Source organism: Tamandua tetradactyla, chromosome 6 (genome assembly GCF_023851605.1).
Source record: "Tamandua tetradactyla isolate mTamTet1 chromosome 6, mTamTet1.pri, whole genome shotgun sequence".
NCBI classification, from domain to species: domain Eukaryota; kingdom Metazoa; phylum Chordata; class Mammalia; order Pilosa; family Myrmecophagidae; genus Tamandua; species Tamandua tetradactyla.
Window position 1 is genome coordinate 25,965,090 of NC_135332.1, and position 72,089 is coordinate 26,037,178.

At 39.7% G+C, this 72,089-nt stretch overlaps 3 protein-coding genes and 1 pseudogene across 3 annotated transcripts; all 4 read right to left on the reverse strand.

Annotated features, from left to right (window-relative positions):
* Nucleotides 1–25,975: 25,975 nt before the first annotated feature.
* Nucleotides 25,976–26,651, reverse strand: LOC143687449 (uncharacterized). Its single transcript, XM_077164437.1, has 2 exons — nucleotides 26,276–26,651; nucleotides 25,976–26,211 (listed from the first exon to the last, which is right to left on the reverse strand). The coding sequence occupies exons 1-2, from the start codon at nucleotides 26,649–26,651 to the stop codon at nucleotides 25,976–25,978; spliced, it is 612 nt and encodes a 203-aa protein (XP_077020552.1).
* A 14,615-nt stretch (nucleotides 26,652–41,266) lies between these two features.
* Nucleotides 41,267–41,923, reverse strand: LOC143687441 (uncharacterized). The gene has a single exon (XM_077164430.1). The coding sequence runs from the start codon at nucleotides 41,921–41,923 to the stop codon at nucleotides 41,267–41,269; it is 657 nt and encodes a 218-aa protein (XP_077020545.1).
* Nucleotides 41,924–50,688: 8,765 nt separating this feature from the next.
* Nucleotides 50,689–50,797, reverse strand: LOC143689109 (U5 spliceosomal RNA; annotated as a pseudogene).
* An 11,518-nt stretch (nucleotides 50,798–62,315) lies between these two features.
* LOC143687447 (uncharacterized) lies at nucleotides 62,316–62,927 on the reverse strand. The gene has a single exon (XM_077164436.1). The coding sequence runs from the start codon at nucleotides 62,925–62,927 to the stop codon at nucleotides 62,316–62,318; it is 612 nt and encodes a 203-aa protein (XP_077020551.1).
* Nucleotides 62,928–72,089: the final 9,162 nt, after the last annotated feature.

Here is a 72,089-nt window from a genome sequence, read left to right on the forward strand (position 1 = left end):
GGGGCAGTGCAGGGGTGGCTCAGTGGCTGAAATCTCACGTGCCATGCCAGCGACCCGGGTTTGATTACCGGTGCCTACACATGTCAAAAATAATTTTAAAAAGGAGCAAGAGAAAAAAAAAATAAATGCACTCAGTGATAGATTACCCTAACATCTTGGATAGGTCACTGAGTACTCTGAAGGTGCTCTAGAACCCAGAAATAAGGGAGAGAAGATTCCCCTTGGAAGAAGAAAGTTTAAAATGATGTAGAAGAGAGCAGGTCCAATTTATGCAAAGGCATTTTAAAGATAAAAGAATGGATTCAAGATTAGCAAAGTTTACACGAGCCTGGTTGAGAATCCTGTAAAGAGTGGATGTAGGTTTCTGAATTGGAGCTGGGTGTAGTCAATCTTGGAAGTAGGTTGGGGTAAGGAGAGGCTCAGTTGCCAATATGGACACTGTGCAGCTACCCACTACGCAGGGGAGAGGGCCATTGCTCCTTGAGTCTCCCATATCCTAAGGCCAGACTATGTTTTATTTTTCTTCAGAACAGTTTTATGCACAAACCATACAACTCATCCAAAATGTACAGTCAATGGCTCTCGGTATAATCATAGAGCTGTGCTTTCATTGCCACTACAAACTTTAGAACATTCTCATGCTCTAAAACGTGATTTGCCAGTCCCCTTAGTGCCCCTTTGCTACACTTGATGGATGAAATTTAGATATTACTGTTACCTGTAGCGCGCAGTTTGCATTAGGTGGCTCCCCCTGTCCAACCTATTACTAGCACCTTCGAACTGATGGAAGAATCTTCTTGTGTGTGTACTGCTAACCATCTCCATCACCCACAATAGGGCTGACCATGCCACGCAGTCCCCTTGTTTCATCCTCTAGCTTCCCTTCTAGTGATGTACATGATCTTAAACATCCCCTTTCAAACACAGTTACACACACGATTCACTACTGACATTTACACACACAATGATGGGCTACCATCACCTCTAACCATTTCCAAACAATTCCAATTAACATTGTCAGAACATTCTGCACGAAGTAAGTATCGGTTCCTCGTCCTCTATCCTCATTCTACCTTCTGGCTACGTACATGCTAGATACTCACTCTATGACTTTGCTCATCACTTTTGTTTCATATTAGTGAGATCATGCTATATATGTCCTTTTGTGTCTGGCTTAATTCCCTCCGCGTGATGTCCTCCAGTTTCATCCATGTTGTTACATGCATCAGGACTTCATTCCTTCTTCCAGGTGATAATATTCCATTGTATGTATATACCACATTTTTTTCTTCCATTCATGGAGTGGTGGACACATGAGTTGCTTCCAGGTTTTGGCCATTGTGAATAATGCTGCTATGAACGTCAGTGTGCAAGGATCTGTTTGTGTCCCTGATTTCATTTCTTCTGGGTGTGTATATAGTGGCTGGATTGCCAGATCATATGGAAGTTCTGTACTTAGCTTCTTGAGTAATCTAGGTCAGACTGTCTTCCCTGGCAGCTGTACAATTTTACATCCCACCAGCCTTGAATAAGTGTTCCTTTCTATCTGCATCATCTCCAATTCTGTATTTTTTTGTTTGTTTAATAGTAGCCATTCTAGTAGGGGTGAAATGAGACTTCATCGTGGTTTTGATTTGCATTTCCCTTAGAACATGTATTTTGACATGAGTCCATGAGATACCACTAAACATTCCATCTTTGATGTGTACCAGTTCTATTCCTTGCTCAGAAAAGTATGTTTTTAACACTGATTGTACTTCTCTTTAAGTATGTATGCGTAGAAAATATGTCTTTTCAAAAAGACCAACCAACTTGCAGTTTCGTTTATTAGAGGAATAATGTAATGAATAAATTAACATATTAATTTTGGATCTTTCATAACATTTTTGTATACAGGAAATGGGCTCACCTATTGTATGTAAATAAGATCAGATTTGTGAGACTGCAGAGATGAAGTTCAGATCAAGGCTTCTTGGTCAAGGTAATGAAAATCAATTAAGAAAGCCCTTTGGAAGCCAGCTTTCTTTTATCCCCAAGTGAATAGATAACATAATTTCATGAACCTGAATTTTTTAAAAAAATATTATGCCTTTGAATGCTTGTGGCATTCAGGTAATGATAGCAATACAGCAATCAATTAATCAAGTTGGAGATTGAGTAAGACAGAGATGCTTAGGGAACTCATGGAGTCTTAGGAATGGAAGATTCTTGTAGATATGACACCCCTAAATAGAACTTGTGGTGGAGAAGGATTAAGAACATCAGTTACACTTTAGTGCAAAGGCAGTAACTATAGCTTATATTCCCTTCTTTCACTATTTTTTCTTTCTTTCCTTCTTTTTTCTTTTCTTCTTCCCTTCCTTCCTTCCTTCTTTCTTTTCTTTCCTTCTCTCTCTCTTTTTCTGTCTTTCTCTTCCTCATCCCTTTCTTCTTTCTTTCTCTCTCATTTCATACTTACTTTTCTTTCTCTTACCCTTCCTTCTTTTCCTCCTTCACCTCCTCTTGTACTCCAGTGGCTGTACACCACCTTGATTAGGAAAGACACGCTGTAGTAAACTTAGTATGGGGTCTGATTGCCTCTGTGTTGTGCAATGGAGGGACTGTAAGTTGGTTTTTTGAACACCCAAGCAGGTATCTCACATTTTGGGGTATTCAAATTGACATCCATCTTCCAATATATGCACCTCTTTGTTTCTAAGAGCCTTTTTAAGGCAAGTGCAGAAAATCATGAGCCCTTGCATGTCCTGCTGAGAAAAATGCTCAACCCATAATTTGGAGAATTGGTGTCTAATGACCCCAGTTCCTCCATTACTCAAGTAGAATAACTCTAGAGATTATATTTTATCTCATCTGATTGATTCCTGTCAGGTTGAAACTTCTGTTGCCCACCGTACGAGTACCTTACTGGTCCAAGTTCCTCTGTACCACTACACCAGTTCATGGCAGTTTAATCTGTACTTCCGTAATAAATGACTTTCCTTTGAGTGTTTTTCTCAGCATAGAACATGGGTGAAACCAGGGAATGAAATAATCTTGACTCTCTTAGCCTTGATTTCCTAATTTTGGAATCAGAGCGTTGATATTTATCTCATATGCTTCTTCAAGAATTTGAGGTAATGTGCGTAAAGCATGCACTTGAATACCTAGTGAGTAGTAGGCAACCCAGAACATTTTAATTTTTCATGTTATTCACGGAATTGCCCATCAAGAATCAGCAGGTTGAGCGGGCCACGGTGGCTCAGCAGGTAAGAGTGCTTGCCTGCCATGCCCGAGGACCCGGGTTCGATTCCTGGTGCCTGCCCATGTAAAAAAAAAAAAAGAATCAGCAGGTAGCAAATTCAGACTCTTGTCAGCCTTTAAAAAACGCTTCCAGATATGTATTTGGGGTGCTGGTGTGTTTCCCTCATGAATGTGTGTTAGGTACTCGATGTACTTCTGTTACTCTGAAGATGGTGATAAGGGCTCTAACCCTTCATTTACTCCCAAGCCAGCATCAGGCTTTACTGTAATGAACACGAAAGTGGCATCTTTTGATCCAGACGAGAAGCACCGGCTCTCTGTGTGTCATAACTCTGATGAATCACAGGTTCTTCTACTGTGTCTTCTCACATACTTCTGTTCCCCTTGCAACCATGAAGTTGCTTTTTTTTTTTTTTAGGAATAAGTAGTAAGGTTTATTAAAAGTAGAAGTTTATAAAAGACAGAGTACATGTTGAAGAGGTTAACATGGACATATTCAAGAGAGGGACCGGCCCTGAGAGGAGTGGGCCAGCTTTGTTCATCAGAAAGCGTTGTAGGTAGCAGGTGTCCGTAGTAACCTTTGAATACCCGACAACCATCAGTTTTATTTCCCTCAGATGCTTCATTTCTATGTGGATAAATAGAGGGAGTGGTTTCGTCTGAGCAGAGAGTCCAGAGATAGTGAACCCATCAAAGTTATAGATATTCATTGCACTGTTTTCAATTGTAAGGATTTATCGTTACTTAATTTTCTTACTGATGATTCGATGAAGCCAAATTTATGTAAAGTTAGTGTTTTTTGCAGGGGGTTTAAAATTTCATTGTTATCTTTCAACTTGTAGTTCAGAGACGGAGGTCAGACGGGAATTTGATTTGCTGAAGACCAAGGAGCAAGTGCCTTTAGGTGAGCCACACCGTCCTCAGGACAACATGGGTCCTCGGAATATTTAAGCGAGATGAGTTGTGTTAGTGCCTGGAAAGAGTCCGTAGGAGCAAAGTGTCTGTGAGATGTGGGAAAGTGATTTGGAAAGAACTTTGTCCATGGAAACATTATCTGAATATTCAATGAAACATAATTCCCCTTGCTAACGATGACGCTCAATGCTGCCTCTTGCCAGTGTCCAATCTGCAGGGCCATTACTACTCATGTTGAGATGTAAGTGTGAGAGGACTTGACCAGAAATAGAAGAACCCATGCTGATTCTGAATTTGTGCATTATGGCACACAGGACTTCAAACAAGTCATTTTTCTAATCTGAAGGGAGAAGTTCTGTCTCTTGGGTGGTTTTAAAGGGCAGAGCAGAGATAATGCCCATGGCAAGGAATACATACGTAAAGGGTGTACAACAAAAGAGCAACACAATTTGGATGAATAATGGCTCAGAATTTATTTATAATCACATAGATAACATATCTTGCAACAATGGAGGTAACTTGAATTTCTCAAGAAGACAAGATTGCAGAGCATTGAAACCAGGGGTATGTTTAAAATCAATGAGATTATGAAGATTACAAATCAATTTCAAAAACTTGTAATATAGTTATGAGAATGGGTGCTCTTCAGTAATTTAGAGGAAAAGGGTGAATTTTTTTACTTCAGCGTCAAAGCTGAGTACATTACATCATGTCATGTATATAAGAAGTTAGAACACAATCCAGGAGACATAAGGAGTAGAGAATGAGGGTGAAGCAGTTCACACTCCATGAAGCCCATTCACATGCATTGAGAGAAGCAGATGATAACTCAATATGATTGAGAGCATGCTGGCTGTCAGTAATGTCTCGAGGTGATTTAGTCCCTGGAACAGCAAGTGAGTTGATGGAAGGTTGATCTGTGCAGATGGGGTTCTTTGTCAGCAGCAGGAAGGTTGGCAGCAACTGGACACAGGCGGAGCTGCTACAGCAGCTGGGGCAGCAGCAGGTGGTGCTACAGCATGTGGCTGACAGTAGTAGGGCAGCAGCGAGGTTAGCAGCAGCTGGAGCCACAGCCCTGGGCTAGGCAACCAGGCACACAGACGCACGTTGGGTGGTAGCAGGTTCTATGGCAGTACACGGGGCCACTGCAAGCTGGCTGGCAGCAGGTTGTGTAGCAGCAACAGGGGCGGCAGCAGGGCTGGCAGCAGCTGGACCCACAGCAGCCTTGGCCACAAGAGCTGGATCCACAGCAGCTGGGGCGGCAGCAGGTGGTCCTACAGCAGGTGGTCTGACAGCAGGTTGGGCGGCAGCAGGGCTGGCAGCAGCTGGACCCACAGCAGCCTTGGCCACAAGAGCTGGATCCACAGCAGCTGGGGCGGCAGCAGGTGGTCCTACAGCAGGTGGTCAGACAGCAGGTGGGGCGGCAGCAGGGCTGGCAGCAGCCGCATCCGCACGAGCTGGACCCACAACAGGTGGGCTGGCAGCAGGGAGAGCAGCAGCAATGGGTCATGGTGTCAGGTGTGGAGGGAGGTTTCCTGTTCACAAGTGTTTCCCAGAATATGACAACACCTTGAACTCTATGTCTTTTATACCCTGGGCCCCAGTATATGGACCAATAAGAGGGTCTTTCCCCTCAGTGTTGACATTGTTTTCCACAGAATTGTCAAGGAAGAAGTTTTCCCCAAAGTGGTATGAATCTGTTGAAAATAAGTGTTTAATCATTTCCTTAATTGAGACATTTATAGCAACATTTGTTCAATTATGAGGAAGGTGATCACATCATTATCCTCATACTGTACAGTCACCGTCTGTCATGTGATCGTCCCTCTGGCCTGGGAGGGTCCTAACTGTCCTCTCTCCCCAGCTTCGTCCCCTTGTCTGTGCTTAGATGTGCAAGTGTCCCTGGGAAGGGAGCGAGATGCTGATATGTTCCCAGTACAGATTGGGTCCCTGCCTAGACCCAAGTCGTTCACCCACGAAAGTCCAATTCTAGGTGGTAAAAAGCTTTTATTTTCCCTGTGATAACCAACCCTCTCATGCATCCATAGTCTGTGAAACATATTTTGGTATAGGGTGCTTGGCATTCTGTGTTCCACATGACAAATCAGAAAAAAAACAAGTGGGTAGAAGTGGAAGCATTACTCTGACATTCAGAAAGCATCAAGCACTTTACATCCTGGGTACCAAACGTCCTTGTTGCCCCCATACTGTGGGGCTTTGATGATGGGACTGTGATAGCTTCGTGCAAACCAGATGAGCCTCCATTTGTGTCCTAACCCTGAGCCTCAGCACCCAGAAACTTCGTGAGCCACCCACACCCACAACCCACAATTATTTTTTCATGAGGGATTTAAAATAGATCCTACACCTGAGCGCTACCATTTTCATCTTTGAGCTCTTAGATCTTTGTTACATAGATTATCCCAATGATGACACACCCATGTCACTATTCCTGGTTGAGAAACTGAATTTAACCCTCCTCCTTTGTGCAACAAATAACTAAGGAACCGCATCCACTCTGAATCCTTCATACTGCACTGAACTGAAGGGCACAGTGGATATCTTTGTATTACTCTGGAGGTGAAGGAAAATTGGTAACATTTCACATTTCAGTACGAAGTTAGCTGTCTTTTACATAGCTTTTCTAAAATTCAGAATAAAGAAACTCTTCTGTTCCTAATTTCCAAATATATTTATATTCAAAATGTGATGAAATTTTCAAAATGCTTTTTCTCTATTCCTGACACAATCTCATGATTATTCTCCTTTTGAAGTAAATGTGATAAAAACTTAATGTTCAGTGTCAAATCAACCTTTCATTTCTGATCAAATATGTTTATTATCTTATGTGTATGATGCTGGTTTGATTGACTTCCATTATTTAAGACATATGATCTGATTCTAACCCATGAATTTAGGTATTCATTGTTCTTTCAGTCAGTTCTAATTGTTCATTTTTTATATTCCTCATTATTTCATCACCTAAATCAGAACTTTCTCCCTTGGCTGTCTTTCTTGTATGATTTCCCCATACATTGTGGATTTAATTTTAGTATATGTTTATACAACATATGTGTTTGTATCGGTTCCACATTTTATTGTTGTTGCTTATAACTTCCCTTCTTAATTTTTGTGCCCTTACTTGGCTTTTATTAAAATCATTTCCATAAAAGGAAGACAGCATTTAAAGGAATCCCCCATTCTCCTGTGACTCAGTTTGACTTATTGTAACTACCTTACTTGGTGTTTGTGAAGGCAACTTCGTGCCCCATAAAATGAATTCGCAGTGCTATTGCAGCATGTGGGCTCAGTGTGCAAACTGTTCTCCTTTACACAGGTGCACTAGAGAAGCCCAAGGCTCGGTTTCTGATGTGTGTGCCTTGGGGGAATTCTGTAGGAAATCTTGTAACCAACTTGTTGAGTTTTGAGACCTAATTTGAACAGAGGCAAGAAAGTCCAGGCTAAGTTTTGGCAATGAGTACATCCTTTTTCTATAAAATATTATATTTTCAGGGAAGGTTAACTAGGGCCTTTATCACTCAATTCGAGGCATAGAAAAAGGAAGATATTCACTATATGGATGCATCAGCTCCTCAAGGAAGGGGACCTGGAGGAAGCACGTAATTAGTGGATCACACATACAAACTGATGATACCAAATTATCACCTAGTAAACAAACACATAAAATATGAGAGCGAAGGCAACTTTCTAAAGACAGAACTATGCCACTGAATTTTACATTTAAACTTTGCAAGTAAGAGTTGAGAGAAATCCAAAAATATTTGAAGAATATATCTAGAGTACTATGATATTTAATATCATAATTGCATCTTATACGGCATGGAATAAATAAACCTAATAGCAGATTATACTGGTACCTTGGATACCAGTATCACTGGTTTGAGTCCTATGAAGATGCCATAGAACCCAGAAAAACAGAGAGAGAAGATTTCCCTTGGAACATGAATGTTTAAAATGACATAGAAGAGAGCAGATCCAATTTATGCAAAGGCATCTTAAAGATAAAAGAATGGATTCAAGATTAGCAAAGTCTACACTAGCCTGGTTGAGGCTCCTGTGAAAATGAATGTGTTATTTCTTAATTGGAGCTGGGTGTAGGCAATCTGGGAAGTACTTTAGGGTAAGAAGAGGGTCAGATGCCAATATTGACACTGTGCAGCCATACACTATGCAGGGAAAAGGGCCATTGCTCCTTGAGCCTTCCATATCCTAAGGCCAGTCCATGTTGTTTTTTTCCCAAAACAGTTTTATTCACACACCGTACAAACCATCCAAAATGTACAGTCAATGGTTCTCAGTATAGTCACAAAGCTGTTTTTTCTTCACCACTATGTATTTTAGAACATTTTTGTGCTCTAAAAAGAGGCTCTCCAGTCCCCTTGTAGCCCCTTATTGTTGACACTTAGCTTTGGTGTGGTACCTTTCTTTGATGGAAGAAATTCAGATACTGTTACCTGTACTGCATGGTTTGCATTAGGTGCCTTCACCCCTTATACCAACCTATTATTAACATTTGGAATTGTGGCATACATTTCTTCTAAGTTATGAAAGAACATTCTTGTATTTGTATGGTTAGCCATCTTCATCACCCACAATAAGCGTAAGTTGTGCCGTGCTCTAGCTTTCCTCCTAGTGATATACATACCCCTAAGTTTCCCCTTTCAAACAGTCATGCACATGATTCAGCACTGACATTTACACACGCAATAATGGGCTACCATCAAGTCTATCCATATCCAAACAGTTACAATTAACATTGTTAAAACATTCTGCACAAAGGAAGTATTAGTTCCTCATCCTCTGTCTTCATTCTATCTTCTGGTAACGTATATGCTGGAGATTAACTCTATGACTTTGCTCATCACATTTGTCCCACGTTAGTTAGATCATGCTATATATGTCCTTTTGTGTCTGGCTTATTTCACTCCACACAATGTCTTCCAGTTTCATCCATGTTGTTACATGCATCAGGACTTCATTCCTTCTTCCAGGTGAATAATATTCTGCCATATGTATGTGCCACATTTTGTTTGTCTGTTCATGGAGTGGCAGACACATGAGTTGCTTCCATCTTTTGGCCATTGTGAACAATGCTTCTGTGTACAACAGTGTGCAAAGATCTGTTTGTGTCCATAGTTTCATTTCTTCTGGGTATATATGTAGTAGCTGGAGTGCCAGGTCATATGGAAGTTCTCTTCTTAGCTTCTTGAGGAATGTTGGCCAAACTCTCTTCCATGGCAGTTGTACAATTTTACATCCTCACTGGCATTGGAAAAGTGTTCCTTTATATCCACATTGTCTGCAACACTCTATTTTTCTGTTTGATTAATAGTGGCCATGCTAGTAGGTGTGAAATGACACTTCATCGTGGTTTTGATTTGCATTTCACTCAGAGCATGTATTTTGACAGGAGTTCATGAGATACCACTAAACATTCCATCCTTGATGTGTACCACTTCTATTCCTTGCTCAGAAAAGTATATTTTGACACTCACTTGACTTTTCTATAAGTATGTCTGCATAGAAAAAATGGCTTCTCAAAAAGACCTGAAATTTTGCAGCTTCATTTATAACAGTTATAATTTAATGAATAAATTAGCATAGTAATTTTGGGGACTTTCATAAAATTTTTGTGCCCAGGAAAGGGGCTCACCTATGTATGTAAATAAGATCAGATTCCTGAGACTGCAGAGGTGAAGGTCAGATCCTGGTGTGTTGATCAAGGTAATGAAAATAAATTTGGAAAGTACTTTCCTATTTTTCTTTCTTTTTTCCCTTCCTTTTCTTTCTTTCTCTCCCTTGTTTCCCTCTCTCCCTCCTTTCTTTCTCTTCCCCTTCCTTCTCCTCCTCTTGGATTCCTCCACATTCAATTCTTACTCCTTTTTCAAAAATCGTAATTATGGTTGTACACCATCTTGATTAGGAAAGACATGCTGGAATAAACTTAATTGAGGTGTGACTGACTCTGTGTTGTGCAATGGAGGGACTGTGCGTCAGGTGTTTGAACACCCACCCAGGTGTCTTAAGTCCTTGGTGTATTCAGATTGACACCCATTTTCCAATTATCTGCACCTCTGTTTCTAACAGCCCTTTTTAAGCAAGTGCAGAAAATCATGGGCCCTTGCATATCCTGCTGAGAAAAACCCTCAACCTATAATTTGGAGAATTGGTGTCTAATGACCCCAGTTCTCTCATTTCTCAAGTAGAATAATTTGAGAGTGTACATTTATGTCATCTGATAGATTCCTGTCAGGTTGAAACTGCTGTTGCCTACTGTGTTAGGTACCTTACTGGTACAAGTTCCTCTGTACCACTACACCAATTCCATACCAGTGTAATTTGTACTTTCCTGCTAAATGACTTTCATTTGATTGTTTTTCTCAGCATAGAATATGGGTGAAACCATGCCATAAAATTACTTTAAAACTCTTAGCCTTGATTTTCTCATTTCTAAAATGGGTGATTGGGATCTACTTTGGATGCTTCTTCGAGAATTTGAGATAATGCATATAAAGCACCTAGTTTAATGCCTAGTGAGCAGTAGGTAACCCAGCACTTTTTTTTCCCAACAATTTAATTTTTCTTAATTGGCATTTTAGTACCTGTGTCTATCTTCCTTCTATTTTTTAACAGTGAGAATTTTTAAAACATTTTTAAATTGTGAAATATGATACATATGCAAAAAAAACAATAAATTTTCAAGTATACTTTAAAAAGCAGTAGTAGAATAAATTTTAAAGTTTGGTATGGGTTACAGTTCCATGATTTTTCAGGTATGGGTTACAGTTCCATGATTTTTCAGCTGCTCCAAGACACTGGAAACCAACAGAAATATCAATAAATTGATTCAGCAGTCATAATCATTTGTTAAATCCTATCTTCTCTTTATACTATTCCTCTTTAAATAACATATATATATATGTTATTCCTCTTTAAATAACATATATATATATGCAATACATTTCAAAGTACATTGCAACAATTAGTTGTACAACAGATTTCAGAGTTTGGTGAATGTTAATCCTCCCAATTCATTCTTCATTTTAAGGATGCTTTTAGCTATTTGGAGTTGCTTTCCCTTCCAGATGAATTTGGTAACTAGTTTTCCAAGTCTTCAAAATAGGTTGTTGGAATTTTGATTGGTACTGCTTTGAACCTGTAGATCAATTTGGGTAAAATTGATATCTTAACTATATTTGACCTTGGTATCCATGAGCATAAATGGGAATGTCTTTCCACCATTTATATCTCCTTTTATTTCTTTTAACAATGTTATGTAGTTCTCTGTGTATAAGTCCTTTACATCCCTAGTTAAGTTCATTCCTAGATACTTGATTCTTTTAGTTGCTATTTTGAATGGAATTTTTTCCTTAATTGACTCCTTGGTTAAGCCAGTGCTTGTGTGTAGGAACACTAATGACTTTTGTACATTAATTTGGTAACCTGCTACCTTGCTGAATTTGTTTATTAGCTCAAGTAACTTTGTTGTAGATGTCTCAGGATTTTCCAAGTACAGTATCATGTCATCTGCAAATAATGACAGTTTTACTCCTTCCTTTCCAATTTGGATGCTTTTTATTTCTTTTTCCTGCTTGAGCTCTTACTAGAACTTCTAGTACAATGTTGAATAATAGTGGTGACAGAGGGCATCCTTGTCTCATTCCTGATCTCATGGGGAAAGCTTTCAGCCTCTCACCATTGAGTACAATGCTGGCTATGGGCTTTTCATATATGCCTTTTATCACGTTGAGGAAGTTACCTTTGATCCCTACCTTTTGAAGTGTTTTTATTAGAAAAGGATGTAAATTTTGTCAAATGCTTTTTCAGCATCAATTGACAGGATCATACAATTTTTCCCTTTTGCTTTGTTACTGTGTTCTACTACATTAACTGATTTTCTTGAGTTGAACCATCCTTGCATTCCTGGTATAAGCCCGCTTGGTCATGGTGTATAATTCTTTTAATGTGTTGTTGGATTCAATTTGCTAATGTTTTGTTGAGAATTTTTTCCATCTATGTTCACTAGGGAGATCGGTCTGTAGTTTTCCTTTTTGTAGCATCTTTGCCTGGTTTTGGCATTAAGGTGATGGTAGCTTCATAAAAGTAGTTAGGTAGTGTTTCTTCTTCCTCAATTTTTTGGAAAAGGTTGAGCAAGATTGGTGTTAGTTCTTTTTGGAATGTTTGATAAAATTCCCTTGTGAGCATCTGGCCCTGGCCTTTTCTTTGTAAGAAGATTTTTAACGACTACTTGAATCTCCTTACTTGTGATTGGTTTGTTGAGATCTTCTATTTCTTCTTGAGTCAGTGTAGCTTCTTTGTGTGTTTCCAGGAGTTTGTTCATTTCATCTAAGTTGTCTAGTTTGTTGGCATATAGTTGCTCATTGTGTACTCTTATGATCTTTTAAAATTCCTTCAGGATCTATTTTTTTAATATATTATTTTATTAATTTTTCAAAATATAACAACAAACAAACACAAACATTTTTAACATATGATCATTCCGTTCTACAAATATAATCAGTAACTCATAATATCATCACAGAGTTGCATATTCATCATCATGATTATTTCTTAGAGCATTTTCATCAATTCAGAAAAAGAAATAAAAAGAAAACAGAAAAAATTCATACGTATCATACCCCTTAACCTTCCCTTTCATCGATCACTAGCATTTCAATCTACTAAATTTATCTTAACATTTGTTCCCCTTATTAGTTATTTTTATTCAGTATGTTTTACTCATCTGTCGATAAGATAGATAAAAGGAGCATTAGACACAAGGTTTTCACAATCACACAGTCACGTTGGAAAGCTATATCATTATACAATCATCTTCAAGAAACATGGCTACTGGAATTTTCAGCTCTACATTTTCAGGCAGTTCCCTTCAGCCTCTCCATTACATCTTAACTAACAAGGTGATATCTGTTTAATGTGTAAGAATAACCTCCAGGATAGCCTCTCGACTTTGTTTGGAATCTCTCAGCCATTGACACTTTATTTTGTCTCATTTCACTCTTCCCCTTTTTGGTCAAGAAAGTTTTCTCAGTCCCTTGATGCTGAGTCCCAGATCATTCTAGGGTTTTTGTCTCACTTTGCCAGGAAGGTCCACACCCCTGGGAGTCATGTCCCATGTAGAGAGCAGGAGGGCAGTGAGTTTGCTTGTTATGTTGGTTGGGAGAGAGAGGCCACATCTGAGGAACAAAAGAGGTTCTCTAGAGGTGACTCTTAGGCCTAATTTTAAGTAGGCTTGACCTATCCTTTGCAGGGTTCAGGTTCTATTTTAGTTCTTAATCTTATTCACTGAATCGCTCATCAAGAATCAGTAGTAACAAGTTCAGACTCTTGGCAACCTCCAAAACCCTTCCAGATAAATATTTTGGGGTGCTGGTGTGTTTTCCTCATGATTGTACTGTTAGATAATGAGATGTACTTCTCTTATTCTCCAGGTGGTGCTGAGGGCTTTAAGCCTTCCTTTACTCCCAAGCCAGTATCAGGCTATACCATAATGGATGTGTATGTAGCATCTTCTGTTCATGACTAAAAACATGGGTTTTCTTTTGTGACATACTTTGATGAATCACAGGGTCTTCTACTTTGTCTTCTAAAGTGCTTCTGTTATCCCTGCAAACTCGAGGGGTTTTTTTTTTCCTTTTGTTTTTTTTTTAGGAATAAGTAGTAAAGTTTATTAAGAAGAGAAGTGTAACAAAGAGAGAGAGTACACAATAAAGAGGTTAACATGGACATGCCCAAGGGAGGGACATGCCCTGAGTGGAGTGGGCCAGCTTCTTTCATAAGAAAGCTTTGTAGGTAGTAGGTTTCTGTAACCTTTGAATACTAGGCAGCCATGAGTTTTTTTTCCCCTGAGGTGCTTCATTTTGACCTGAATAAACAGAAGAAGTAGTTTAGTCTGTGTAGAGGATCCAGAGATTGTGAACCAAAGTCATAGATGCTTATTGCACTGTTTTCAATCATGAAGATTTATCTTTACTTAATTTTCTTAGTAATGCTTTGATGAAGGCAAATTTATGTAAAGTTAGTGTTTTTTTGCAGAGATTTCTTTATTCCATTTTTATCTATTGATATGTGTTTGGGAGAAGGAGTTCAGACAAGAATTTGATTTGCATAAGACCAAGGAGCAAGTCCATTTAGGTGAGCCACACTGTCCTCAGGACAATATAGAGCCTCAAAATATTTAAGCCAGTTGAATTGCATCAGTGGCTGGAGAGAGCCTGCAACAAGGAAAGTGTCCCTGATGTGTGGGAAACTGACTTGGGAAGACCTTCACACAGAAACTTATCTGAATATCCAAGGGATCATAATTTCCCTTGCTAACGATGACACTCAATGGTGCATCTTGCTAGTGCCCAATCTGCAGGGCCATTTCTACTCATCTTGAGATGTAGGTGTAAGAGGACTTGACCAGAAATAGAACAACCCTTGCTGATTCTAAGTTTATGCACTGTTGTACACATGACTTTAACAACAAAAGAGAAACACAATTTGGATGAATAATGGTGCAAAATTTATTTGGATACACATAGATAAGATTTCTTGCAACTTTGGAGGTCACCTGAAGTGCCCAGGAATACAAGACAGCAGAACACTGATATCAGGGGTATATTTAAAATCAAATGTGATTATGAAGATTATAAATCAATTTCAAAAACCTATAATAAAGTTATGAGAATGTGTACTTTGCAATAATTTAGAGGGAAGGGGTGAATTTCTTGACTTCAGAGTCAAAGCTGAGGACAATACAATATGTCATGAAAATAAGAAATTAGAACATGATCCAGGAGATGTAAGGAGTAGAGAATGAGGGTGAAGTAGTTCACACTCCATGAAGCTGATTCACATGCATTGAGAGAAGCAGATGATAACTCAGTATGATTGAGAGCATGCTGGTTGTCAGTAACGTCTCAAGGTGATTTAGTCCCTGGGACAGCAAGTGAGTTGATGGAAAGTTGATCTGTGTTGATGGTGGTTCTTTGGGGTGTTGATCAGCAGCAGGAAGGCTGGCAGCAACTGGAAACACTGCAAGGGCTGCTGGAGTAGCTGAGGCAGCAGCAGGTGGTCCTACAGCAGGTGGCTGACAGCAGGTTGGGCAGCAGCGAGGTTAGCAGCAGCTGGAGCCGCAGCCCTGGGCTAGGCAACCAGGCACACAGACGCACGTTGGGTGGTAGCAGGTTCTATGGCAGTACACGGGGCCACGGCAAGCTGGCTGGCAGCAGGTTGTGTAGCAGCAACAGGGGCGGCAGCAAGGCTGGCAGCAGCTGGACCCACAACAGCCTTGGCCACAAGAGCTGGATCCACAGCAGGTGGGGCGGCAGCAGGTGGTCCTACAGCAGGTGGTCTGACAGCAGGTTGGGCGGCAGCAGGGCTGGCAGCAGCTGGACCCACAGCAGCCTTGGCCACAAGAGCTGGATCCACAGCAGCTGGGGCGGCAGCAGGTGGTCCTACAGCAGGTGGTCAGACAGCAGGTGGGGCGGCAGCAAGGCTGGCAGCAGCCGCATCCGCACGAGCTGGACCCACAACAGGTGGGCTGGCAGCAGGGAGAGCAGCAGCAATGGGTCATGGTGTCAGGTGTGGAGGGAGGTTTCCTGTTCACAGGTGTTTCCCAGAATATGAAGGCTCCTTAAACCCTATGCCTTTTATATCCTGGGCCCCAATATATGGACCAATAAGAGGGTCTTTTCCATGTTGTTGACATTGTTTCCCACAGAATTGTCAAGGAAGAAGTTTTCCCCAAAGTGTTATGAAGCTGTTGAAAATAAGTGTTTAATCATTTTCTTAATTGAGACATTTATAGAAACTTGTTCAGTTATGAGGAAGGTGATCACATCATCCTCCTCATACTGTATAGTCACCATCTGTCATGTGATCATCCCTGCTGGCCTGGGAAGTCCTAACTGTCTTCTCCCCCCAGTTTTGCTCCCTTGGCTGTGCTCAGATTTGCAATTGTCCTTGGGAAGAGTGTGTGATGATGATATGTTCCCAGTTACAGATTGGGTCTCTGCCTGGGTCTAAGTTCAATTCAAGGTGGTAAAAAGCTTTCATTTTCCCTATAGTTACCAACTCTAACGGTGCATCCCAAATCTATCAAAGATACTTGGGGAGAGGATACTTGGCATATCTTTGAGCTCTGACATATTTTTAACACAGATTATCCCAATGATGACACACCCATCACTATTTCCGCTTAAGAGACAGAATTGAACCCTCCTCCTTTGTGCAACAAATAACTCTAAGCTCCCACATCTACCCTGAGACCTCCGTACAGTGGTACTGAATGTTTCAGTGAATATCTTTGTATTATTCTTGGTTTGAGGGAAAACTTGTAACATTTCACATTTCAGCATGATGTTAGCTGTCTTTTATGTAGACTTTCTAAAAATCAGAATAAAGGTTTGTTTTCTTTCCTAATTTCCAGATATATTTAATATTCAAATGTGACAAAATTTATTAAGTGCCTTCTCTCTGCCCTTGAGACAATCTCATGATTGTATTCCTTTTGAAGTAAATGTGATAAAAAATTGTTCAATGTTCAAAAGTGAAACCACCTTGCATTTTAGAAAACAATCAGATAAGTATATTGTCAAATCTATATAATTCTGCTTTGATTGACTTCCATTATTTAGGATTTACAATATGATTCCATTCCATGAATTTGGATACTCCTTGTTCTCATTTCAATTAGTTCTGTTTCATTGTTCTTTTTTATATTCTCGTTGTTTTAATCATATAAGTCAGTACTTTCTTTGTTGGATGTATTTCTTCTATGATTTCCCCATATAGTTTGGATTTAATATACTATATATTTGTATGAAATATGCATTTGTGTCCATTCCACATTTTATTGCTATTGTTAATAACTTCCCTTTTTAATTTTTGTCAACTTACTTGGCTTGTGTTAAAATCATTTTCATAAAAGGAAGACAGCATTTAAAAGAATCTGGTATTTTTGTAAACACGACATTCAATGACTTTCAAGGTAGAGTCAGGGGTATGACTAGCCCTGCCTAACCATGAGGATACGAGGTCAGAGCGGATGACTCATTCCCTCATGGGAACAACGCACCATCCACGAGAATGAGTCTGCGCAGTCTCTGTGATGCATCGTGAGAAACACATAAAACATGAGAAAGTCGTCTGATTTTACGCCTCAATCCCTCATGTAAGTTACAGAGTGGAGGCTCTCAGGGTGGCTGCCCCTGGGTATTTCTCATCTCCATAGCTGAGTATAGGAAGATACCAAAGTGTGATGCGATTAGTCCACTCAGATCTCTGAAAACTCATTTGATAATGGAATTCATAAAACTTAAGATGTACAGTCTCACTTATCTTTCAAAATAGTGGTTTAATTTCTACATTTGTTCACCTCTGTGGGAATCGTTTAACTTCTCCTATTCTTAGGCCCTTCTTTCATGTTCTCTAATTGAGTTAGCTGTGACTATGCCAAGATTCCCCATTCTCCTGTGACTCAGTTCTACTTGATGTTACTGCCTGTACTGACGTTTGTGAAGGCAACTTTGTGCACCATAAAATGAACCCGCAGTGCTATTGCAGAGTGTGGGCTCATGGCGCAACTGTTCTCCTTTACCCAGGTGCACTAGAGAAGCCCAAGGCTCAGTTCCTCATGCTTGTTCTTCGGGGGCAATTCTATGGGAAAAAGTTGGAAACAACTTGCTGAGTTTTCTGACATAGTATGAACACAGCTAACAAAGTCCAGACTAATTTTTGGCAATGAATACGTGCTCATTACTATAAAAATATCTTATTTCTCTAAGGAAGATAAAATAGGAACCACCTTTATCACTTAACTCAAATCATAGAAACAGGAACTTATTCACTACACAGAAGCATCAGCTCACTCTTCGAAGGAACCTGGAGGGAGCATATAATGAGTGGATCGCACATACAAACTGATTACACCAGATTATCATCTAATATACAAACACATAAAACCTGAAAGCCAAAGCAACTTTCTCTTTTTAAGAAAATATTTCTCTTTAAGAAAATGAACTATACAGTTAGAACTGCCAGTAAATGGGTATCTTTGTTAGCTTATCCATTGGTATATAAAAATAAGGCATCCAAATAATCATTGTAAAGCATGTATGTGCACAGTAAGTCATGAACCAATTTTAAAACTAAGGCAACAAGGAAAAAATCTGCAAATTCGGATACCAGAGTTTCTTAAATTTGCAATATTAAATCTAACTTAAATACCATTAGATCTGCAGTCAGACTGTGAATGCTCTCAAAGTATCAAGTAGAAAGTTATTACAATATCAACGCTACTATAATAATGACTATGTTACTGAACATTTTCCTGATTTCAGGAAAATATAAGGATTCAAATGTTTATGCTATTAACATATGAAAATCTTAACCACCAAAAATGGATATCTTAGTTAGCTTATCCATAGGCATATTGAAATAATATATCTAAATAATCATTGTAAAGCATGTTTGTATAATATAATTCATATACCAATTTAAAATTAATGCAAGCAAGGAAAATATCTACAGACACAGACATCAGAGTTTCTTAAATTCTAAATATTAAACACTACCTTAAAGACCGCTTAATTAACTATCAGAACTGTGTATGCTCTCAAAATGTCAAGTAGAAAGTTATTGTAACAGTCAACTTTGTTATAATAATGACCTATGTTACTAAACATTTTCAAATTTTTCATTTCATGAGTATACCTAATCTAATATTACTATAGCTGCCTATAGTTGTTTTCTTTAAACTTTTTTTATTGTAAAATATATATATAAAGCAAAAAAAGAAAAAAGCAGTAATTTTCCAAGCATACTTCAACAAGCAGCTACAGAACAAGTCCTAGAGTTTATCATGGGCTATCATTCCATCATCTCAGATTTTTCCTTTTAGCTACTCCAGAACACTAGAGGCTAGCAGGAATATTCATACAGCTATTCAGTAGCCATTCTCATTTGTTAAATCCCATTTTCTCTGTTATACCGCTCCCTCTCCTCTAATCCCTCTCCCACTCTTGGGATCCTTGGGGAGTGCCCGTTCAGACTCTTTCTTGCTGAGAAGGGTGTCCACACTGAAGGACAGGAGGACGCAATCAATTGATAATCCTAGAGAGGCTGGTCCCTCTGGCTCTCAGGATTTATCTGACCTATGAACCCTCAGGGAATTATATGTTCCAGGAAGGCAAGCCTAGTGCATGGAAACTTTATACAGTCTCAGTTCCAGCCCCAGGAGCTACAGGAGTGATGTTGATTGGGGTTTAGCAAACTGACCATTAGCACTCTTTAACTGCCTCTTAACTATTGGCCATAGCATGCATTTTTAGTGTTCCCCTTATATCCCTTTACCATTGAGTCCTTGTCTTCTATTGAACCATTGGAATAGTTCATGTGAGAACTTATTTATAATCATAAATTTAATCATTGGAATAGATGGCACTATACAACCCCTTTCAATCATATTCACCTTCAATATGGCGAGATTACTTATAAATTGCTGATTAGTTCCCATCACTTCTATCCATTTCCGTGCATTTGGATTGAGCCTCTTTCAGTAGCCTTTCCTCAATCTCTAGCTTCTAGGTACCTCTAGGTCTGCTATATTCTACAGTGTAACCTCTGAGATTACATTTACCAGAGTCATAATAACAAAGCCATATAATATCTGTCCTTTTGTGTCTGACTTATTTCACCCAGCATTATATTCTCAAAATTCATCCATGCTGTCATATGTTTTGAAAGATCATTTTGTCTTACTGCTGCATAAAATTCCATTGTATGTATTTACCCCATTTTGTTTATCCGCTCGTCTGCTGATGGGCAGTTGGATTCTTTCCATCACTTGGCAACTATGAATAGTGCCGCTATGAACATCAGTGTGCAAATATCTGCTCGTATCACTGCCCTCAACTCTTCTGGGTATATACTGAGTACTGGTACTGAGTATTGCCCAAGTCAGAGGGCAACTTAATATTTAGTCATCCGAGGAATCGCCAAACTGAATTCCACAGCAGCAGCACCATTATACATTCCCACCAGCAGTGAGTAAGTGTTCCAATTTCTCCACATCCTTTCAACATTTGTAGTTTCCTGTTTGTTTAATACAGCCCTTCTTACAAATGCGAGGTGATATCTCATTGTCATCTTAATGTGCATCTTCCTTATAGCCAATGAAGATGAGTAGCTCTTCATGTGCTTTTTAGCCATCTGTAAGGCTTTTCTCTTCAGAAAAGTGTCTGTTCATATCCTCTGCCCATTTTATAATTGGATTGTTTGTTCTTTTGTTGTTGAGCTGTGTAAATTTTTTATGTACACAGGATATCAAGACTATGTCTGATACGTGGTTTCCAAATATTTTCTCCCAATGAGTTGGCTGCCTCTTTACTTCTTTAACAAAGTCCTTTGAGGCACTCTTGATCTTAAGGAGTTCCCAACTGTCTTTTTTTTTCTTTCTCTCCTTGTGCTTTTGGTGTAAAGTTTTACACCCTATACAAAAATTAATTCAAAATGAATTAACGATCTAAACATAAGAGCCAGTTCCATAAAACCTCTAGATGAAAATGCAGGGAAATATCTTCAAGATCTAGTAATAAGAGGTAGCTTAAAAGCAACTTTCTCAAGACAGACATACTCCGCTGAATTTTACATTTAGACTTTGGAAATATGAGTTGGAGAAAATCCTGAGTTATCTCAAAATATAACTAGAGTTCTATGATGTGTAATGTCATAATTGACTCTTAAATGCCATGGTATAAATAAACCCAATGGTAGATTACACTAGCACCTTGGTTATGTCACAGTCTGAGGCCCGTGAAAGTGCTATACAACTCAGAAAGAAGAGAGAGAAGATTTCCCTTGGAACAAGAAACTTAAAAATGACATTGAAGAGAACAGTCATTTTATGCAAAGGCACCTTAACGCTAAAAGAATGGCTTCAAGATTAGCCAAGTTTAATCTAGCCTGGTTGAGCATTGTGTTAGTTAGATTCAGTTGTCAACTTGGCCAGGTGAGCATACCTAGTTCTGTTGCTGCAGACACAAGCCAATGGTACGTGAACCTCATCTGTTGCTAATTACATCTGCAGTCGGCTAGGAGGCGTGTCTGCTGCAATGAGTGACGTTTGACTTAATTGGCTGGTGCTTAAATGAGAGAGCGCAATGTTGCACAGCCAAGCAGCTCAGCATTCCTCATCTCAGCACTAGCAGCTCAGCCCAGGCCTTTGGAGATGCAGAAAGAAGTCACCCCGGGGAAAGTTGTTGGAACCCAGGGGCCTGGAGAGAAGACCAGCAGAGACCATCCTGTGCCTTCCACATAAGAAAGAACCTCAGTGGAAAGTTAGCTGCCTTTCCTCTGAAGAACCAACAAAATAAATCCCCTTTTATTAAAAGCCAATCTGTCTCTGGTGTGTTGCATTCCAGCAGCTAGCAAACTACAACAAGCATTTTGTGAAAACGAATGTGTATTTTTGAATTGGAGCTGGGGGGAGTCCATCTTGGAAGTAGTTTTGGGTAAAGAGAAGCACAGATGCAAATATGGACACTGCCCAGCTACACACTACACAGGAGAAAGGGCCATTGCTCGTTGGGTCTTCCTGATCCTAAGGCTGGAGTACTTTTTTTTACATGAATCCATGAGACACCACTAAAATTCCATCCTTAATGTATGCTCTCCTGCTTCTTTGCTCAGGAAAGAAACTTCTAACTCTTATTTGACTTCTCTTTCTGTATGCATGCATAGAAAACACTAAGGGTCAAAAAGACCAGTCATTTTGTAACTTCAGTTATATAGTTATAACTTTAATTAATACATTTAATTGACAAATGTCGGGGGCTTTCATAAAGTTTTTGTGCCCAGGAAAGGGACTCATCCATTGTATGTAAATAAGATCTGATCTCTGAGTCCACAGGGATGAAGTCCAGACTTGGCATGTTTGTCAAGAAAATAACAACCAAACATTTGGAAATGGATATCGGTCATGATAGCACATCATTGTGAGAATGATTAACAGTACTGAATGGTGTGAGTGCGGTGGAAAGGGGAAGTTTAGAATCATGTATGTCACCAGAAGGAAAGTTGGAGGTTAAGACATGGGAATGTATTACCACAGGGATTCTTGTGGTGGACAGTGTCCGTGATTAAATGTACAAATATGAAAAAGTTCTTTCATGAGCTAGAGCAGGTGTAGACAGTATTATAAGGAGTTAATAATAGAGGAGTACACGGGGAAAATGTATCTATTGCAAACTGTGGATTATATTTATCAGTAATATTTTCATATTCTTTCATCAACAGTAACAAATGTACCACACCAATACTATGGGCCAATAATAGGGGGAGGGAATAGTGGTAGATAAGGGGTATGAGAGGATTTGGGTTTTCTTTTTTCTTTTTATTTCACTTCTGGAATAATGAAAATGTTCTGAAGTTGATCATGGTAATGTATGCACAATTATCTGATGATACTGCGAGCCAGTGATTGTTTACTGAAAATGGTTTGTATGGTGTGTGAATATATCTCAAAAAGATTGCATTAAAAACAAAAAGCAAAAAACAACCAACTGGGAAAACGTTTTGGAAGGCAGCTTCTTTTATCCCCGTTGAATGAATTACCTAACTTCAGTGCACCCTGAAATTTCCTTCAGAATGTTGTGTCTTTGAACTCTTGTGATGTTCAGAGAGAAAAGGTAGGAAGCAAGCAACCAGTCAAGTTAGAGGTTGGGGGAGACAGAGGTACTTAGGAAACCCCAGCATTCTCAGGCATGAAAGATACCAGTAGGTGAGGATACCCTTAGATAGAACTGCAGGGAGAGTAGGAGGATTGTGGGTATCAGTCACACTTTATTAGGCAGCAATAACTACAGTTGTTTCACTATGTCTTTTGTCACACTTCCTTTCTTATTTTCTCTCTTTTTTTCTTTTTCTCTTTCCCTCCCTCCCTTTCTCCCTATCCCCTCCCTCCATCCCTCTCTTCCTCCCTTCTTCACTCCCTCCCCCACTCCTTCCTTCCTTCCTTCCATCTTTTTCTTCCCTCTCACCCCAACCCTCCTTCCTTCTCCTCCTCCTCCACTTCTGAATCTTTTGTCTTCCTAAATAGTAAATGTACAACCACTTGAGCAGGAAAACATGCTGGAGTAAACGTAACATTGTGTGTGATTTCAATCCTGAAAACATATCCTTGCTTAATTTTGTTAGTGCTGAGAAATGGATGGACTGTACATTATGTTTTAAATGGCCACCCATGCATCTTGCATTCTAGTGAATTCATATGACTTGTATCTTCCAATACCTTCACCTGTGATCCTAGCAGATCTTCTTAAGCAAGGGCAGAAAATAATGTGCCCTTGCAAATCATGCTGAGAAAACCACTCGACCCATAATTTGGAGAGCTCGCCTTTAATGATCCCAGTTCCCTCATTCTTCAAGTAGAATAATTCTAAACTGTGTGTTTTGTGTCATTGGATAGACTCCCCTCAGGTTGAAACTTCAGTTGCCCACTGCGATAGGTAGCTTACTGATGCAACTTTCTCTGTACCACTACACCAATTCCATAAACAGTGTCATTTGTACTTCCCTAATAAATGACTTCCATTTGAATGCTTTTGTCAGCATAGAACATGGGTGAAACCAGGCTATGAAATTACCTTAGCACTCTTAGCCTTGATTTCCTCATCTCTGGAATGGGAGCATTAATAACTACCTTACATGCTTGTTCAAGAATCTGAGGTAATCTGTATAGAGTATCTAGTCCAATACCTCATGAGTAGTAGGCAACCCAGAACGTTTTAATTCTTCATCTTATTCACCCAATTACTCAAGAATCAGCAGGTAGCAAGTTCAGACTCTCGGCAGCCTCTAAAAACTCTTCCAGATCCATATTGAATGCCAATGTGTTTCCCTCACATATCTACTCTAAGTTAATCAGATGTACTTCTTTTACTCTCAAGGAAAGTTGGAGGTTTCATTAATGTATTTTGAATTGAAAGGCTCTAACCCTTCAATTACTCCCAAGCCAGCATCAAGCTTTACCATAATGAATGTGTATGCGGCATCTTCTGTTCAGGCCTAAAAGCGCCTGCTTTCTGTGTGTCATAAATCTGATGAATCACAGGTTTTTTTAATTTGTCTTCTGAAGTACTTCTGTTATCCCTGAAAACAGGAGTTTTTGTTTGCTTGTTTGCATGGGCAGGCACTAGGAATCAAATCCCGGACTCTGGCATGGCAGGTGAGAATTCTGCCACTGAGCCACTGTTGCACTGCCCCTAAACAGAAGTTTTTATTTCCCTCAGATGCTTCATTTTTACCTGAGTAAACAGGAGGTGGGTTAACTTAGATGGTCAGGAGATTGTGAATCGATCAAGTCATAGGTGCTCATTGCACTGTTTTCAATCATGAAGAAATTTGTCCTTGCTTAATTTTATTAGTGAGGTTTTGATAAGGACATTTTGACTTAATGTTATGGAACACAATATCATGTCTGGGATTTGCAGGGATTTACTTAATTCCTTTTTATCTACTGACATGCACTGAAATGAAGGAGGTCACGTAAGCATTTGATTTGTATAAGACCAAGGAGCAAGTCCATTTAGGTGAGCCAGTCTGTCCTCAGGACAATATAGAGCCTCAAAATATTTAAGGCAGATGAATTGCATCAGTGGCTAGAAAGAGTTTGAGACAAGAAAAGTCTTCCTGTATTAAAGAGATACTTCATATACAGCTCCTGATACCCTAATAAATAACTGCTGCACACTCTTGGTGTGGGAAACTGATTTGGGAAAACTTGCATACAGAAACATTACCTGAATATGCAAGGGAAACTATATCCCTTACTAAAATGACACTCAAGAGTGCATCTTGCTAGGGTTCAATTTGAAGTGTTATTCCTACTTATTTTGAGATGAAAGTGTGAGAGACCTCTACCAGAAACAGAAGACCGAGCCCAAATCTGAGATTGTACATATATGACTTTACATAAGTCAATTTCTAATCTGAAGGGAGATGTAATATTTAGTGGGTTCCATAATGGGGCAGAGAATAGGTAATGCTGATGGTAAGCAATATATGAATAAAGGCTGTACAAGAAAAAAAGAAATGCAATTTGGATGAATAATGGTACAACATTTATTCAGAAACATTTAGTTAAGACTTCTGGCATCAATGGAGTCAATTGAAAGTGATCATGAAACAAAGAAAGTTGGATGCAAGATTCATGGGTATATTAAAAGTAAAATGTGATTATGAAGGCTATAAACAATTACAAAAAATGAAAACATGCAACGGAAATTTGCTTGTTTTTCCACTTTTGGTGCATGGTCCGGTTTTTGAACCTGTCTCCCACATGAAAGTTGAGCATTATATCACTGACTATCCATGCATGCTGATTTTTTTTTATGATACTTAGAGGAAACAGGTGAATTTCTTTACATCAGAGACAAACCTGAAGACGTTATATCATATCATGAATGTAATAGCCCGCATATGATCCAGTACACATAAGGAAGAAAGATGAGGGTGAAATAGTCCACACTCCATCAAGCTGATTCACGAGCTTTTAGACAAGTAGGTGAATAACTCAATTGTGTTGTGAGCATGCTGGTTGTCAGTAATGTCTAGGGGTGATTTTGTCCCAGGAATGGTAGGTGAGTTGAGAGAAGGTTGATCTGTGCAGATGGGGTTCTTTGTCAGCAGCAGAAAGGCTGGCAGAATCTGGACACAAGCGGAGCTGCTACAGCAGCTGGGGCAGCAGCAGGTGGTCCTACAGCATGTGGCTGACAGTAGTAGGGCAGCAGCGAGGTTAGCAGCAGCTGGAGCCGCAGCCCTGGGCTAGGCAACCAGGCACGCAGACGCACGTTGGGTGGTAGCAGGTTCTATGGCAGTACACGGGGCCACTGCAAGCTGGCTGGCAGCAGGTTGTGTAGCAGCAACAGGGGCGGCAGCAGGGCTGGCAGCAGCTGGACCCACAGCAGCCTTGGCCACAAGAGCTGGATCCACAGCAGCTGGGGCGGCAGCAGGTGGTCCTACAGCAGGTGGCTGACAGTAGTAGGGCAGCAGCGAGGTTAGCAGCAGCTGGAGCCGCAGCCCTGGGCTAGGCAACCAGGCACGCAGACGCACGTTGGGTGGTAGCAGGTTCTATGGCAGTACACGGGGCCACTGCAAGCTGGCTGGCAGCAGGTTGTGTAGCAACAACAGGGGCGACAGCAGGGCTGGCAGCAGCTGGACCCACAGCAGCTTTGACCACAAGAGCTGGATCCACAGCAGCTGGGGCGGCAGCAAGGCTGGCAGCAGCTGGACCCACAGCAGCCTTGACCGCAAGAGCTGGTGCCACAGCAGCTGGGGCGGCAGCAGGTGGTCCTACAGCAGGTGGTCAGACAGCAGGTGGGGCGGCAGCAGGGCTGGCAGCAGCCGGATCCGCACGAGCTGGACCCACAACAGGTGGGCTGGCAGCAGGGAGAGCAGCAGGAATGAGTCATGGTGTCAGGTGTGGAGGGAGGTTTCCTGTTCACGGGTGTTTCCCAGAATATGATGACCCCTTAAAGCCTACGCCTTTTGTACCCTGGGCCCCAATATATGGATGGACCAATAAGAGGGTCTTTTCCATGTTGTTGACATTGTTTCCCATAGAATCGTCAGGAGGAAGTTTTCCTCGAATTGGTATGAATCTGTTGAAAACAAGTGTTTAATCATTTCCTTAATTGAGACATTTATAGAAACTTTTGTTCAGTTATGAGGAAGGTGGTCACATCATCATCCTCATACTGTACGGTCACCGTGTGTCATGTGCTCGTCCCTGCTGGCCTGGGAGGGTCCTAACTGTCCTCTCTCCCCAGCTTTGCCCCCTTGGCTGTGCTTAGATTTGCAAGTGTCCCTGGAGAGGACGCGTGATGCTGATATGTTCCCAGTTACAGATTGGGTCCCTGCCTGTATCTAAGCCTGTTCACCCACAAAAGTCCAATTTAAGGCGGTAAAAATCTTTTATTTTCCATATAGCAATTTCTCTTTGTTTCATCACCTAAATCAGTCCTTTCTTCCTTGGCTGTATTTCTTCTATGATTTTCCCATACAGTGTGGATTTAATTCTTCTATATGTTTATACAAAATACGTGTATCTGTTCCATATTTTATTGTTACTGCTAATAAGTTTCCTTCTAATCATTTTCATAAAAGGAAGACAGCATTTAAAAGAATCTTGTATTTTTGTAAGCAGGACATTCAATGGACTTTCAAGATAGAGTCAAGGGTATGATTAGCCCTGCCGTAGCCATGAGGATACGAGGTCAGAGGGGATGAATCATTCCTTCAGGGGAACAATGCACCATCCACGAGAATGAGACTGCGCAGCCTCTGTCATGCATGGTGAGAAACTTGTCATACGTCTCAAGTCCTCATGTAAGTTACAGAGTGGAGGCTCTCAGACTGGCTGCCCCTGAGTATTTCTCATCTCCAGAGCTGAGTATAGGAAGATATTAAATTATGTTGAGATTAGTCTGCACAGATCTTTGAAAAGTTATTTAATATCAGAATTCATAAGACTAAACATCTACAGTCTCTCGTGCTGATGTCAAATTGTCATGTACCTCAAAAAAACCCATGTTTTCTCTCCTAACCCAATCTTGTAGGTGGCAGACCTTTATCGTAGGGTGGAATCCTTTGATTAGATTGTTTCCATGGAGATGTGACACACCCAATTGTAGCTGTTGCCTTTTTTTTTTTTTTCTTAACATGGACAGGCTCCAATAATTGACCTGGCTCTCCAGCATGGCAGGCGAGAATTCTGCCACTGAGCCACCATTGGACCACCTGCTGTTGCCTTTTTATTAGATGGAGATGTGACTCTGCTCTTTCAAGGTGGGTCTTCTTTAGTTTACTGAAGTCCTTTGAGAGAGAAAACATTTTGCAAAAGCACAGTTGCTTGAAAGCTGACAGAGATGCAGACACTTGGAGAGGCTTGGAGTGCTGACAGAGCAGATGCCTCAACAGAGACCTTCGGAGATGCAGAGCCCAGCAGATGTTGCCATGTGCATTCCCCTGAGATGCTAAGCAGCCAGAACCCAGAGTTTTGTTGCAGAGTTGCTAAGTGAAAGCCCACAGATGCTTAGAGAGGAAGCCACTGGAATCAGAAGCTGGAAGCAATGGAACTGGGAGCAAGGACCAGCACATGCCAGCTACGTGCCTTCTCAGGTGTGTGACAGACATCGGCCCTTCTTGAGTCAAAATATCTTTTGTGGGATGCCTTAGTTTGGATTTTTTTATGGCCTTGGAACTATGAACTTGTACCTTAACAAATTCCCTTTTTAACAACCATTCCATTTCTGGTATATTTGCATTCCAGCAGCATTTAGCAAACTAAAACACCTCTCTTTCAAAATAGTGGTAAAATTTTCACATTTGTTCACCAAATGAGAATCATTTAATTTCTCCTTCTGTTCCTAGGCTCTTCTTTCATATTATAATTGAGTTAGCTGAGACTATGCCAAGATTCCCCATTGTCCTGTGACTCAGTTTGACTTGATGTTACTGATTGCACTGACGTTTGTGAAGCCACTTTTGTGCACCATTAAATGAACTAGCGGTGCTATTGCAGAGTGTGGGTTCAGGGCACAACTGTTCTCTTCTACACAGGTACACTAGTGTAGCCCAAGGCTCAATTTCCCATTCTTGTGCCTCAGGGGGAATTCTGTGGGAAAACTTGGAACCAACTGGCTGAGTTCTGTGACATAATATGATCAGAGGTAACAGAGTCCAGAATAATTTTCGGAAATGAATATATGGTCATTTCTATACAATTATATTATTCCGGGGAAGATATGAATTGCCTTTATCACTCAACTGAAATCATAGAAAGAGAAATTTATTCAGTACATGGATGCATCAGCTCACTTATTGAAGGGAACCTGGAGGCTGACCTAATTAGTGGATCACACATTTCAAACTGATGATATCAGGTTATCATCTAATAAAGAAACACATAAAGCATGAGAGCCAAAGCAACTTTCTAAAGGCTGACATATCTCACTGAATTTTACAGTTATACTTTGGAAGTATGAGTTGGGGAAAATCCTGAGTTATCTCAAAATATAACTAGAGTTCTATGATGTGTAATATCTAATTGGCTCTTAAGCGACATGGCACGAATAAACCCAATGGTAGATGACACTAGCACCTTGGATATGTCACAGTCTGAGGCCTGTGAAGCTGCTATACAACTCAGAAAGAAGAGAGAGAGCATTTCCCTTGGAACAAGAAATATAAAAATGTTATAGACGAGGATAGAGCCAATTTATGCAAAGGCAACTTAAAGATAAAAGGATGGCTTCAAGATGAGCCAAGTTTAATCTAGGCTGGTTGAGGCTTTTGTGAAAAATGAAAGTGTATTCTTGAATTGAAGCTGGGGGGAGTCTATCCTGGAAGTCGTTTAGGGTAAAGAGAGGCACAGATGCAAATACGGACACTGTCCAGCCACACACCTCACAGGGGAGAGGGCCATTGCTCCTTGAGTCTTCCTGTTCCTAAGACCAGAGCATGTTTTTTATATGAATCCATCAGACGCCACTAAACATTCCATCCTTTGTTGTGGGGCACACCGAAAGAGAGACCACACAATTCAAAACTGCAAGCCAATTTGGAGTCTTTATTAGCCGGCCGCTGACTGCCTCAGAAACCTCCAAGAAAGAGGTTCAGAGAGCAGCCCCTAGAGGTTTTCAAGGTGTGCTTATAAAGGCTAAAATCATGCTGTGGTTTTTTTTTTTGCAGTTGCTAGCAAGCAAGCGGTTCACAGAAGCAGAAGAATGCTGTTAGCCGTTGTCAAAACCTACCCCATTCCCACAGTTTCTTAGCATCGGTTATTGTTTAACTGTCGGGGACATTCCACCCCAATGGTGTGGGGACTCTCCCTGCTTGGGCCTGATTGATTGCTCCTGGCCCTCCACACCTTAATGTATGCTTTCCTGATTCCTCGCTCAGAAAAGAAACTTCTAACTCTTATTTGACTTCTCTTTCTGCATGCATGTGTAGAAAACACTACTGGTCAAAAAGGCCAGTCATTTTATAACTTCAGTTACACAGTTACAATTTTAATTAACAAATTGACGTGTTAATTTGGTGGGGCTTTCATAAAATTTTTTGAGCCCAGGAAAGGGGCTCATCCATTGTATGTAAATAAGATCTGATTTCTGAGTCTTCAGGTATGAAGTTCAGACCCTGGCATATTTGTCAGGATAATGAAAACCAAACTTTTGGAAATGAATACAGGTGATGATAGCACATAATTGTGAGCCTGATTAACGGTACTGAATGGTGTGCGAATGTGGTGGACAGGGGAAGTTTAGAGTCATGTTTGTCACCAGAAGGAAAGTTGGAGGCTAAAACATGGGAATGTATAGACAGTAAATATTATTGTGAACTATAACTGAGGTTAAATGTACAAATATCAAAAAGTTCTTTCATGAACTGCAACAAATTGCAGTTCACTATTACAAGAAGTTAATAATAGAGGAGTATATGGGGAAAATAACAGCTTATTGCAAACTATGGACTATAGTTCACAGTAATATTTTAATATTCTTTCATCAACATTAACAAATGTACCACACTAATACTATGGGTCAATAATAGGGGGTGGGAATAGGCAATAGCGTCACTTCATGGCACCATAAAATTTTCTTTAAAAATATTGTGCCTTTCAATGTCCTTGAATTTTTATAAAATTCAGAGAGAGAGAAGTGTAGCAATCAATCAATCAAGTTAGAGATTAGGGAAGCCAGAGATGCTTAGGGAGCTGTGGAGTCGCAGGCATGGAAGATACCGGTAGGTGAGGATGCCCTTAAATAGAATTCATGGAAGAGGACGATTGTGGGTGTCAGTTACACTTTATTATGGCAGCAATAACTATAGCTGTTCACTATTCTTTTGCCACTCTTCCTGCTTTTTCTTCTTTCTTTCTCTCTTCTTCTTCTCTCTCTCCTTCTTTTCTTTCTTTTCTTCCTTTCTCCCTCCCTCTGTTGTTTCTTCCACCTTGTTTCTTCCTGCTCTTCCTCCCCCTTCCTTCCTTATTCTACTCGTCCTCCTTCTAGTCTGCTCCTTCTCTTCCCTCTCCTCCTTTCCTTCTTACTCCTTTTCTTTTCTTAGATCATAATTATGGCAACACAACACCTTTAGTAGGAAAGACGTGCTGGAGCAAACTTAACATGGTGTGTAACTGAAACTGTGGAGCAAAGGATGGACTGTACATTTGGTTTGACATGACTTGCATCCTAGTGTATTCATATTAATGTCCATCTTCTAATACATTCACCTGTGCTCCTAGTAGATCTTAAGCAAGTGCAGAAAATAATTTGCCCTTGCAAACTGTCCAATCTGATAGATTCTTCTTATTGAAACTTCAGTTGCCCACTGAGATAGGTAGCTTACTGATGCAACCTTCTCTGTTCCACTACCCCAATTCCATACCAGTGTAATTTTACTTCCCTAATAAATGATATTTTAATAATTTACTATTTATAAAATGTATTTTATAAATAAATACATTTATTTCATTTTTATAAAATTATAAAATTTTATATTTTATAAAAATATAAAATATATTTTATAAATAAATATATTTATAAAATAGGTAATTTTACTTCCCTAATAAATAAATGTTTTAGTTTGTTAAAGCTGCCAGAAAGCAATATACCAGAAATGGAATGGCTTGTAAAAAGGAAATTGATTAAGTTGAAAGTTTATAGTTCTAAGACCATAAATATATCTTAACTAAGGTATCCAGAGAAAGACACCTTGGCTCAAGAAGCGGAAGGCATGTGCTAGTCCCAAGCCGTTGGTCTTTCCTCTAAGCATCTGTGAGCCTTCATCTAGCTGCTCCAGGACAAAACTCTGGGATTCATCTGTTAATTAGTATTTTGCTGTGGCCAGAGATTTGTTGGCTATTTCTGTAAGTCCTGCTTAGCACCCAGGCTATTTCTGTCCCGATCTCCAAACATTATCAGCTCTCTCTGTTAGATCTGAGATCTCTCCAAAATGTTTCCTCTTTTAAAGGACTCCCGTAAAATAACCAAGACCCACCTGGAATGAGTGGAGTTACCTCTCCAGCTAATCAAAACGTCACACCCACAATTGGGAGTGTCACATCTCCATGGCGAAAATCTAATCAAAAGTTTCCATCCTTCAATATTGAATCAAAATGAAATGAAACAGCTGCTCTCAAGATGGGATCAGGATTAAAACATGGCTTTTTGGTGGTGCATAATAAATTCAAACTGGTATAAGAATGTTTTTCTCAGCACAGAACATGGGTGAAATCATAACATGAAATTAACTTAATATTCTTAGCCCTGATTTTCACATCTCTAAAATGCGAACCTTAATACTACATTGCATGCTTGTTCAAGAATTTGAGATAATCTATATAGAGCATCCAGTTCAATACCGAGTGAGTAGTGGGCAACCCAGAACATTTTAATTCTTCATCTTATTCACCCATTTACTCATCAAGAATCAGCAGGTAGCAAGTTCAGACTCTTGGCAGCCTCTAAAAACCCTTCCACATCCATACTTTTGGATGCTGGTGTGTTTCCCTCACGTATGTGCTATAAACTATCCCATTGAACTTCTATTACTCTCAAGGAGGTGCCAAGGAAAGTTGGAGGTTTCATTAATGTATTTTGAATTGAAAGGCTCTAACCCTTCAATTACTCCCAAGCCAGCATCAGGCTTTACCATCGTGAATGTGTATGTGGTATCTTTTGTTCAGGACTAAAAGCACCAGCTTTGTGTGTGTCATAACTCTGATGAATCATAGGTCCTTCTAATTTGTCTTCTTAAATACTTCTGTTTCCCCTGTAATCATGAGTTTTATTTCCCTCAGACGCTTCATTTTTACCTGAATAAACAGAGGTGGTGGTTTAGACTGTGTAGATGGTCCAGAGATTGTGAATTGATCAAAATCATAGGTGCTCATTGTGCTGTTTTCAATCACAGACAGTTATCCTTACTTAATTTTATTAGTAATGCTTTCCTAAGTATGTATTCATTTAAAGTTAGTGGAACCCAATATCTGGTCTAGGGTTTGCAGGGATTTACTTAATTCCTTTTAGTCTATTGACATGTGCTAAGTTGAAGGAGGTCACATAAGAATTTGATTTGCATAGGACCAAGGAGCAAATTCCTTTAGGTGAGCCACACCGTCCTCAGGACAAGACAGATTCTCAAAATAGTTAAGGCGGATGAATTGCATCAGTGCCTGGAAAGAGCCTGAGACAAGGAACGCCTCCCTGTATATAAAGAGATCTGATACCCTAACATATTTTTACTGCACACAGGGGTGTGGATCACTGATTTGGGAAGAGCTTTGTACACAATAACATTTTCTGCATATCCAAAGGCTTTTTATTATATCCCTTACAGAAATGATGCTCAAGAATGTATCATGCAGGCGGGCCATGGTGACTCAGCAGGCAAGAATGCTTACCTGCCATGCCAGAGGACCCGGGTTCGATTCCCAGTGCCTGCCCATGTAAAAAACAAAACAAAAACAAAAGAATGTATCATGCTAGTGCTCCGTCTGCCGTGTCATTTCTACTTATTATGAGATAAAAGTGTAAGAGTCCTCAACCCGCCACAGAAGACCCAGCACCAAATCTGATTTTGTGTATGTTTACATACATGACTTTACGCAAGTCAATTTTCTTATCTGAAGGGGGATGTAATATTTACTGAGTACCTTAATGGGGCAGAGAATAGGTAATGTCAAAGATGGTGCCATAGCAGGTTGGGCGGCAGCAGGGCTGGCAGCAGCTGGACCCACAGCAGCCTTGGCCACAAGAGCTGGTGCCACAGCAGCAGGTGGTCCTACAGCAGGTGGTCCTACAGCAGGTTGGGCGGCAGCAGGGCTGGCAGCAGCTGGACCCACAGCAGCCTTGGCCACAAGAGCTGGTGCCACAGCAGCTGGGGCGGCAGCAGGTGGTCCTACAGCAGGTGGTCAGACAGCAGGTGGGGCTGTACAACAAAAAAGAAACACAATTTGGATGAATAATAGTACAGTATTTATTTAGAAACATGTAGTTAAGACTTCTGGCATCAAAGGAGACACTTGAAAATGACCATGAAACAAAGAAAGCTGGATGCAAGATTCATGGGTATATTCAAAGTAAATATGATTATGAAGACTATAATCAATTACAAAAACATGAACAATGTAACTGAAATTTTTTTTTAAGTTACTTAGAGGGAACAAGTGAATTTCTTGACTTCAGAGACAAACCCGAAGATATTACATCATATCAAGAATATAAGAAGCCAGCATATGATCCAGGAGACATAAGGAAGAAAGATGAGGGTGAAATAGTCCACACTCCATCAAGCTGATTCACGAGCTTTTAGACAAGTAGGTGAATAACTCAATTGTGTTGTGAGCATGCTAGTTGTCAGTAATGTCTAGGGGTGATTTTGTCCCAGGAATGGTAGGTGAGTTGAGAGAAGGTTGATCTGTGCAGATGGGGTTCTTTGTCAGCAGCAGAAAGGCTGGCAGAATCTGGACACAAGCGGAGCTGCTACAGCAGCTGGGGCAGCAGCAGGTGGTCCTACAGCATGTGGCTGACAGTAGTAGGGCAGCAGCGAGGTTAGCAGCAGCTGGAGCCGCAGCCCTGGGCTAGGCAACCAGGCACGCAGACGCACGTTGGGTGGTAGCAGGTTCTATGGCAGTACACGGGGCCACTGCAAGCTGGCTGGCAGCAGGTTGTGTAGCAGCAACAGGGGCGGCAGCAGGGCTGGCAGCAGCTGGACCCACAGCAGCCTTGGCCACAAGAGCTGGATCCACAGCAGCTGGGGCGGCAGCAGGTGGTCCTACAGCAGGTGGTCTGACAGCAGGTTGGGCGGCAGCAGGGCTGGCAGCAGCTGGACCCACAGCAGCCTTGGCCACAAGAGCTGGATCCACAGCAGCTGGGGCGGCAGCAGGTGGTCCTACAGCAGGTGGTCTGACAGCAGGTGGGGCGGCAGCAGGGCTGGCAGCAGCCGCATCCACACGAGCTAGACCCACAACAGGTGGGCTGGCAGCAGGGAGAGCAGCAGGAATTGGTCATGGTGTCAGGTGTGGAGGGAGGTTTTCTGTTCACAGGTGTTTCCCAGAATATGATGACCCCTTAAAGCCTACGCCTTTTATACACTAGACCCCAATATGTGGACCAATAAGAGGGTCTTTTCCATGTTGTTGACATTGTTTTCCATAGAATCGTCAAGGAGGAAGTTTTCCTCAAAATGCTATGAATCTATTGAAAATAAGTGTTTAATCGTTTTCTTAATTGAGACATTTATAGAAACTTTTGTTCAGTTATGAGGAAGGTGGTCACATCATCATCCTCATACTGTACAGTCACCGTGTGTCATGTGATCGTCCCTGCTGGCCTGGGAGGGTCCTAACTGTCCTCTCTCCCCAGCTTTGCCCCTTTGGCTGTGCTTAGATTTGCAAGTGTCCCTGGAGAGGACGCGTGATGCTGATATGTTCCCAGTTACAGATTGGGTCCCTGCCTGTATCTAAGCCTGTTCACCCACAAAAGTCCAATTTAAGGCGGTAAAAATCTTTTATTTTCCCTATGGCGACCAACCTTTCCAGTGCATCCCAAATCTATCAAAGAATACTTGGGGAGATGATGCTTGCCATACTGTCTTCCATACAGCAAATCAGAAGCAAAACCAGCGAGTAGACCTGGAAGCATTACTCTGATATTCAGTAAGCATCAAGCACTTTACATCCTGGGTACCAACCCTCCTTTTTGCCCCAACACTGTGGGGCTTTGGTGATGAGACTGTGGCAGCTTCATGCAAACTAGATGAACTTCCACTTGTGTCCTAACCCTGAGCCCCAGCACCCAGAAACCTCGTGAGCCACCCGCACCCACAACCCACAATTATTTTTAATGAAGGAATTAGAATACAGCCTAAACCTAAAGTATCCTTGAGCTCTACCTTATTTTAAACTTAAATTACTCCAAAGATAACACACCCATGACTCTAAGACCAGGTTAAGGAAAATAATTAAACCCTAATCCCTTTAAATTATACCACCTCCCTCACCTACAAATTTAATCTCTCTAGTATTTACAATCCTTAACCAAAGTTTTGCCTATTTTTGAAGTTGTTTAAAGTGAACTCATATAATTGTCTTGTTTCTCACTACATTACAATTGTGAGATTCATCTTTGCAGTCATTGTAGTTTATTCATCCTCCTTGTTTGTGATATTTCACTGGTTTAATGTAACATTATTTGTTCAGTCTATCATCAATAGACATGTGGGTTGTTTGCAGTTCAGGAATATGAAAAATAGTGCTGCCAAATCATTTTTGCACAGCTCGTTGTACAAAATCATTTTGTACAACTCACCATCATCATTGTACTAGGTGAGCATTGCTTTTTCAAAATAATGTTCTCAACTCTCTTCTAGAGGTCTGTCCCTTCTTTCACTCGACTTATTCTGAGGTAATTTATATTTTTTATTATAGATGCTATCATTTTAAATTCTACTTTAACTTATTTCTGATATGTGAAAAATTCATTTATATATATATTGCTTTTTTTTTTCAAACTCCCTATGTTTTCTCTTGGATTATCAATAAGTTATTGTGGAAATTTAACCTGCAGTTGTGTCACTGACAGGTTAGGTTCGTTTTATTCATTTCATTGCAGTCTCTTTTTATATCATTTTCTTCTCGCTATTGCACAGTTTTAGTTTGCTGTCTGCTAAAAACCTTACAATGGGTTGGCTTAAACAATGGGGACTTATTGGCTGAAGGCTTTGACTTTAGGAGATGTTCCAAATTCGTCTTCGCCAACACAGTGCTTCCTCTCCAGAGACTGCCCTGCTCTTGGTCTGGCTGCTGGTGACCCTTGGTCTTGGGCTTTTCTGTCACATGGCAGTGCACAGGGCCATACCTTCCTCTTCCTCCTCCGGGCCCCTTTGACTTATGATTTCTCCTTCCCCCATGGATGTCTCTCTGTCACCTTCTCTATAAGGTGTCCAGTAATAAGACCCTTCCTGATTCGGTTAGCCACACCTTAACTAAAAAGAACCTTATTGAAAGGTCTTCTTTACAATGGGTTCACACTCACAGGTGTGGATTAAGGTTAAGACATTTTTCTGGGGCACATAATGTCAAGCCGTCACATCCACTCTTAGTAGCTCGGTACAATGTTGGACTGAATGGTATAGTTGACATTTTTATATTACTCTTGGTATGAGTGATCATTTTCAACATTTCACTTTTCAGCATGATGTTTGCTGTCTTTTTTGTAATCTTTAAAAAATCAGAACAAGGTGGCTTTTTCTAATCCCAATTTCCTAAGATCTTTTTTCTTCATATGCTTTATGGTGGGGGGTCACATTTCATTCTTTTTCCTGCAAGTATCCCCTTATTGCAGCACCATTTGTTGAGTTTTTGTTTGTTTGGTTTTTCATTTGTTTATCTGGGAAGTGCATGGGCTGGGAATCAAACCCAGTCCCCTGCATGGCAGGTGAGAATTCTACCACTGAACTACCCTTGCATCACGCCCGCCCCCTCACTTTCCTAAGATCTTTAATCATCAAAATGTGATAACATTTATAAAATGCATTTTCTTTGCCTATTGAGACAATTTCATGGGGATTGCACTTTCTGAAGTAAATGTGATAAAAAAAAAGATTGATGTTCAATTAATCATGTTGGCATGCATGTTGACAAACCAAATGTGCAGTTTTGAAAATTATCAAGTGCGGTTATGATCATCTGCATATGATGCTGGATTTGATTGGCTTATATTATTTAAGATACATGTTCTGATTCTATCCCATGAATTTTGATATTCATTGTTCTCATTTGATTGTTAATGATAATTAACAGAATTGATAACCAATTCTGTTTATTTGTTCGTTTCTTATTTTCCTCATTGTTTCATCCTTTGTCAGTACTTTCTTCCTTGGCTATGTTTCTTCTAGGATTTCCCCATCTACCATGGGTTTAATTTTTCTACATGCTTATACCAAATACTGAGCTTGATTCTTTTCTCTTATTGTTGCACTTGCTAATAACTTCCCTAGGAAATTTTTTGAACTTACTTAGCTTATATTAAAATAATTTTCATAAAAGGAAGAAAGAATTTGAAAGAACGTTGTAACAGTAAACAGGAAATTTCATAGGGTTTCAAGGTAAAGTTAAGGACATGGTTATGCCACCCATAACCATGAGGATAAGTGGTCAGAGTCAATGAGTCCTTCCTTCATGTGAAAAATACAACATCTGTGTGAATGAGTCTGCCTAGTCTCTCGGGTACCTCATGAGGTACTTGTTAGATTTTTACCTCTCAAGCCTTCATGGAGATTACAGAGTGGAGCTTCTAACACTGGGTACTCTTGAGTGTCACCTCATTTCTAGAGTTGAGCATAAGAAGATATTGGAATTTCATGCATTTAATCCACACACATCTCTGACAAGTAATTTCTTATTAGAAATCATAAAACTACATATCTTTGATCTCACTTGTCTTTCTTAATAGTGGTAAAACTTCTACCCCTGTTCACTAACGTGGGAATCATTTAATTTCTTCTCCTGTTCTTAGGCTCTTCTTTCATGTTCTCTAAATGAGTTAGCTGTGACTATGCCAGGATTCCCCATTCTTCTGTGACTCAGTTTTACTTGGGTTACTACCTGCATTGATGTTTTGGAAGGCACTTTAGTGCCCCATAAAATGAACAAGCAGTGCTATTGCAGAGTGTGGGTTCAGGGGGAAATGTTCTCATTTACACAGAGAAGCCGAAGTCTCCGTTTCTGATGCATGTGCCTTGGAAGATTTCCATGGAAAAACTTGTAACCAAATTGCTGAGCTTTTTTTCTTTAAATCTCCTTTAAACAAAAGCTTTTTTTTCTAAAAAAAAATCTACTTTAAAGATGCAACAGAGTACAGACCAATTTTCTGAAATTAGTACTTGATCATTTCCATAGCAATATTATATTTTTCCAGAGTTCATAAATGTGAAATTGTCTTTATCACTCAAACTCAGATTATAGCCAGAGGAAATTACTTGATGTCTAGTAGAATCAGCACAACTCACTGCAGGGAACATATGGGAAAAATTGTGGTTTTTTTGTGGAAAAATAGTGGATCACACACTGCAGAGTGATGAAAACAGATGGTCTCCAATAAACAGACATATAAAACATGAGGTCCACTGTAAATTTCTAAAGACAGATGCACCCCACTGAGTTTTACATTCTGCCTTTGAGAGTATGAGATTGGGAAACAAATCCTCAGTACCTTAAAAATATAATTAGACTTTTATTACAGGTATTGTCATGATTTGTCCTTAAACGTCATGGTATCCGTGAACTCAATGAAAATGTACACTGACACTCTGTAAGTGCCAAGTTTGGGACTATGAAGGTGCCACAGAATCTGACAACAAGAGAGAGAGGATGGTCCTTGGCATGTGGAAATTAAAAATGGCCCTAGCGCAGTGCCGCCGGCTCCCGGCCGCGGTGGCGCTGTCTGTGCGCGGCCCGCTCGCCACGCTGGCGGCCCAGCTGCAGCTCCTGCCCGCAGCCCTGAACGGGCTCAGCCTGGCGGACAAGGAGAACACACCCCGGCGTCCTAGTCAGCAAGACCGCCGGCAAGATCTTCCAGGAGCCCGCCAGGCCGGAGGAAACTAAGGTACCTGCCCCCAGCGTGGAAGATGAACCACTTCTGAGCAAATCTCCTCCCCCACCCCGACCCCCGCACTTTGTCATCTTTCCTGTCGATTACCATGATATTTGGCAGATGGATAAGAAAGCTGAGGCTTCCTTTTGGATCTTTCCAAGGCCATTCAGCACTGGGATGCCTTGAAGTCTGAGAGAGATATTTTATGTCACGTGGTCTGGCTTTCTATGCAGCAAGTGATGGCATGGTAAATGAAAACTTGGTGGAGCGATTTAGCCAAGATGCTAAGATGACAGAAGCCTGCTGTTTCTATGGCTTCAAAATTGCCATGAATTTTGAATTCTGAAATGTAGAGTCTCCTTATTGATGCCTTCATTCACCACCAGGAGTCCTTGGGAAAATTACTTAATATATTCAAGCCCTTTAACAGTTGATTTATTTCATAAATGTTCGCCTTTCCTCTTTTTTCTTTTTCTTTTTTTGCATGGGCAGGCACCAGCAAATGAACATCTGTTCATTTTGTTCTAAATATTGTACATAGAAATCGGATCCATGGGCTTATTCTGGAAGTGTTTTCTTTATTTGTTGTCTTTCTACAGTGTCGTACCATAAGCTGAAATCTGGTTTATGGTCTGCACTCCCGGGGAAGTAGAGTTTCTTTTTATGCTCATCCCCGGCAAACTTAATAAGGATCAGTCTCTTGGGCATCTTGTTTATTTCTGTGGCCCCATATGAATACAGTAACTGGTCCACAACTAGGGACACAATACCTAGTTGAATCTACAAAGAAAAAGAAAAACTACAATGCAGGAAAAGATGCAAAGTAGTAAGGATTTTATTAGGAAATAAACAGAAAGATGCTCTGTAATTAGGAAGTCAATTCAAAGTGAACATAAAATGAAAAGCAGACCACAGGAACAATGAGTACATTTAGAAATATTTATTATTTATCATTGAGGAGAGTTGAGAAGAGAACTTACAAGGTTATTGTTTGTGTGGTTTTTTTTGGTTGCTAGAGACGGTGACGATTGCATTTCCATGTCTGAGAACATGACTCAAGGTCAAGAAAAGATAAAGCAGAATAGGAGTTTGAATACTGATCGAACAGGAAAGAGAAGAAAATCAGAATAAAGTAGTCTACACCCCACCAAGAAGACTCCAAGACATTTTACAAGATGACTAAGAAAAATTGATGGTGGCTAAAGTTGGGTAGTAATTCTATCGCAAGACCAGGGATGGTTGGTGGAAAGTAAGAATGTGGTAGGTGGTAGGTCTTCAGAAGAATATCAGCATCAGGAAGGCTGGTAGTAGCTGGTCACACAGCAAGGGCTTCTGCAGCATCTGGGGCGGCAGCAGGTGGTCTAATGTCAGACAGGGCGGGAGCAAGACTGGCAGCAGCTAGACACACAACAGGATGGAAGGAAATAAGATTAGCAGCAGCTGGAGCCGCAGCCCTGGGCTAGGCAACCAGGCACACAGCAGCATGTTGGGTGGTAGCAGGTTCTCCGGCAGTACACGGGGCCACTGCAAGCTGGCTGGCAGCAGGTTGTGTAGCAGCAACAGGGGTGGCAGCAAGGCTGGCAGCAACTGGACCCACAGCAGCTGGGGCAGCAGCAGGTGGTCCTACAGCAGGTGGTCTGACAGCAGGTTGGACGGCAGCAAGGCTGGCAGCAGGAGCCACAAGAGTTGGACCCACAGCAAGTGGGCTGGCAGCAGGGTGTGCTGCAACAGCAAGGCTGGCAGCAGCTGGTCCCACAGGTGGGCTGACAGCAGGTGGTCCTGCAGCAGGTGGTCTGACAGCAGGTTGGACGGCAGCAAGGCTGGCAGCAGCTGGACCCGCAAGGGCTGCACTCACAGCAAGTGGGCTGGCAGCAGGGTGTGCTGCAACAGCAAGGCTGGCAGCAGCTGGTCCCACACGTGGGCTGGCAGCAGGTGGTCCTGCAGCAGGTGGTCTGACAGCAGGTTGGACGGCAGCAAGGCTGGCAGCAGCTGGACCCACAGCAGGTGGGTTGGCAGCAGGTGGTCCTGCAGCAGGTGGTTCTGCAGCAGGTGGACTGGCAGCAAGGGGAGCAGCATGAGTGGCACATGGTGTCAGTTGTGGAGGGTGGGTTCCTGTTCAAGGTGACTTTCCCAGATTCTGACACCTCCTTCTCTTCCGGGGCTTTTATGCATTGGATCCCCAATGTTGGGGCCAATGAGCAGAACTTTTCCTTGTTGTTGCGTGCTTTGTTTTCCATGTCCCATGGGAGAAATGGCCCAAGGAGGAAATTATTCCTGAAGCATTAAGAATTTTCTCAGGGAAATTGATTTGTTTGTTTTCCTAATTGATAGCAAAAACAAGACTATTTTTCATAAATGAGAAATACAGTCATTAAGCACTGTGAAGCCAGTTGGATGTCACCGGTGTCAGTCTGCATCTGTTTTCCCTTTTGATACTTACATTGGGAAGTAATGTAAGTATCATCACCCTCTGAAGAGAGGTGATGATGATGAGTCATGGTGATGAGTTAAAACCAGGTTTAGGGAGCCTTCTGATTCCACCGTAATATGAAAGCAAGTATAGACTTTACCCTTTTGCTGTAAGCAATAATGAAATTGTGGAAGTTTAAAAAACAACTATTTGCAGGACAGCAATCAACTCTGGGCTAAGATCCTTGGACAGGTGGCACATGAGGTGAAGCCCACGTTTTCCCCAGGTATTTCCCTTTTTTCACTGTTCTTGTCCTGGTCAAGAGATATTTCCCCACATCAAGATCAAAAGTCATTCACATGTATTATCTAATAATAGTTTTAAAGTTTTGTTGTTTAATGTTAGGTCATTAATATTCCTAGAATTGACTCTTCGTACATATGTGTGTTTGGAATCCAATTTTATCTGTCCCATTGTGGATACCTTGTTGACAGCTTTAATCAATGAATGTTTATGCTTCATTCTTAGATATGTCCCCATTTCACCCATGGTATTATTTAACTCTGTCTTCTCTCTTTTTCTTTATCACTTCTGACAGTATTTTATCAATTTTTTAGTTAAAAAAACAGAAACAAATTTTCGCTCTGTTGATGTTCACTACTGTATCTTTGTTAATTATTTCATTAATTTGCACTGTAATTAATTTATGATTTTTTGGGTAATGCTAGTTTTATTTTTCTAACTCCATAAGGTGGGTGCTCAATTAATTTGTGGTTTTAATCTTAACTGTTTAAATCTATGAATTTAGTTAACACATCAATTTTACAGCCTCCCAAAGTTTTGATATGTAATATTTTCATTGTCACTCAGTTAATATCTTCTATACTTTACATTATGAGTTATTCAAGTTTAGTCTTCTGTGTCAGTATATTTTCTATAATTTATCCCATCTTTTGTACATTCTAATATCTATATGCTCTTCTGTTTGTACCTAATATTATGCTTGGTTCTCTCTACCCGTACCATAAATTCATTTTTATTTACTCTTCATTTTGGAAAAATTTCAGACCTATAGGAAGCTTTTGAAAATATTACAAAGGATTCCCATTACCTTCATCCAGATTTCCCAAATGTTAACATTTTACTATGCTTTCCTTAACATATTACTACTAGGTTTTCCTGAATCATTTGAGAGTAAGTTGCAGTTTTACTCTCTATCACTAAATTCGCCTTTATCCCTAAGTACTTCAGCATGTATTTATTTAATCACATAGTCCAATTATAAGAACCAGGATATTAAAACTATTCTGATTTCTGATAGGTTCTCATTAATATTTTCTTATTCATGTTTATAATGCTAATAGCCTTCAGTAGATTCTCTTTCAAATATTGATGAGGTTTAGTTAAAATACAAATAAAGGTTTCCAAACTTAGAAGAAAGAGAATATTTTTTCTATAAAATTCCTGAAAATTGTACATAATACAAACATAACAAGACACGCATGGTGGCTAGGTTCAGGTGTCAACTTGATTAGGTGATGGTGCCTAGTTCTGTTGCTGTGGACTGAATCATTAGCATGTGAAATTCATTTATAGTTGATTGTATCTGCAGTCGGATAAAGGGAGTCCCTTCCATAATGAGTGTTGTTTAAGTTAATTAGCTGGAGGCTTAAAAAAGAGAGGTCAAAAGAGTTTTCAACACAGCACAGTCCAAGGAGCTCAGCTATACCTCATCTCAGCACTCATAGCTTAGCCTGGATATTTGGAGATGCAAAAGGAATTGTCCCAGGGAAGACCATTGGAATCCAGAAGCCAGAAGATAAGGCCAGCAGAAGTTGCATTGTGCCTTCCCACGTAACAGAGAACTTCAAATGAAAGTTAGTTGCCTTTCCTCTGATGAACTATACATTTTTAAACTAAATAAGTTTCCTTTTATTAAAGATTGATTCATTTCTGGTGTGTTGCATTCTGGAAGCTTTAGCAAACTAGAACAACTCTGAAAGGTGTAGAGAAGAAGGTAGAGAGGGACCTCAGGACCTGAAGAATGATATGGTGTAAGTTTCCTGGACACTTTTTTTCCTTTGTATAATCCAGACTTTGAGCTGAAGAAGCCAGCTACCCAGAAACTTAACAGAAAAAGAGTAAAAATGTCCCAACAAAAGTCTGCTCTTGCCAAAAGGACCAGGAAAGGGGAAGCCTAACAAGAAGAAAAACTTTTAGAAATAACTATTCTACTCTAACCAAACACCACAGAAAAAACTGTGGCCCCACCCTCATCCATGGCAGCAAAGGCCAAGTGGGGAGGCTAGATGTCCATCATTGTGGAACTGTAATGAGGTCGCCTATGACCCTTGCTGTGGTGTTGTCAGAAAAGGTCTAATGAAAAGTCAGGACTTTCAACATCACCCAGTGGTAAAAAAGCCACTCTTCTGAAATCACTTGAAAACTTGCGGGAAGCCAGAACTCCCACTTCTGTCCAGCAGTAATAAGGAACTTCCCTGCTTTGGGTATCAATGGAGGCTGAGTTGGGAAACAATAATTTGGTGCCCTACTTCCCCGTTTTTATGCTGGAATGGAGTTAGAGAAAACCAGCTAAAACAGACATTTAAATAAGACCCAGAGCCTTATAACACAATATAAAAATGTCCAGGTATTAATATAAAAATAACTCAACACACAAAACCCACAAATATTTGAAATGGAATGAAGTAAATTCAATAAATGGCAACACCAAGTGACAGAATGTTAGAATTATCTGACAAAGATTTTTAAAGGCCATGATAAAAATGCTTCAATGTGCAATTACAAATACTCTTGAAATGAATGAAAAAAATAGAAAATCTCAACAAAGAAATATTAGAAAGAAGAAAGAACCAGATGTAAAGTTTGGAACTGAAAAATACAATAACCAAAATAAAAAGCTCAGTGAATGGCCTCAAAAGTAGAATGGTGGTGACAAAAGAAAGTACGAGTGAACTGGAAGAGAGAGCAATAGAACTTACCCAGCCTGAACAGCACAGAGAAAATTGACTGAAACAAATGAACAGAGCCTCAGCTACATGTGAGAATGTGACAAAAGATCTAATGTTTATGTAATCAGAGTTCCAGAAAGAGAAGAGAAAGAGGGTTAAGTCTGAAAAAAATACTAAAAAATAATGGTTGAAAATGTTCCAAATTTGGCAAGACATACATTCAGTTTGCTAATGCTGCTAGAATGCAATATACCAGAAATGGATTAGTTTTTACAAAGAGATTTATTAGGCTACAAATTTATATTTCTAAGGCATGAAAATGTCCAAATTAAAGCATCAACATGAGGATACTGTCACTCAAGAAAGGCTGATCATGACTGGGGTTTCTTTCTCACATAAAAAGGCACATAGCAAAGTCTGCTGGCCCTTCTCTCCTGGATTGGTTTCAAATTTCTCTCTTAGTGCCTGTGGGTCCTTCTGGCAACTCCTGGGGTGATTTCTTTCTCTGAGCATTTGTGGGTCTTCTCTTAGCTTCTCTGGGGCAAACTCTGGATTTCATCTCTTAGCTTAGTATCTCCTGGGGCATTTTCACTCTCCAAAATCTTTGTTTTTTTCCACTTGGTTTCATCTCCATCCTCTCTGTGTTGGCTCTGAGCACTCTCTATGTTTTTTCTCTTTTATTCTCTTCAAAGAAGACTCCAGTAAGTGGATTAAGACCCACCTTGAACTGGGTGGGTCACAACTCTGTGAAAACAACCTTATCAAAAGGCCCCACCCAACAACAGTTCTGTCCCCACAAGATTGGATTAGAAGAGCATGGCTTTTCTTGAGGGTAATTAACAGTGTCAAACCAGCACAATATATAAAACTGCAAATTCAAGGAACTGGGCAAAACCTAAACAGGATAAGTCCAAATAAATTTATGCCAAGAAACATGATTATGAAAGTTCTGAAAACTAAAGAGAAAGAAAAAAATCTTGAAAGCAGCCAGAAAAAAGGCACTCTACCGGTACAGAAAAGCGATGAGAACGGTGGCAAATTTCTCATGAAGAATCATGGAGCCTAGAAGGAAGTGACCAAAAGTTTGTTGAGTGCTAAAAGAAAAGATCTATCAGCTCAGAATTCTTTACCCAGTGAAAATATCCTTTAGGAATGAAGCAAAAATCATTCTCAGATGGAAAAAAAAAATTAAGAGAATTTGTTACCATCAGACTTGACCAAAATAGCTAAGGCAAGCCGTAAACTGGTAACTCTGATGAAGTTCCTCAGTGAACTCTCAGGAGAGGCTGGCTGAACAACCATGCGGATAAAAGAGTCCAAATCTATAGGGCAGGCTGTGCAGCTGGCAACTCCAGTGAAGGGTCTGGATGAACTCCACAGGAGAGGCTCACTGGCCGAAGCAGGAAGAGTCACCATCTCTTCTGAATCCTCCTTAAAAGCCTTCTGGTGATTAGATTAAGCATCTCTCATTGAAGAAGAAACTCCCCTTAGCTGATTACAAATGCAATCAGCCATGGATGCAGCGTACATAATCATGATTTCAGTCCATGAAATGTCCTCATAGCAACAGACAGGCCAGTGCTTGCCCGATCAAATGACTGGGCACCACCTCCTGGCCAAGTTGACACATGAACCTGACCTTGACAAGCCCTAACATATCAATAGTTATATTAAATGTAAATGGTTTAAAAAATGTTAATCGAAAGAGAGAAATTGGCAGAGTAGATTAAAAAAACATGCCCCAACTCTATGCTCTCTAAAAGGAACATACTTCAAATATAGTAAGATAGGTAGGTTGAAAGCAAAAAGATGGAAAAAGAAAGACCCTGCAAACATTAATCAAAGGAAAGTAAAAATGGCTACATTAATATCAGACAAAGTAGACATCTGAGCAAAGAAAATTTCAGAGACAGAGATGGGCATTTTATAATGATGAAACAGTCAATCCATCAAGAAAATAAAGTTATCCCAAGTGTTTATGAATCAAACAACAGAATAACAAAATATGTGAAGTAAAAACTGTTAGAAATGAAAGAAAAAATAGACAAATCCATGAATTCAGTTGGAGACCTCAATACTCTTCTCTCAACAATTGATAAAAGACTAGATAGAAAGTCAACAAAGATATGTAAGAACTCCACACTACTATCAACCACCAGGATATAATTGACATTATAGAACACTACACATAATAATAGCAGAATACACATTCTTAAGTGTACGTGTCAGATTCTCCAGGACAGACCATCTGCTAGGCTAGAACTAATAAATGAGTTCAGCAAATTTGCAAGAAAACACACAGGAATTATTGTATTTCTAGAGACTATCAATGAATGTGTAGAAACAGAGAAATAAAATACCATTTACAATCTTTCTCTCTCTCTCAAAACAAATAGTTGTGAATTTAACAAAACGTGTACAGGACTTCTGTGGTAAAAACTATACAATGCTGATGAAGGAAGAAAGGAAGATCTCTATGAACAGAGAAACATCATGTTTATGGATTGGAAGACTCAATATAGTGAAGATGTCAATGCTTGTCTAATTGATAAAGAGATTTAACAATAACTATCAAAATCCCTGAAAAATTTTTTAAACATAGATAAAGTTTCTTTAAAATTTGCTTGTAAAGGTAAAGGAACTAGAATAGCTAAAACAATTCTGAAAAAATTAAAATGGTAAGAATCAGTCTACCCAATTTCAAGATTCACAACATAAGTACAGTAACCAAATCCATATGGTGTTGGAGGATGGAGAGACACATAAATCAATGGTCTATTTATAGAATCCAGAAAAAGATCCATGCAAATATTTCCAGTGGATTTCTGACAAAGGTGCAAAAGCAATTCCATAAAAGAAAGATTGACTTTTCAACCAACTGTGCTGGTGCAATGGCACATCCATAAGCAAAAAGAAAAAAGAAAAGAAAAAGAAAAAGAACTTTGACCTTAGTCTCAACTTCTATACAAAAATTAATTAAGAATGGATCATGGGGGGCGGGCCGCGGTGGCTCAGCGGGCAAGAGCGCTTGCCTGCCGTGCGGAGGACCCCGGTTCGATTCCCGGCCCCAGCCCATGTAAAAAATAAACAAACAAACAAAATATAATAAAACAAGAAAATGTTTAAAATTGTTTCCCTTTCTTCCTCCCTTCCTTCCTTCTCTGTCTTTCCTTCCTTTAAAAAAAAAAAAAAAAAAAAAAAAAAAAAAAAAAAAAAAAAGAATGGATCATGGACTTAAATGTAAAATGTAACTATTAATTTTTAGGAAAAGAAATTAGGTGAGGAAGGTGGTGTAGGTGGGAAGGACATGGGTGTGGCTTACAAGGGCTACGAGAGGGACCCTTGTGGTGATGGAAATGTATCTATAAAAAGCAAAAAGAATGAGGAGGTTGGAGATTAGTCAACCATTTGATCACCTCTGTTATAGCCATAAAGATCATCTATCAAAGGGAGGTAAGTCACTCCTTAAATAAGAACCTCACTTCCTGTTGAATCTGGAGTCAAAATATCCATATTGCATTCTCAAGGAATGTCTAAAATTTTACCACTCAGACTTTATACTAACTAGAGAGGTACAGGAGAAATCTCACACTGGGTAGATTGTGACACCAATTTGTGAAGCATTTTAACATACTGGTTTTCACCACCAGAAGATATATATATATATACATTTGAAGGTAAAAACTCATTATATTTCAATATATATATTTGAAGGCAAAAGCTCATTATATTTCATTAAGTCTTTGGATTTGGCTGCCAGTTTACAGGGACAGCAAAATAACACTACTTTAAAAATCTACTAAATCCAAACTGGGACTTTAATGATTGCACATGCCTTTCTAGGATGTTGCACATTTCATCTACATTGTCTAGTTTATTAGCATAAAATTGTTCATAGTATCCTCTCATTGCCTCCTTTATTTCTGCAGGGTCAGTGGTTATGTCTCATCTTCCATTTCTGACTTTATTTACATTCTCTTCTTGTTTTTGTCAGCCTTGCTAAGGGTTCATCAATTTTATTGATTTTCTCACAGAACCAACTTCTGGTTTTGTTGATTTTCTCAATTGTTTTCACGCTCTCAATTTCATTTATTTCTGCTCTAATCTTCATTATTTCTTTCCTTTTGCTTGCTTTGGGGTTAGTTTGCTGTTCTTTCTCTAGTTCTTCCCAGTGAACAATTAATTCCTCGAATTTTGCTCTTTCTCCTTTTTTGATATAACCATTTAGAACAATAAATTTCTGTCTTAGTACTGCCTTTGCTGTATCCCATAAATTTTGATATGTTTTGTTTTCATTTTCATTTACCTCAAGACTTTTACTGATTTCTCTTATAATTTCTTCCTTGACCCTTGTTTGAGTGTGTTGTTGAGCCTCAATATATGTGTGAATTTTCTGGCCCTCTACCTGTTCTTGATTTCCAACTTCATTCCTTTATGATCCAAGAAAACATTTTGTGTGATTTCAATCTTTTAAAATTTATTGAGACTCCTTTGTGACCCAGTATATGGTCTAATCTTGGGAATAACCCTGGAACACTTGAGAAAAAGGTGTACCCTGCTGTTTTTGTGTGTAATCTCCTATAAATGTCTGTTAAATCTAGCTCATTTATTGTATTATTCAAATTCTCTGTTTCTTTACTGATCCTCTATCTAGATGTTCTGTCTGTTGGTGAGAGATGGGAATTGAAGTCTCCAACTATTATGGTAGATGTGTCTATTTCTCTTTCAGTGTTTGCCTCATGTATTTTGGAGTACTCTGGCTTGGTGCATGAATATTTATGATTGTTATGTCTTGTTCTTTAATTGTTCCTTTTATTAATGCATAGTGTCCTTTTGGGTCTCTTTTGTTTTACATTTGAAGTGTAATTTGTTGAATATTACTATAGCTACTCCTGCTCTTTTCTTATTGTTGTTTGCATGAAATATCTTTTCCCTGCCTTTCACTTTCAACCTATGTTTATCTTTGGGTCTAAAATGTTTCTCCTGTAGACAGAATATAGATGGGTCCTGTTTTCTAATCCATCCTGCCAGTCTATGTCTTTTGATTGGGGAGTTTAACCCATTAACATTTAGTATTATTACTGTATGGGCAGTACTTTCTTCTACCATTTCGCCTTTTGGATTGTATATGTCATATCTAATTTTTGTCTCTTTTTACCTTTACTGAAAGACTATTTCTACACTCTTCCGCACACCTCTCTCTCCTGTCTTTTCCTATCTGCCTGTAGTGCTCCCTTTAGTATTTCTTGCAGAGCTGGTCTCCTGGCCACAAATTCTCTCAGTGATTTCTCTGTCTGAAAGTGTTTTAATTTCCCCCTTGTTTTTTTTTAACGCAATTTCTTACACATCTATGTCATTTATTTTATTAACTCTGTGGTTTTTGATGAAGAAAGCCCACAACTGCTGTCACTACGAGTAACTATTAAAGGACCTTAAATGCAATTGCTGCTTTTTTTTAATGCATACATGGGGTCTTGATAAAGACCAAGGCCTTCAAAAAGTTGATCAATGACTCATAACCATGGAAATCTTTAGTAAAAGGCGAAAGATTTATATGATTTGAAGAGAAACTAGAGTATACCCCTCATTTTTGAGGGACAATTTTCTGGATATAAAATTCTTGATTGGCAGTTTTTCTCTTTTAGAATCTTAAATATATCATACCATTGTATTCTGGCCTCCATGGTTTCTGCTAAGAAATCTAAACACAGTCTTATTGGGCTTCCCTTCTATGTGATGGATTGCTTTTCTCTTGCTGCTTTCAAAATCCTCTCTTTCTCATTGAATCTGACGTTCTGAGTAGTAAATGTCTTAGAGTATGTCTATTTGGATCTATTCTGTTTGGGGTACGCTGCACTCCTTGGATCTGTAATCTTAAGTCCTTCATAAGAGTTGGGAAATTTCCAGGGGGAATTTCATCCATTAGTCTTTCTCCTCCTTTTCCCTACTCTTCCCCTTCTGGGACATCCACAACATGTAAATTCATACGCTTCATGTTGTCATCCAGTTCCGAGTCCCTGATCATATTTTTCCATTCTTTTCCTTATATTTTCTTTTGCTCATTGGATTTCAGATGTCCCGTTCTCCAGTTCACCAATTCTATATTTTGCCTCCTGAAATCTGACATTTTAGGTTTCCATTGTTTTTTTCCCCATCTCTTCTACTGTGCCTTTCATTCCCATAAGTTCTGTGATTTGTTTTTTCAGACTTTCAATTTCTTCTTTTTGGTCACCCATTGCCTTCTTTATATCCTTCCTCAATTCATTGATTTGATTTTGGATGAGATTTTTCATGCCTGTTTGACCATCCCGAATTACTTGTTTCAACTCCTGTATCTCAGTTGAATTCTTGGTTTGTTCCTTTGACTGGGCCATATCTTCAATTTTCCTAGTATGACCCATTACTTTTTGCTGGCATCCAGCAAATAAATAAATAAATAAATAAATAAATAAATAAATAAATACATTTATCCTGGAGATTGTTTTCACTCTTTTACCTAGGATTTTCTAGCTGGATGGCTTTGTTTTCTATCTATTCCTTGACATTCAGTTCAGCTTATTCTAGACCTCTAGGACAGGTTTTGTTTAATGGATCAGAATTCTTCAGTTCTCATTTTCTTGTTTTTAGTCCTGCCTATATAGAACCTTTTTTTTTTACCCCTCTAGAAGTGTCTACTTAGATATTATAGACCCCAGTCAGATTTTCCCAGACTAGAATGACCTCCTTTCAGGAGGAAAGAGTCCCCTGCTTCAGTTTTCCCTGAGGGTGAGACCCAGCAGGTTGAAAGTCTTTCCTATGAAGCCTCTAGGCTCTGTGTTTTTCCTATCCTGCCCAGTATGTGCTACTTGTCTGCCTGTAGCTTCCCACCAGCATAAAGTGATGGAGAGCCTTTAACTTCAGCAGACTCTCCCTACTGTGGGCATGGTTGAGACAGAGGAGTTTGTAGGCTGGCTTTAATGGCTTAACTTTTCCAGACCCTGGGGTCTGAATTCGTTAAAGGAGGGATTCCACTTGAGCTGGGCCCCATCCCTCTCCTGGGGAAGGCACAGCCTCCAGAAAATTAATTCCTTTCACCTGACCAGCGTCTTTCTCTCTCAGACAAGCTTAATTCCACCCTTGCCTGGGGCATTTTGAGCCTGAGAAGACTTGCAGTTATACCTAATGAGCAGTTAAATAGTAGAAACAAAACAAAACAACAAATTTCTTTTCAGAGCAGGACCTCTGTTCCTCCGTTTCTTAGTCAATTGCATAAGTAGGTATGTTGCTCTATGTATCTCCAGGTCCTATGTGCACCCTCTTTTTTTTTTTTTTAGGGTCCAGACCTTTTCCAGTATTTTTTTTGTCTGATCAAACTTTTTCCCCCATCAGCCCTGCCCCCTCTGCGCTGGGGCAAATAAAATAACTTTAGCTCTGATTTGAGGTTGATCTGAGCTGGGGCCTATTTTCAGTAGTCAAAATTTCTTAATTAATTCCACAATTGGAGCATGGTTATGCTCAGTCCCTGCTGGTAGTAAAGTCTCTTTCCTTTCCCCTCCAGAAACCAGCCTGTGGGGGAGGGGCACTGGCCTCTGCAGCTTAGGGGACTCACAGTTCTGGGTGGGATTGCAGCTGGTCCAGCTTGTCCAGACTGGTGTACACTGTGTGTTTGGTCACTGATGTGGTCCCAGCAATTGACCTGTGGTGTTCCTGGCTATTTAGTAGCTCCTGTGGAGGAGGAACGACATCCCACACCTCATTAAGCCACCACCTTGGAAAGTCTCCTGGAACTGTGGAGCTGTGTTCCAGGAGCCTTGTTTCTTGAAGATGATCATATAATGATATAGTTTTTACAATGTGACTGTGTGTTTGTGAAAACTGTGTGTCTGATGCTTCTTTTATCTACCTTTTAGATAGATGATTAAAACATATGGATTAAAAATAAATAAATAATAGGGGAGCAAATGTTAAAATAAATTTAGTAGATTGAAATGCTAGTGATCAATGAAAGGACCCCATAAGGGGTATGGTATGTATGAATTTTTTTCTGTTTTCTTTTTATTGCTTTTTCTGAATTGATGCAAATGTCCTAAGAAATGATCATGATGATGAATATACAACTATGATGAAGATAAAAGAATGTTCATATTCTATGTTGATTGGTTTTATTAATAAAATTTTAAAAAATCAATGGATAATATATGTGTGGATCTATTTCTGGACTCCCAATTCTGTTCCACTGATATATATGACTATTGTTACACCAATACCATACAAAATGGCTTTGTTTTTGAAGCCATATAATAGTCTGCTAGTCATGCAATTTGTGCAAGTTACACTACCTCATCATTACTAATTTCCTGAACTCTGATATGGGGGCAATAATACCCGTCTTTTAGGATTGTATGAGAATGAGAGTGTCGATAAAGCACCTAGTGCACTGTACAGTATATAGTAGACACTCATTAAAAAATAGTAATTCATTATAAAACATCCCCTCTGATGCAAAGCTTAGTAACCAAGCAAATAAATTTAGGTATCTCCTCTAGGAGATAACACATCTCTTGTACAACTATCCCATCAACCAACCAAAGCCTCTTTATGTCTTTTAAGAAGGTGACCCGACATAACTTCTAATTTTCCTCCCAGAGCTGCATGAGACTTTGTACCACCGGATGCTTTGGCTGTTCTTTTTATTCAGCTTCTCATGAGAAGATCCAGGTTATCCGCACTTGGCACCGAACTAATGCCCTTCTTCACTTTTAGTAATGCATCCTTCCCAGTCCTGATCATCTTCCTACCCCTTCTCTTTTTTTGTCCTATAAACTCTGATTTTAATTTCTCTTAGCTGCTTTATTATCTTTTTTCAAAGAAAGCACAGGAAACAACATTTTATTGTCCAAACATTGAGATTAGATGAAAGTGTCATTTGCTTACTGAATGGCTACCTCAAATATCAGGACTTGGTACAAATTTATTTTCCTTCAAAATGTTTAGGTCAGGAGACCAAATTTATTCAAAATTTGGGAGCCAGGTAAATGGGGCCAAAGCTTGCTTGCTTTGCAGGGGTCATACCTAATACCAATTTTGGCTGAGATGAATAGATGATACCAGAACACCATTTCCATGACATCAAGGAACACACTCCTTTAGGTGAGGGTGGGGCTCACTATGTTTTTGGTGACAGAGGGCACCAGTGGTTGACCAGAACCCTGAGAAAATGTAAAGCCTCCCTTGGTTGACTGGACTCCTAGGGGCAGTCTGTGTTGGTCGAAGAGGTGGGAAGGGTATTTGGGAACAACTTTGCAGATGGAGAAGGACTCCACAGATGAATATAATTCATATATAAAATTTATAATTGTTTCCATTGTTAGAGAAGAAACTCAAAGTGAACACATTTCCTGTGCGTGTTACCACCAGTGTTGTTTCTACTTATAGAAAGATGCAAATAAAAGTGGGCTAAGCCTGGAATCAAAGGACAGGGCCATTGAATCTCCTTCTATTATTTACAAATATGTGGAAATTCATTTTCTCATTACAAAAATTGGAAATGCTAATTTTTGCCCTACCCTACTTGTAGGACATTTTGAGGCTCAAATGAGATGATAGGCATTTAATGCAATTCAAAAGTGAGGACGTAAAAAAGAAGTGGTATATGAAAAAAGAAACAGCACAAAATACCATTAGATGCAAAAAATATATTTTATTGGAAAAGAACAACTAGGAAGATATAATTGAGTTATCACTAAAAATGAAAACAGGAAAAAATATGGCATTTATGGAAAATGCTAATCAATATCGATCATTGTAGAGAGTTAACTACACAATCACGAGATTAAAAAATATTCTTTTCTAGTCAGAGACAACAACTGATGATCACGTTCCCAAGGCTGAGACCATGAATCCATGAGAAATTGAGATGACACTGACCAGCATCAGGTACAGTGATCAGGAGGAAATGAAGGAGAATCAAGGCGACGTAGACTCATTCCCCAGCAGACTCATAAACATTGGAGGAAGAAGAGTCCAAGAATGTTGCCTGTCAGTATGTTCTTGGTCAACAAAGCATGGGGAGCACAATTATTGCAACAGTAGGCACAGTAGGAAAGATGGTCGATGGTGAGTGTTGGGTCTAGATGAGTAGTTCAGTAACAAGAAGTTCAACAGCTGGAAACACAGCAAGGACTGCAGCAGCAGGTGGGGCGGCAGCAGGTGGTCCTACAGCAGGTGGTCTGACAACAGACTGGGCGGCAGCAAGGCTGGCAGCAGCTGGACCCACAGCAAGTGGGCTGGCAGCAGGGTGTGCTGCAACAGGAAGGTTGGCAGCAGCTCGTCCCACACGTGGGCTGACAGCATGTGGTCTGACAGCAGGTTGGGCGGCAGCAAGGCTGGCAGCAACTGGACCCACAGCAGGTGGGTTGGCAGCAGGTGGTCCTGCAGCAGGTGGTTCTGCAGCAGGTGGGCTGGCAGCAAGGGGAGCAGCACGAGTGGCACATGGTGTCAGGTGTGGAGGGTGGGTTCCTGTTCAAAGGTGAGTTTCCAGATTCTGACACCTCCTTCTCTTCTGAGCCTTTTATACAGCGGGACCCCAATATTGGGCCCAATCAGAAGAACTTTTCCTTGTTGTGGTTTATGTTGTTTTCCATGTTCCATGGGGGAAATGATCCAAGAAGGAAATTATTGCTGAAGCGTTAAGAAGTTTTTCAATGTAATTGATTTGTTTGTTTTCCTTATTGATACATAAACACAAGACTACATTCAAGAAATGAGAAATGCAGTCAGTCAGCACAGTTAAGCCTGTTGGATGTCAGAGGTATCCATCTGCACCTGTTTTCTCTTGGTAATAGTTACACTGGGAAGCACTCTGAAGAGAGGGTGATGATGATGGGTAAATATATGAACTTTTGCATTATTCCCCAACTCTTCCCTTTCCCATGGGCTCTAGAGAATAGATGTTCCCGTATCAATAAAAGATTAACTGTTACTTTGAGGAAAACATAAAAGGTTTTAACAGCTTGACAGGCCAACTCTAACCATTAATTTGAATTCATACACGGCTAACCTCTCTGTGCCAGTCCCTTGACCCCACCCTACTTTGTTCAGGTCTTAAAAAACATCACCCTGTCCTCTCGTCAGTTCAGACCATCATAGCAAGGACTTGCTGTCTCTTTTCCCGCCGCTGAGAACAAGGATCCTGTGTAAGCCCCTAATAAATGCTCTTTCTTACTCACCAACCTGGGTTTGACTGAGTCGTTCTTTGATCTGGCGTACCCTTGCAGTTTGGTGGAAGGTTGTCTTACCGCATAGCTTCTCGCCTTACTTGAAACAGGATGAGTCCTGGTGATAGATGAGTTAAACCCAGGTTGAGGGATGCTGCTGATTCCACCTGTAATGTGGAATCTAGTTTAGGATTTCTCCTCCTGCTTTAAACAATAAGGAAAGCTGTGGAATATGTAAAACAGCTATTTGCAGGACAACAATCAACTCTAAGCTAAGATCAAGGAAACACTTGAGGTAAGCTCTGCATTTTCTCCAATTTTTTCTCTTTTTTCACGATTTTGGTCTTGATCAAGAGATATTACCCCACCTCAAGATCAAAAGTCCTCATGTATATTACCTATATGGGTTTTAAGGTTTTGTTTTTATCTTTAGTTCATTAATCCTCCTACAATTGACCTTTGTACATCATGTGTGATTGGAATCCAGTTTTATCTCTCCCGTGTGAATAGTTTGTCTCTAGCTTGATCAATGAACAGTTGATGCTTTGTGTATAATATTATTTATTTCTCTCTTCTCTCTTTTTTCTTCTGACACTGGTTTATCAATTTTTTAGTTAAAAAAAGCACACACTAAACTCCACCAAATTTTGATTTTGTTGGTCCTCTCTACTGTATCTTTGTTATTTAATTAATTTACAATTTAATTAATTTATGACTTCTTCGTTGACTCTGTTTTTTTTTTTTTTAACTCCTTAAGTGGACTTTTAATTAATTTTGAGGTTTTTTCTCATCAAAATAATGAAGTCTATAAATTACATTGAAGTATCAATTTAACTGCATCTCAGAGTTTTGATACATATTTTTACTCTATTCCTTTACATCATCTATACTTCACTTTCTGAGCTATCCTCCATGTTAGTGCATCTTTTACACTATCTCATCTATTGTGCCCTCTAATGATTTCAGGCTCTATAGTTTGTTTTGTGTCTAATATTATGGTTGGTTCTCTCTGCCTCTACCATAAATTTATTTTTATTAACTCTTCATTTGGAATTATTTCAGACTTACAGAAACGTTTCAGAAATATTGCAAAGAATTCACTTATGTCTCAAACAGTATACAAAAATTAATTAGAAGTGAATCATAGACTTAAATGTAAATTGTAAAACTATAAAACATTTAGAGGAACACAGTGGAAAACCTGGTTTAAGGAGGTAATGTCATGGGAAGGATGTGGGAGGGTTGACAGGGTCCACCTGAGGGATCCTTATGGTGATGGAAATGTTCTACATCATGGCTGTATCAATGTCAATTCATGGTTGTGACATTCTGTAGTTTTGAAAGATATTGCTAAAAAGCAGGTCAAGGTTCCTGGTACATCTCTGTTTCAAAATAAGAAGTTTACACTAAAAATGCAATTGAAGAAAGGAAGGAAAAGTTTAAAAATGCCATGCGTCTTGAAAAAGCAAAAGAATGAGGAGGTAGGGGGGTAGTCAGCCCTTTGATCACCTCCAGTATGGCCATGGAGATGATCTGTCAGAGGGAGGTGAGTCACTTCTTCAATAAAGACCTCACCTCCTCTTGAATCTGGAATCACAACATCCATGCTGCCTTCCCAGAGATCATCTAAGATTTTGCACTCAAGCTGTTTTACTAACTGGAGAGCTCCAGGGGAAATCCCAGTCTGGGTAGACCTTGACATCAATCTGTGAAGCATTTTAACATACTGGTCTTCACCACCAGAAGATACTAAGCCATCAGGCCAATTCTGCAGGCATCCCTCTGAACAATTCAGAAAATCATGTTATCAGTCTTCAGCATTTGGCAAATCCAGGAAACCCTTTAAATCTGAATAAAACTACACTGTTTATTCCAGTGGAAGTCATTATACATCTCAATTTAAATTTTTTTCCATTTTCTCTACCTTTTGTGCAACAGGAAACATTGAACCCTAGAACCTTCTCAATCCTCCTATGAATCAATTAAACATTGACATGCCTTCCATTCTTGACATTTCTAAGGATTTTGCCTTATGCCTTAAACTCTCAGTGAAATCACAGAGGTAGGGTATGGAGACTGACCTTCCTCTTCCTTTCAAATATATCTCAAAATTATTCTGGCACATATGCCATGTGGAGAGAATTCTGAGTAGACATACTTTAGTAGGAAAAGAGGTGAACAATGTTATATACTTTGCACACAGGCAAAGAATTGCAGTAGTTCCTGAAAATATTGCCCTGTTTTTCCCTATTAATATATTTTAAGAGGACAGAAATAAGGAATTGTTTTTTATGCTCAGCTGGAGTCATGAGAACAGGACATTGCTGAAGATCATGTGTCACCACTCATGGTGGGAATCCTGCTTGTGATGGATAGGTTCCATACAAGCTGATGATGTTATATTATTCCCTAATGAAAGTAAGGAGGCAATGCCAGTTTCTGAGGACAAGCCTGCATGGTTGAATTTTACATATTTATTTGAAGAAAGAAAAAGTGGATGAAAAAATAAAACTGAGTCGATGACCTAAAATGTCAAAAATAGTCAATAAATGTTATTACAAAAATGAAGAGAAGAAAAACAAAATTCCATTGTGGATGCTTATGAGACTGAGGCACGAGAAGGTTTTGTCAGAAGTCAGAGACCTGACTGTATAATTTCCACTAAGTCAATTGAGGGTACTTTTAAAAAATATCCTGCAACTCTTAAATGGTGGTGTTGACATAGGTGAACCACGGCAGCCTAGAGAGGAGAGACAGCAATGCAAGTGTCAGCAGTGCCTGGCCAAGTATTGCACAGGGGATAAAGAGAGTGAGCTAGGGCACTTTGAGTCTTCAGATTCATTTTGGAACGTATATATGAGATGCCATTCAATAATCTTCTCCCAAAGCTCTGTTATGAATCTTTGCTCCAAAAGTAACCTTCTGGTTAATATTTAAGTTTTCATGCAAGTATGCTTATCAGAAAGAATATGCTAGTGAAAATGACCTATGAAATCTCCAGGTTTTCTTTACTTAGCATGTAAATTAGTAGTAAATTGACATACTGAATATTACTGACTAGATTACAGTGAGTTGCCCTGAGGTAGTTTCATCTTTAAAATATAAGTCAAAAGTACCCCTTTCCAGCACGAAGAATTTAAAATGGTCATTGGCCTGATATCCCTCAAGATTGAGAGAATGATTGAATGAGTGAGAGGAGGAGGCGTAACAGAGAAGTAAGAAGTTAGCAAATGATTATGAGGATGCACTCATTATAGAGACACTGTTCTTAGTTTCTAGTGTATTAGAATAGCCAGAAAGAAACACCTAGAAAGAAATAGTTGAACTATAATCCAGTAGCCTTGATCCTTGATAATGATTGTATAACTTTATAGCTTTTTGCGTGACCAGGGTTTGATAATAACCTTGACTGACACTCCTTTTCTCCGGTGTACGGGCAGATGAGTAATAAAATAAAGACACGCTTGGAAAAATAATAGGCTGGGAAGTTTAGGAAAATACACCCAAGAATACTATGGGCAATAGTGATAATACGACTTGAATAATCTTCCATCAATTGCAAGAAATGCAATTACTGCTAACACAAAGGAGGATTAGAAAATAAGTGTTATCAAGTATAACAAATTTTGCCACCAATGCAAGAGTTGGTGGTGTGGGGGTGCATGGAAGCCCTCTACTTTGTGTGTGATTGCTTTGATAACCTGCAAATTCTCTAATAAAAAATGGTTTTATTTAAAAAATGTAAGCCTTGTGTGGTTTTCCTATGCTTCCTTCTGAATGTATTGTAATTTTAAATTTTCACACTTGGGTCTATGATCCATTTTGTGTTGATTTCTGCATATGACTTGACGCATGAGTCAAGGCTCCCTTTTATCTCATAAGGATATTTAACATTTCAGAACCATGTCTTCCAAAGACTAAACTTTTCCATAAATATCTTGGCACCTTTGTGTAAAATAAATGGAAAATACGTGTGTGAATCTTTATCTGGACTCTCAGTTCTGTTGCGTTGATGATTATGACTGCTGCTTAACCAACTCCACATAAAAACAACAGCTTATGAAGCTATATCATGGTGTGCTAGTCGTGCAACTTTGTGCAAGTGCATCTACCTCCCTCATTTCTCATTTCCTCAGTTCTAATATGGGGGCAATAAACCCACCCCTAGGATTGTATGTGAATTAAAATGTGAATAAAGCACCAGGCACACTACGTAGTACACTGCAGGCATTCGTTACATCATAGGAATTCAACCCAATTCTTCCTTCTGTTGGAAAGCTTATTAACCAGGGAAACAATTCCAGATACACCCTTAAGAAGATAACACATCTCTTGGACATCTGTCCCAATATCCGAATCACAGTACCTTTATGTCTTTTATGGAGGGGGCCCCAGCAAAACCTCTTATTTTCCCTCAGAGCCACGTTAGCCTGTGCACGACTGAGTGCTTTATTTTTTCTTTTTATTATTATTTATTTTAGCATTCCATGCAAAGGTCCAGGTTCACCCCTCTTGAGAACTGGCCTAAGGCCCATTTTGACTTTTGGTAATGCATGCTTACCCCTTCTTATCATCTTCCTACTCTTTGTCTCTTTTTCCTATAAAATATAATTTTAGTTTCCTGTAGCTGCTTTATCTTTTCCACATAAAGTCCAGGAAAACAACGCTTATTGTCCAGAGATTATGATTAGATCGAAGGGTTATAAACCTATTTCCTAACTACATCAATTGTCAAGACTCCATACCAGTTTATTTTCCTTCAAAATGTTTAGGTCAAGAGACTTAATTGACCCAAGATTTGGGGGCCAGTAAGTGTGGTTAGAGCTTGTTTGCTTTGCAGGGGTAATACCTAATACCAATTTCTGCTGAATGAATAGATGATACAGAATACCATTTCCATGAGATCAAAGAACACATTGCTTTAGGCGAGGGTGGGGCTCACTATGCTTTGGTGATAGAGGGCACCAGTGGTTGACCAGAATCCTGAGAAAAGTAAAGCCTCCCATCATTGCCTGGACTCCTAGAGGGAGTCCACATTGATCAAAGAGTTGGGAAGGGTGTTTAGGAACAGCTTTGTAGGTAGAGAAGGATTCCACAGATGAAGAGTCTAATTGGTTCCACTGTTGGAGAAGAAAATCAAAATGATCATATTTCCTGTGCCTGTGACCAGTGTTATATCTACTCGTAGGAAGATACAAATAAAAGTGGGTTAAGCCTGGTCTTAGAGGACAGGGCCATTGGATCTGCATCTATCACTTACTAGATATGTGGAAATTCATTTCCTCATCGCCAAAATGGAAATGCTAATCTTTGCTCCATCCTACGTGAAGGACATTTTGAGGCCCGAATGAGATGATAGATATTTAATGCAATTCAAAAGTGAAGACTTAAACAGGAAGTGGTGTATGAAAAAACCAGCACAAATTCCATTGGATGCAAAAAATATATTTTATTGGAAAACCACAGCTAGGAAGATAATTGAGTTATCATTAAAAGTGAAAAAAGCGGGAAATATTGCACTTATAAAAATGATAATCAATAGTGATCATTGTACAGAGTTAACTAAAGAAACATGAGATTAAGGCTTTTTATTTCTGGTCAAAGACAACAACTGATGATCACTTTCCCAAGGTGAAAGCATGAATCCATGACAAATTGGGATGACACTGACCAACATCGGGTGCAGCGATCAGGAGGAAATGACGGAGAATAAGATCAAGGTGAAGTAGACTCATTCCCCAGCTGACTCACAAACTTGAAGGAGGAAGAGTCTGCAACGTTGGGCGTCAGTTTATTGTTTGTCAGCAAAGCATGGGGAGCACATTTATTGCAGGAGTAGGAACTTTGGCCAAATGGCTGAGGAAAGATGGTCTACGGTGAGTGGTGGGGATGGGTGAGGGCTTCAGCAACAGGAGGGTCGGCAACAGCTGGAAACACAGCAAGGGCTGCAGCAGCAGGTGGGGCGGCAGCAGGTGGTCCTACAGCAGGTGGTCTGACAACAGACTGGGCGGCAGCAAGGCTGGCAGCAGCTGGACCCACAGCAGGTTGGGCAGCAGCAAGGCTGGCAGCAGCTGGACCCACAGCCGCTTTGGCCACAAGAGCTGGAAGCACAGCAGCTGGGGCGGCAGCAGGTGGTCCTACAGCAGGTGGTCTGACAGCAGGTTGGACGGCAGCAAGGCTGGCAGCAGGAGCCACAAGAGTTGGACCCACAGCAAGTGGGCTGGCAGCAGGGTGTGCTGCAACAGCAAGGCTGGCAGCAGCTGGTCCCACAGGTGGGCTGACAGCAGGTGGTCCTGCAGCAGGTGGTCTGACAGCAGGTTGGACGGCAGCAAGGCTGGCAGCAGGAGCCACAAGAGTTGGACCCACAGCAAGTGGGCTGGCAGCAGGGTGTGCTGCAACAGCAAGGCTGGCAGCAGCTGGACCCACAGCAGGTGGGTTGGCAGCAGGTGGTCCTGCAGCAGGTGGTTCTGCAGCAGGTGGGCTGGCAGCAAGGGGAGCAGCACGAGTGGCACATGGTGTCAGGTGTGGAGGGCGAGTTCCTGTTCAAGGTGATTTTCCCAGATTCTCACACCTCCTTCTCTTCTGGAGCTTTTATACAGTGGGACCCCAACGTTGGGACCAATGAACAACTTTTCCCTGTTGTTTACGTTGTTTTCCATGTTCCATGGGGAAATGGCCCAAGGAGGAAATTATTCCTGAAGTGTTAAGAATTTTTCCAGGGTAATTGATGTGTTTGTTTTCCTTATTGATACTTAAACACGAGTCTATTTACCAGAAATTAGAAATGCAGTCAGTAAGCACTGTTACACCTATTGGAGGTCACAAGGGTCCATCTGCATCTGCTTACCTCAGGGACACATTGGGAAGCACCTCTGAAGAGAGGGTGATGACTGCTGTGTAACATACGCGAAATTCTGCATCTTTCCACAGCTCTCCCCTTCCCACCGTCTCTGAAGCATGGATGCTGCCCTCACCTTAAAACATTAACTCTTTTTTTTATTAATTAAAAAAATTAACAACCAACAAACCATTAATATATTATCCCATTCTACATATATAATCAGTAATTCTTACTATCATCACATAGTTGCATATTCATCATTTCTTAGAAAACATTAACTCTTACTTTGAGGAATACGTAATATTTTGTAACAGTCTGATAGGCCAGCTCTAATCATTAATATGAATTCATACCACCCTCTCGGTGTCACTCCCTTGAACCTACCCTACTTTGTTCCGACCTTACAAAACATCTCTCTGTCCTCTGTTCATTGCGGACCATCATAGCCAGGACTTGCTGTCTCTTTCCCCACTGCCGAGAACTAGGATCCTGTGCAAGCCCCTAATAAATGCTCTTTCTTCCCTGTCAACCTGGGTTTCTCTGAGGCATTCTTTGGTCTGTCGTACCCTTGCAGTTAGCTGGAAGGCGGTCTTACTGCATAGCTCCTCGCCTTACTTGAAACATGGTGGGCCCTGGTCATAGATGAGTTCTCTAGGGTGCTGATTCCACCTGTAATGTGGACGCTAGTTTAGGATTTTCCCTCCTGCTCTAAACAATGAGAAAAGCTGTGGAATGTGTAAAAAATTTATTTGCAGAACAACAAGCAACTCTGAGCTAAGATCCTTAAATGATCATTAGGAAACACATGAGGTAAACCCTGCATTTTCCCTGATTTTTCTCTTTTTACAAGATTTTGGTCCTGATCAGGAGATATATCCCCTCCTCAAGTTCAAAAGTCTTCATGTATATTACCTATATGAGTTTTAAGGTTTTGTTTTTATCTTTAGTTCATTAATCCCCCTAGAATTGACCTTTGTACATTATATGTGTTTAGAATACAGTTTATCAGTCCCATGGGGATAGTTTGTTTCTAGCTTGATCAGTGAATATCCTATCCTTCATCTATAATATTATATGAGAAGGCAGTGGTACGATATATTCAAGATCCTGAAAGAGAAAGACTTACAGACAAGAATTCTGTAACCAACCAAATTGTCATTCGAAATTAAGGGAGAGATTAAAGTTTTCACAGACAAACAACTCCTGAAAGAATTTGTCAACAAGAGACTGGCCCTACAAGTAATAGTAAAAAGAGTACTGTAGGCAGAAAATAAAAAAAGGACAGGAGAAGGAGGTCGGGAAAAGGGCACAGAATTGAAGAGAACCCCTAAGGGTAATTTAAAGAATACAAAGAGAAGGAGGGAAAGAATATATGGATCTAACAAATAAAATTAGAAAGATAAGATGATGGAATCAAGAAATGCCTTTTCAGTAATAACTTTGAATGTTAACAGACTAAATTTACCAATTAACTATACAGATTGGCAGAATGAATTAAAAAACATAATCCAGATATATGATGCTTACAAGAGACTCATCTTAGACACAGGGATGCAAAAAGATTGAAAGTGAAAGAATGGAAAAAGATTTCCCACGCAAGTTGTGACCAAAAGAAAGGAGTAGCTATACTAATATCAGACAAAATGGACTTTAAATGTAAAGACATCATAAGAGACAAAGAAGAACTATATACTAATTAAGGCGTAAATTCACCAAGAAGGTATAACAATCATAAATGTTTATGCTCTCAATCAAGCAGCTCCAAAATACATGAGACAGACATTGGGAAAACTGAAGGAAGTGATAGATGTCTCAACAATAGTAGGAGACTTCAATACACCCCTCATCCATAGAAAGAACAACCAGACCGAAGATCAATAACGAAATAGAGACATTAAATAACTTGTTAAAAAAAATTTGACTAACAGGCATATATAGGTTATTGCACCCCAGAGCACAAGGATGTACATTCTTCTCTAGTGCTCATGGAACATTCTGCAGGGCAGATCATATGCGGCACCCAAAACAGGTTTTTATAAATTTATAAACATTGAAATTATTCAAAACACTTTCTCTGATCACAATGGGATGAAACTGGTTCTCAATAACCACCAAAGAATGAGAACATTCACCAATATATGGAGATTAAATAGCACACTCTTAAACAACCAGTGGGTCAAAGAAGAAATTGCTAGAGAAATCAACAGCTATCTGGAGATGAATGAAAATGAGAATTCAACTTATCAGAACTTAGGGGTTGCAGCAAAGGCTGTGCTGAGAGGAAAATTTATGTTGCCCTAAATGCCTATATTAAAAAGCAAGAAAAAGCCAAAATTGAGGGCTTAGATGCACACCTGGAGGAACTTGGAAAGAACAACAAAATAACCCCAAAACAAATAGAAGAAGGGAAATAATAAAGATTAACACAGAGATAAATGACTGGGAGAACAAAAGAATAGTAGAAAGAGTCAATAAAACCAAAAGTTGGTTCTTTGAGAAAATCAATAAAATTGATGGGCCACTAGCAAGACTGACAAAGAAAAAAAGAGAGAAGATGCAAATAAAGAAAATCAGAAGTGAGAAATGGTTTGTTACCAGAGACCTTGAAGAAAAAAAAAAAGAAATCCTAAGAGGATGCTATGAACAACTATATGCCAAGAAACCAGACAGCTTAGATGAAATGGAACAATTTCTGGAGACACAAAACAAGCTACACTGACTCAGGAAGAAACAGAAGATCTCAGCAAACCAATCACAAGTAAAGAGATTCAATCAGTCATCAAATCTCTTCCTAGAAAGAAAATCCCAGGGTCAGATGACTTCACAGGGGTATTTTATCAAACATTCCAGAAAGAACTAACACCGATCCTGCTCAAACTTTTCCAAAACCTGAGGAAAAAGGAACTCTCACTAACTGATTTTATGAAGGTAATATCATTTTAAACCCCAAACCAGGTAAATATGCTATAAGAAAGGAAAACTACAGGCCAATCTCCCTAATGAACATTGACACAAAAAATCTCAACAAAATATTAGCAAATCAAATTTAACAGTACATTAAAAGAATCATACACCATGAATAAGTGGGGTTTATACCAGGAATGCAAGGATGGTTCAACACAAGAAAATCATGTAATGTAATGTAGTACATTAACAAATTGAAAGGGAAAAAAATCACATGATCATCTCAATTGATGTTGAGAAAGCATTCAATAAAATACAGCACCCTTTTCTGATAAAAACACTCCAAAAGATAGGTATCAAAGGTAACTACCTCAATACGATAATGGGAATAATGAAAAAATGACAGCCAGCTTTGTACTCAACGGAGAGAGACTGAAAGCTTTTCCCCTAAGATCAGATACAAGGCAAGGGTGCCCACTGTCACCACTATTATTCAACATTGTGCTAGAAGTTCTAACTAGAGCAATCAGGCTGCACAAATAAAAGGCATCCAAATTGAAAAGGAAGGAGTAAAAGTCTCATTATTTGAAGATGATATGATATTATACTTGGAAGATTCTGAGAAATAAACAGCAAAGTTACTTGATCTAATAAATTCAGCAAGGTGGCAGGATATAAAATTAATGTGCAAAAATTGGTAACATTTCTATACACAAGCAATTACCTAGCTGAGGAGCCAGTTAAGGAAAAAAATCATTCAAAATAGCAACTAAAAGAATCAAGTACTTAGGAATGAACTTGACTGGGGATGTAAAGGACTTGTAAACAGAAAACTACATAATGTTGGTAAAAGAAATCAAAGGAGATCTAAATAGGTGAAAAGACATTCCCTGCTCTTGAATAGGAAGGTTAAATATAGTTAAGATGTCAATTCTCCCGAAATTGACCAACAGTTTCAGCATAGTACCAATCAAAATTCCAACAACCTACTTTGCAGATTTGGAAAAGCTAGTTACCAAATTCATCTGGAAGGGAAAGAGACCCTGAATAGCTAAAAGCATCCTAAAAATCAGGAACGTAGTGGGAAGATTAACGCTCCCTAACTTTAAAATGTATCATAAAGCCACAGGTCAAAACAGCATGATACTGATACAAAGACAGAAGCATTGACGAATGGAATTGAATTGAGAGTGCAGAAATAGACCACCAAATCTATGGTCAGCTGATTTTTGACAAGGCCCCCAAATCCTCTGAACTGCGAGAAAATAGTCTTTTCAATAATTGGGCACGGAAGAACTGGATATCAATACCAAAAGAATGAAAGAAGACTCCTATCTTACCCCCTACACAAAGCTTAACTCAAAGTGGATCAAACATGTGAATATAAGAACTAACACCATAAAACTTCTAGAAGAAAGTGTAAAGAAACATCTTCAAGACTTAGTAGTAGAAGGTAGCTTCCTAAACTTCACACCCAAAGCACAAGCATCAAAAGGAAAATAAGATGAATGGAAACTCCTCAAAATCAAATGCTTCTGCACCTTGAACGACTTAGTCAAAAAGGTGAAGAGGCAACAAATTCAATGGGAGCAAATATTTGGAAATCACATATTGGACAAAGAATTGATTTCTTGTATATACAGAGAAATCATATAACTCAACAACAAAAGAACAAACAACCCAATTATAAAATGGGCTAGAGATATGAATAAGCATTTTCCTGAAGAGCAAATACAGATGGCTCAAAAATACATGAAGAGATGCTCATTTTCATTGGCTATTAGGGAGATGCAGATCAAGACTACAATGAGATACCATCTCATACCTATAAAAATGGCTGCTATTAAACAAACAGGAAACTGTAAATGTTGGAAAGAATGTGGAGAAACTGGGTCACTTATGCACTGCTGGTGGGAATGTATAATGGTGAAGCCACTATGGAAGACTGTTCGGCGGTTCCTTAGGAAACTAAATATCGAGTTGCCCAATGACCCGGTAATAGCACTATTTGGTATATACCCAGAAGAGCTGAAAGCAGTGAAACAAACAGACTTTTGCACACCGATGTTCATAGCAGCATTATTTACAATCGCCAAAAGATGGAAACAAACCTAATGCCCATCAACAGATGAGTAGATCAATAAAATATGGTATATGCATGTTGTGGACTATTATGCAGCAGTAAGACAAAATGATGTCCTGAAGCACATGACAAGATGGATGAGCCTTGAGGACATAATACTGAGTGAAATTAGCCAGACACAAAAGGATAGAAACTATGATTCCACTTTTATGACAAGCATAAAGGTATAATCAAAGGCTTATAATATAGAATATGGGGGACTTAGAGATACATAGAAGCTAGAGATGGGTGAACTGTTAGCTAATGAGGTTCAGCTCCCAATGTAAGGGAATAGATAGGAGTGTAGGTGATTCTCTAGTGGGTCTAAAAGAAATATTACCATATTGAAGATGAACACGATTGAAAGGCACTGTATAGACGTACATGTCCCACTGATCAACATTAGATATATGAACTAGTTCTCACAAGAATTATTTCAAATATATGATGCTTGTATAAAGTGTGTTTAAGTCCAGGATACAGGGGGAAGACTTCTATTCCATGCTATGAGCTATGTTCAAAAGGATACCATCAGCACTACCACAGCAACGTCAGAGGTAAATAATGGGCGGAGGGACAAGAGTTAGGAGGAGGTTTAGATTTCCTATTGGGTGAGGGTGTGTTTATTGGGGACAATGAAATTATCTAAGATAGAGAATGTTGATGGGCTGTGGACTTTGAGCCCTCTACATGATGCCCATGAATGCAGGTGGCCAAAGGATTCACTGATGGAGAAGTAGATTGGTGAACGATGGTGTATACTTACGTTTGAAGTTTGGGCTGCTACGTAAAGGAACAAAGTTGGGAGGCATGCAACGATGTGAATGAACGGGTGAGACATTTGGCAAGACAAAATAAGCCAGAAACAAAAGAACAAGAATGGTATGGTCACCTTTAGAAAATGCTTATAAGAAAACAGGGGCCTAGATTGGAAACGTTCAGAGCAGACACATTAAGTCCGGAGTGATGATTATTACTTCTGAATTTTGAGAGGTTTCATATATATATATACATACACAACCTGATATTTAGAGTTAAGGATGAAGCTGAATAGATTGGGGTTAAGGTAATTGAGAACATCTGGGTATGGAAGACAGTGTCTATATTTTAGAACCACACATACTCTTTGAGACCAGTGGAAGAAAGGTTTATTTGGTCTGGAACTGAAATTTTCCGTTGTGCATAATTTAGTTCACCCTGTCTGTATAGCTCATTTGAACAACTGAAACATAGAAAGCACAGAATAAGAAAGAGGTCCTTTAATCCTGTATAGATTATTGTAATGCCTGAATTCATCCTAGAGTATATTAAGCAGATAATCAAAAAGTATTGACAAAGTCTCCTGAAGGATGGGAGAAAAATATGGAACTATTAAACCGAACAATCAGGGAACTCCCTGATACTGTGTCAAACTTGAGGAACACCCACAACAATGGTCCATGCCCTCGATCAGGAGGTTTACGCTTGTGAAGCTTATGTAGGTAGCAGAGAAGCTTAGACTACTCCAGGCACGTGCCTATCTATAGCAGTCTAAGAGTTACTTCTGGAGGACCTCTTTTGTTGCTTAGATGTGTCCTCACTCTCTCTAAGCCCAACTCTGCAAGTGAAATCATTGCCCTCCCCACTACATGGGACTTGACATCCACGGATGCTAGTCTCCCTGGTGATGTGGGAGATGACTCCCAGGGATGAATCCAGACATGCCACTGTAGGATCAATGATTCCCTTCTGACCAAAAGGGGGAAAAGAAGTGTAATTAATAAAGTATCAGTGGCCGAGAGCGTTCAAATAGAGTCGAGAGTCTACTCTGGAGGTTGCTTTTACACTTACTTCAGTTAGACCTTGCTACATATCATAACCTGCCAACCCCCAACCAGGACCATTCCAGTCAATCCTAAAGAACACCTAGGGCAATATATAAGGTTCCACAAGGGTTCTATGCATTAGAGTAACTTTCCAGAAGCCTACAACCTCCAGATGGGTTCCTGGTACAGATAAGTCCAGAAACCTAGCCCAGCCTCTCCAGAACATCACATAGTTCCATCTCCCTATCCCATATTAGTGGCAGACCCTTCCAATATGAAAAAGTTAGAATGGCCATAGACGAAGCACCCCTAAAGAAAGGGATGAGAATATCAAAGGTGATGCTGGAGCTATTCAGTGAAGCAGGATTTAGCAAATGAATATGAATGCTGAATCATTAAATTGATATCTCTTTTAGTCTCCATTATTTTAGAGCAGCTAGAAGTAAAAACCTAAAATTGTGAAATTGTAACCCATGTCAAACTCTGAATTATGTTGTACAACTGTGCTTTGAAATTTATAGCATTTTTGCACATATGCTGTTTTTCACAAGGAAAGAAGGAAAGAAAGTCAATCATGATGATAAAAAAATATTTAAGCCCTCTAGCCTCCTTTATTCTGGAGCAGCTAGAAGTAAAGAATATGAGGGGATCCTGTGGTAGCCCATGACAAACTCTGGGATCTGTTCTGTAACTATTTGTTGAGGAATGCTTTCAAAGCTACTGCTTTTTTATTTCTTTGCCTTGTATATGTGTTATACTGTACAATAAAAAAAAGTTAAAAAAAAGTACCTAATGACTCAACTGAAGTGGATTTTTGCTCATGAAATAACATCACTGTGCGAATCAAGTTCTCAGCAGGACCCAGTCCATCCTCCCTTCACACAGCATTTAGGGGCCCAGATGACAGAATCCCTGTCATTTTTCAGTGTCTTCCAAGGTCACTCTGACAGCCAGCCAGAATGGGAAAATGTGGGAGATTTTTGGCAAGGCCTGGAAAGGAAAGATGTTTCATTAACTAGAACTCAGTCAAGAAGATTTTTTGGCTGCAAGAAGTTCTGGGAAAAGGTGTCCCTTCCTGGAAGCTACTTCCGAGGGGTAACTCTACACAAAGAAGGAGAAGCAGTAATTTTTTGGTATACAATTAGCCATTTCTGCCACAAACAGTCAAATGATTCATATGGAAGGGCTGAAGAAAGGTTTTTCCAAGTATGTAAAAACCTCTTGTGTAACCTATGTATGTACCCTTTCTGTAAAATTCCTTGAAGTACCCCAGTCATATGAAAACTAAAGAATAAAATGATCTCCAGAAGTTACCAGAAATAGTGTATCCTTTTCTATGCAATTCTTATTCTAAAACAAAATCTTAAAAATGGCTGTATTTGATTGAGAACTGGGTTTAGAAGGCACGGCTTTAGGGGAACTATTCTCCAGGCACACCTTTCAACAGCAAGTTCACCTTTTTGCCTTCAAACTCTTTCCTTCATCCCTGCATCCAGTCCAATCATGCTCCCCTTTATTATGTGTAAATGGATGTTTTAGGCATATCATATTTTAATTCAGGACTATTTTTCCTTGGGAGCCATTCTCTCCCTTTAAATGGTTTTGCATTTCTCTTCTTATCCTAATGGTAATTTATAAGTAACTCTTAGAAGAGGATCTTATTTTTGCTTTTATAGACGCTCTCTAACTTTGCCCCCTATTAGTACCTATAAGAAATATTATTTCAGGTTGCCTTTGTGCCGTCTCTATGCAATAGTCTAAAGGAATGGTTTCTGACACCCTTCTATAAGCCAGTTCCAGCTTGTGACAAAGTTTTCATAAATGTGCTGTAAAATGAGAAAAAAGAAAAAGGTAGTATGTTTTTATATAAGTAAATGTAATCATTTCACGAGTACCCTATATTCTAATATATATATTTTTTGCTGTGTTTAAATGTATTTTCTTTTATGACCTCTTTTATGTTTAATTCATTTTTGTGGTATACCATTTTGACTCCTTTCTGAT

Bases quoted from the DNA above. Each gene is read 5' to 3' on its own strand.
- LOC143687449 (XM_077164437.1), bottom strand. From the start codon at position 26,651: ATGACTCATTCCTGCTGCTCTCCCTGCTGCCAGCCCACCTGTTGTGGG. The intron at 26,212-26,275 runs GTTGCCTAGCCC...TACTACTGTCAG, and splicing joins AACGTGCGTCTGCGTGCCTG to CCACCTGCTGTAGGACCACC.
- LOC143687441 (XM_077164430.1), bottom strand. From the start codon at position 41,923: ATGTGCCACTCATGCTGCTCCCCTTGCTGCCAGTCCACCTGCTGCAGA.
- LOC143687447 (XM_077164436.1), bottom strand. From the start codon at position 62,927: ATGTGCCACTCGTGCTGCTCCCCTTGCTGCCAGCCCACCTGCTGCAGA.